The sequence below is a fragment of the Haemaphysalis longicornis genome, unplaced genomic scaffold (genome assembly GCF_048455015.1).
Source record: "Haemaphysalis longicornis isolate Haplotype H1 unplaced genomic scaffold, Haemaphysalis longicornis Haplotype H1 scaffold_6, whole genome shotgun sequence".
Classification (NCBI taxonomy): domain Eukaryota; kingdom Metazoa; phylum Arthropoda; class Arachnida; order Ixodida; family Ixodidae; genus Haemaphysalis; species Haemaphysalis longicornis.
Window position 1 is genome coordinate 163,473,707 of NW_027526407.1, and position 72,089 is coordinate 163,545,795.

At 45.1% G+C, this 72,089-nt stretch overlaps 1 protein-coding gene across 1 annotated transcript; it reads left to right on the forward strand.

The window, feature by feature from the left end:
• The first annotated feature begins 29,420 nt into the window (after positions 1-29,420).
• On the forward strand, positions 29,421-51,580 carry LOC144142046 (sulfotransferase 1B1-like). The gene is made up of 4 exons (XM_077673475.1): positions 29,421-29,490; positions 44,747-44,817; positions 45,506-45,578; positions 50,433-51,580. The coding sequence occupies exons 3-4, from the start codon at positions 45,516-45,518 to the stop codon at positions 51,438-51,440; spliced, it is 1,071 nt and encodes a 356-aa protein (XP_077529601.1). The 5' UTR covers positions 29,421-29,490; positions 44,747-44,817; positions 45,506-45,515; the 3' UTR covers positions 51,441-51,580.
• Positions 51,581-72,089: the final 20,509 nt, after the last annotated feature.

A 72,089-nucleotide genomic window follows, 5' to 3' on the forward strand; every position in this document is an offset into this window, starting at 1 on the left:
AAGCAGTCTGCTATAACAGAAAACTTACATCAAGAAACTGCAATAGACATTCTCAACGCATACGCTACACTTTAAATGTCAATGGTGGCAATAAATTATTGTCGACTTCGGAGTTAGTTAGTAATGCAGATTGAGAAAGGGAAGGCTCCGTAAAGCGACGATGTTTGACTGTAGTGTTTACCACTCGTTGATGGGTAATAGAAGAAGTTAAAATTAATATTTCTTAGTTTCTGAGTGTATGTGATTGACATTATGCACATGATCGAAGCGAGTAGAAACGTGTAGATGCGGGTTAATGAATGTTCGGGAAAATGACGAGTTACTATGATATAAACTGTGGAAAAAAAGAAAGGTGGGACAACTTTCTGCACGTGGAAAGTAATAGAAGGTTCAGAGAATGCTTAATAAACGTTACAATTTTACTGGCGAGAATGAGAGGAGGTAATAAACCAAGGTGCTTATTTTGCCTCGATCGTAGCATATCAGATAATATTGCCGTATGTGGATACCAGATCAAATCAAAATAAATCAGCTTTATTTTTTGAAATATTATTAGGAAGGAGGCCCAAAGAATAAGTGGAGACTCGTCCACTTGAAAAGGGTACGGGCCCCCCTTTACAAGGAGGCATGTTTAAGATGTTATACTTGTTAAATCATGTTAGGTACATAAACAATAAACAGGAAAACATACAACAGAATCAAGTGCACAGAGCAAGACAGCAGGCACAAGAGCGGAATTCCTTTCACCGAGCAGAATGATAACTTATTCACGATAACACTGCCATACAAATCAGGAAAAAACATTTCATCAACATACGAATAAATTCTAAATTTCTCTCAAGATATTCTTCAGGATGTACAAAAAGTTGTGCGCAGTTTCGCTCTACTAGTATTTTCTGTTATTATAGTCTGTTTGTGCAAGTAATTTATGAGCATAGGGAGAGAATAGCGAAGCGTTTGTTCCCCATAGGAAGTTCTCGAAAAAGGTATTACGCAAGGTTTCGTGTTACGGGTTTTGTATATAGGCATCTGGTTTGTCAGATCTGCAAGGGACACTAATAAATTTTCAGGGTTAATAATGCTGTGATTGTATCTCATCGCTAGATTATATGAGTAAAGATTGCGAGCAGAAACTAAATAAAAACGATGGGAAAGCGGTTTAGTGGCGCGTGGTGATTTACATTGGCTCTATGTGGAAGAGCTTTCTTTTGGAGTGCGAGTAGGCGATTTATGTTCTTTATTGTGGTTTTCCCCCAAACAAGGACACAGTAATTATATGAGAGAGGAAAAAGGAATTGTAAACTTTTAGTTTGATCTGATACGGTAAAAAGAAACGAAACTTTGCTAAAATACCAACACACCTTGCAATACGGGAAATAACCTGATTGATATGCAGATCCCATGACACGATTTTATGAAAATGGACACCAAGAGCTTTAACGGAGTCAACTACTTCTACAATGCTGTTACCGAGAAGAAGACTTCCTTCTAACACAGCGCATGATTGTTTGGGCGAGAATAAAATCGCCTTAGTTTTGTTAACAATTATCTTCAATTTATTTAGCTTCCTCCAAGAGAGCAATTTGTCCAGACAATCGTTTATTTTGAGGTGAAATGTCGTTGTGCTAGAGATTTGGAACAGCATTGTCGTGTCATCCGCATATTTAATAAATATTTGTTTGGCACTAATCTTAATTATATCATTGATGTAGAAGTTAAACAGGAGAGGGCCTAGCATGCTACCTTGTGGAACACCAGCATTCACACTTTTAAACGAAGAGAAGGAATCACCTATCACTACGGCTTGTTTACGAAAGTTAAGGTAGGTGCTGAGAAGCTGAAGAGGTATACCGCGTATTCCATCCAGCTCTAGTTTTTCTAACAACGTTATGTGATGCAGGCGATCGAGTGCCTTTGAAAAATCTACGTATACACCAGCTATAAATTGTTTTTCTTCAAAAGCTTTTAAAATTATTTTTGTTTTGATTAATATTGCAAGTTCTACTGATCTGCCTCTACGGAAGCCGTACTGAGCAATAGTTATTAGATTTAATTTATAGGCGAAATTTTCGATTCTACCATTTATAATTTTTTCTTAAGGTTTTGAGAACACAGGAAGAGTGGAAATGGGGCGATAGTTTGAAAAATTGTTTTTATCACCACCTTTGTGAAGGATAATTATCTTAGAGAGCTGCATCCATTTAGAAGAGTTGTCAGTAGTAATTGCTAGGTTATTAATATGGGCAAGTGGTGCTGCAATTATATCATGTGTGTACTTAACGGGTTTTATTTGTATGTCGTCCACACCACAGACGTTACTATTCTTAACTAGGTTAAAGGTCGTTATAACTTCATTTTCACTCGTTGGGTTCAAGTAAATACTATTTTTATTACTATGAACTAGATTAACAGTCTCGGGATGAGGCGAAGTGTTCACAAGGTTAACAAAAAATCATTGAACGCTTCTGCTAATGCACTGCCATTCAGGAGAATAATATTTAGAGTTATCTCAACTACATTGTGAGCCGCAGGAGAAGAATTCAATAATTGATTTATCTTTTTCCATACTACAGCTGCCTTTGCAATGCATTCCATGTGAAAAAAAATTAAGCAGATATTCCCTTTTCGCATTACGATGGAAGATATTAGTCTTGTTTCGGTGTTGTTTAAATAATTCCCAGTCAAGAGGACTCCTTGTGGACAAGAACTTTTTAAAGAGTTTGTTTTTCGTTTTATCAGCTTAACGCGAAAGTTCCAAATCCAAGGTTTCCGCGATCAACCGGTTTTTTTTAATTGTAATTAAAGGAAAAGACTCATGGTAGGCTTTTTAAACAGGCAAACGTATTTGCCGTACGCTTGATGAGGTGTATCCGCGTGATATATACTGTCCCAATTAATGTTTTTTAGCTTAGAGCGGAATGTTTCAAGTTGTATTTGATTGATGTTTTGAATCTTTCGATTATCAGGGAGTTGTACGCCAATCGTCTGGTGAGCGGACCTAATAAGTAGGAATATAGGCAGGTGATCGCTAATATGGGAGGCGATAACACCACCTATACTATCATTCGGTTCTAAATTGGTAATGAATAGATCGAGTAATGCGATCGTGTCCAATGTAATGCGTGTTGCTCTTTTAATTACACAGAGCATACTTTTGGAATCTAAAAGCATCTGTAAAGTGTTACGCGGGGTGGATGTTTCCAACATGTTAATGTTAAAATGTCCGCCGAGAATAGGTGTCAGTTTGTTTTAATTTACAAACATAAACAGATCTTTAGTGTAAGCAAAAAAGTTTAGTAAATTCCCATCTGGCGGGTGGTACATAACAGTGAACATATTATTATCACACCGGGCTGCAAGACTCTAAACATAATTCGATATTGCCAAAAAGTTTTTCATTAAATCGCACTTAATATCTTTCACGTAAGTAAGCAATCCTCCACCCTTCCTGTTATCTTTACTCTTTGAAATGCTACAGTAATTTTCATGTCTTGGAATGTCACATTGGTTGATGGTTGACGCCTGCTGTAGCGAAGTCCTGATGACAGCTTTATATTCACGAAGTTTAGATTCCGGGTTTCCGCACTTCAGGCGACGTATCTCGCAGGTGTCTCGCACTCGCCGTTGATAATCAGCAGAATGTGAGGTACCCCATTCATTTTCATTCATCAGCGGTCGGAAAAGTGGGTTACCGCGATTTTCCCCTGATATTTGACTTATTGGGTTGGTCTCGAAGTGCATAAATTGCGGTTAATGCTCTAGTTAGGGGACGCGGTTTTGGCGGCGACCTTAGTACGAGTGGTGAAGACGCTGCTAGAAACGTGGGAAAACAGACCTGCGTTGCGCAGGTCCGCCACTTGCTATATTCAAGAATAATATCTTTATTATGCACCATGGTGCCATTGTACAACGCCCTGAGTGCAGAATTCTTCTTCTTACTGGATCCAATTCTAGTTTCACGTCTGCAAGCCATCATCGTCATTTCTTGCTGGCGGTGATGATGTTACCCGTGAGCACTTTATTAGCATTCCTACTAGCAGGGCAGCTGCGGGCGTCGAGATTAAAGGATTAAAAAGATCTGGCTTTAAATAATGTCTTTACTTGATTACTTGTGCAGTCAGCTGAAGACGGCTGTCCACAAAAATGTCTGCAAAGTTTTTTCCAAAAGTAACAGTGGGCGTGATTCTTAAACCTGTCCCTCCTTGCCTGTAAGCCAGAATGAGTCTTCTGGGCTTGTTTTACTCTGCATTACCGGAATGAATTGTATATAAATTGACTTAAAATGAGGAAGCCAAATGCAGCAGTAGTAGATATCAAGAAATTGGCGTCGCTTTCTTGTCTATTTTTACCAATGGTAGGTCAGCCGACCAATTTAGAGGCAGCCTCACAGTTCTGTTGAATGGTAACAGGTAAACAAATATCTAGTTACTAAAAATGCCGTTCTGGAAAACTATTTATTTGTTAACCATTGTGCTTTATAGATTCAGTATGTTGCAAAATTGGTTAGCCTAACGCGAATACGTATATTTCGCGTGTTTGGATCGGCATTTGGGTTCCATGTTTATCTTTACCCCTTTTTTGTAGCGAGATCAATTTTAGCTCTGCTAGAATAAGCAAACAAGGTTCGTCTAAACTCTCGATCACACAAAAATATCCTTACAAATCGCGGGATACTAGAGGTTGCTTTGCTGTGTCAGAGGTGTGAGCACATTGTGAAAGTTATGAGTGGCTATGCCTCAAAACTATTTTCTCTTCTTTTTATTGCAGCTTTCAGATTGGCTCCAAAAAGACAATATTTTTGAATAATTTCAAGTCAATAAAGGAAGTGATGTCAAAGAAGGAATTACAGTTTCGCCCCCAAAACACCAGCTTCGGTCAGCCCAAGTTGAAAGGTAGGTAGTAGGCGGGCTTACGTTTGAAGGGCGAAGCCCTGAAGGGCTCAGTCTGTCGGCGTCTCATGTCGTGGTACCGTATCATCGTAGATGTAGTCACGGTACCAAAACACCAGGACAATCGTTTACGCCCCGCGCTAGAACATAACGCCTACTACAAGAACACACCGGGACACTCATTTTCAAACGCCTCACGCTTGAATGATTCGTGCTACGAGCTATTAAAAAAAACCTGTATTTCTCTACCCCAAAGGGTTTCATCTCCGTGGGCAAAAACACCGAGGCGTGAAGATTACACTGCTACAGTGCATGCTTCGCCACTCTCCAGGATTCACCTAAGGCGAGATGGCCCGGGAGATTCCTTTGCATGTTTTGTCCGCTGTTTGAAGGTTCAAAATTCTGTTAACGATTAGCGTTGTGTAGCACTGTTGTCAATAACTCGAGATACTTGTTCAAATAGTTCACACGAAGAAACAACAGTTTTGTGTCAGATCTATCTCAATGACAATCAACTGTGAAGTAAAAATGAGGAAGGTTAACCTAACGTGGTACGATGGTGGGTGTCAGCAATTTTTTATATAATAATTATCTTGCCTTTACAAGAAATCTCCGCGTGATTATTGATTGTGGGATTTGAAAGCGTGTATTGAGCATAAAAGTGGGTAAATTTCTTAGTCCGGATAGGCGCGAGCCACAGCGATATGGCGTTTCTGGTGCTTGCTCCGTCAGCTGGCCAGCTCGTGCTCCCACTGCTCAGGGAGAGGAAGAAGTGAAGGGGTTTGGCGCCTAGGGTCATTCCCAGACCAGGTAGTTATTACATCCGAGGGAATATAAACACTATTTTTTTTTACATTTGTTTGAGAGTGGAGGATTTCACCTCAAAGGATGCTGTCTGATTACTCAAAATGTTTAGAAATAGATCGGCCGGTCTCATTGTAATGTACGGGTGAACGGTGGCCGAAATGATGGAGGGACCATTCCAGGAAGCAAGAACGCGAATGACCGAAGATAAAAAGAGGTTTGAGGACAGAACGATACATGCGCTGCACCACCGCAGCAGCAGTCATGCCTTCATGTAGCGAAATTGGGCGACTGCTTTATCCTGCGTGGGCGAAGCCCGACATCCCGTGAAAACGGGCAAGGCATGCAGACACTAAAATTACGCCGAAAAACTAGCGGCTTTCCGGAGAAGCTATGACAACGGCTACGAATATCCGCTCCACGAAGCTGTCAGGATTTACTAAAAACCAGGCGGTAGAAATTAAAAAATATAGCTTCCACGTTTTCGGAAGCAAATAACCGCGGTCAGAAGTTTGAAGGAGATGAATATTAGGAATTCGTAATGCGAATGGTAGGTGGCTGGTAAGAGATGGTGGAAAAAGCTGGTGAAGAAATGGCCGTCGCAAAATCAGTTCTTGAGTGCACTGTGACGGGAATGTTAATTAAATGTGGTGACGATCTCCCCTAATAAATACACTCGCTGAGGAACTCGCGCAATGCTGTGCATTTATTCGTCTTTGTTAGAGGGACCAGGCACTCCTCCGGCATCGAGTGATGGAGGCTTTAGTAACTGTATAATGAATCAATAACAGTGAAAATTTTGATTTTGTCGTCAAATGTTGTGTTTTGTGCCGTCTGCCATGACGCCACAAGAACGGGTGTCAAGCGAACTTTAAATGCCGCTTTATTCTGTAGCAGACAGGGGGCCTTCTTTACCATCAGTCCTTCTATTTTGTTCCCCAATACTGCACCGCGGCATGATTTACATTTCTTTTGTTTTTTACCATATTTGCACCATGCAATACCTCTGTTACGGTAGGTACTAATTGGTTCATGAAACATGAGGTATTTTCGACAAACAGTGGCATGTTATAGAATGTCGCTTATGCCAATCGGTGATTGTTGTTTAGGAAACCCCCAAAGCGCCGCACTGCTGCGCAGCTGTTACAAGCATAGTGCGAGCAGTACCAACTGCAGTGCGCACTGGTTTACGTGTAATTTGGTATCTTCCATTGTTGACCCCACAATTCTAAGTGATATAAAATGAGCATGAAGGGCACCGAAACAAAAAGAGCTCGCTCTGAAAGCTTATAAGCCTTGCCTAACTTGCGTTTGCTTTTGCCGGCCAAGTACAATCACACGGCGGTGCATATGACTTCATATGCTCTAGTGCGGCAAATGAGGTACAGTCGCAGGGCCATTCCTTTTTTCTAGTTATATAGTTTGTCCAAGAAAAGTTCACGTTCACACTGGCGTCAGTATCATTTTAACGGAGCAATGTTTCAAGTGAAGAAAACAAGTTTTGTCGGTGTGGCACACCGAATGGCCACAACGAAGCAGGAGTGTTTATTCTTTGTAGACGAGTAGACAGGTTGAAAAGCACAACAGCAAGTCTGGCTCTAGTTTAAACTACAGCTTACGAACAACGTTTCTCCGCTATTGCAGGAAAACGTTTGAGAAGCGCTTGGCAACAGTTTATTTCCCTCCAAACGACGCAGTTTACCACATAAACCGGAGAATCTGCTTTTCTGGAGGTGTTTATTTCACCCAAACTACGCACTTCCCTTCATAAACTGCAGCATATCGTTTTGCGGTTGCATGTTTAGGTTACATGAGACAGGGAGACACGGCGACACAAAACGACTGGAATTAGTAGGTAAACGGCGTGTTTAGTCACGGTCACCTTGCGAACAGGTGATCGATTTCTGCAGGGATTGGGAGCGTTGTCAGGCAAGGGCATGTGATTTCGTGTTCGCAGGGTGCGCAGCTTTCCCGCTCGTCTTGCGTGTGCCATCAGTGGAAGCGCATACTTTGGTGACGTAGTCCGTGCGTTCACGTCATGAACAACGAGATGCGGCCATCAGTTTGTGCATGTACTCGGGCCGGGATGTTGAGAGGAGGTGGCTGTTAGCTGGAACGACATGGGTTGAGGTTACAGCACCTCAACTGGGCAGACCGGTGGTCGTTGAATTGCGTCCGCATAATATCCTCCGCTGGGAGCACGCGTGTGGCTGTCGTTGTGTCCAACATGACTTCCTCACTTCTCGTGATTAAGTTGCAGGCTGGGAGCAGCGGCCGCCGTGAGCGGAGTAGGTAATGGAGCTTTGTTGCTAGGCCTGTTCACGAACGATATTTCGCACACTTCTACCTACCAATGACGGAGGCTGGTTTTTCAATACGCTTAACTCCTTGCTTAAGAGGACAATATTTATTAAAGCATCTTCTGGGTAGACGAAACAGTGTTTGGAAAACTGGCTGCGGGGCCCTCGTCGCACGTAAATGCTGCACATTTTCTTCGAAATAGCTGTACAGAAGCACCAAAATAGCTGTACCTGATTTTCGTGTTGGGAAAATGCTGGCAAGTCTAACTTTCACTTTAGCAGGGCTAACAAGTCGTACATACTAAACGTATCAAGAGACTAATGGCGATGAAGGCTTTCCACCATATTTATAATTCTTAACGCCATCGCGTATGTAGATAAAATGAATACATAAACTTAATAAAGTGACGGATAAATATTGGGTCAGCGTGTGGATTAAAATATCTGTAATAGCTAAATGAGAGAACGTTCAGCTAGAAATATTGAAGGACTCATGGGTGGGTCTTTCCGACTGTGTGGGCGTGTTTTTTCCTTGTGAACTTGATCTGGGGCTGGATGCGGGTACTTGGAATGAGAAGGCCACAACGGCTTTTTTCCCACCCTCATCGAATCGGGCAAAACGTGCTTCAATTCAATCTGTCTCACATCCCTTCTACATGATGCGAATTACGCTTCAACTTTCCAGCTGCAACGTCATTCGCGCAGCCAAACGATCTACGTTTATTGCTGTAGAAGCTGCGCAAAAAGTTCTGCGAAACAAGCGGCGCCGCTCATGCGCATGCGGAGGTAACTTCGCAGCATGTACAACCGGCCTAGATTTAGGAGAAATGAACAAAAAAATAGGCGCAGCTTCCTCTGGTAGCGCAAGGCTGGAGAAATGGCCGAGCTGACGGCCTCTCTTCCTTCGTTGGAGACCGGGCTCTTCCCCCTCACAATAATTTTTAAACTTGCCTCTGAAAAGAGTGCACGACTGGCAGGCCCGCATGGTTTTGTCCGAAGCCTTTCATGTCTCTTTTAAAGAGGACCGCCTTAGCACGCGCTAGAACCTGCGTCAACTGGCTTCAAACCTCGGAGTCTGAAGCATGAACTCGGAGTCTGCTTCCCACTTCACGGCGAACACGCGTGAACTGGCGAACCGAAGAGCGCGCGAGAGATCACGCAGCGAAATCCCCTCAGTGTTCTCCAAGGCCGAGCTTCCCGACGCCGGACGCTCCTGACAAGCTGCACTCCCACGTGCGCTCGCTATTTCTGCCTGGTTTCTTGGGAGCTCATCACGTGGTTCAAGCCGACACAAAAGCCTGGCCGCCGCCGCTTGCTGGTTACGAAGCGCACGTTCATGAGCGCTCGATCTTTTTCCTTATTATTTTTTGTTTCCTAAGGCTTCACGGCGGGAGCTAAAATCTTACACAGCTTAGCTGGTATAAAAGCATCGTAACATTTCGCAGATGGCGAATTTCTCAAAAAGCGCTTACAAAATCTAACAATGGTCATATAAAAGTAGAACATTTGCTGTTTCTTCTGCAGCTAAGTTATGTTTGAACAAGTAACTTACTACATATGTCTGTTGGCTGATAAACGCATCACCTAGTGGCATTCCTGCATATGTACAAGAACTGACCAAGAACATTTCTTCTGAAATAAACGCGACCTACTGTCCGCATGCAGAACTAAACGCGCGCCACGTGCAAGTGCAAGTTCTAAACTGTACGAACATCACCTAAAAGTAAAAATGATACCGCCACTAAACAAATTTTTTTCTTCTCAAAGCGACTTTCACTTAGAAATTACTATACATGAAAACGACGTTTAGAGCCCTATCTTTTTCATCAGTGAAAGTGGAAGTTCCCACCGATGGTTACGTGGTAAAAATTTGACACCTTGATTTTTCCATGAACCGATTTCACATAAAATGTGTTCTGTGTTAGCGCGCCCACAAAGTGACATTACAGGCAGGCGTCCGTATCGTCTGACCTGCCACGGTCGTTTCGTCTTCGTGCGTAGACGTCCCGCTTCCCAAGAAAACTTGCATCGTGAGAGCGGGATTCTTCCGGGTGCAATTATTATAACGTTTATTACTTTATTATACAGTTAACGACACAACCGCTTCACATAACATGGATAAAGGTGCCAACAAAACGTATGACGAGGCGCTTCTCATAGCGTTCAAAGCACAGTAACTAGAATGAATACCGGCCCTTATGGCATTCACATACCCAAAACCCCTCAATTCTCGCCGTATGAGAAATGAGTGAGTAGTTAACGTCAAAGTCCAAGTCAAAGTCGTATGATTCCAACATTACAGTTATGCTGTGGATACAGGCAAAAAGCCACCTTGGACTTGATGAGGCCTGTGCCCCTTTGACAATTCCACAAGCAGTTGAAATGTAGATTCGTATACATAAAAGAAAGAGTTTGGCAGACCGATTCGAGGAAGATAAAAAGACAGTTTTGATACAGGAACAATTTTATGGAAACATTAGTCATAGTTACACCTTGAACTTAGGAGGCAAATAAGTTAGAACAAAACTTTCTGACCCACTTAGCTATGCTTTACAAATTCAACTAAATCGCATAAATATGTCAGAAAAAAATGCAATCTCCTCGAACACATTGCATTAGTAGCAGATTGAGCGGAACAGTAATAATAACATTGCAACAATACAACCAGTGACAGGGCAATGCAAAGAGAAACAAAATTTCTAAATGCCTCTAGCAGTTACAATAATTAGATTATATAGTATGTTTGAGGTTTTCAAGCTCGTAAGAAATTAAGTGCAGTCGGTAGGGGAAATATGTAAGCATTTTTCGACGGTATAGTTGGTGCGTGTGCGTGCAACGAGCATCGCTGGTACAGGTACGGGCTGTTAATCCAGCGCGCTGCGGTAAGTATAGGTCTTCATTTTTAATATATAATTTATATCGCGCGAGTAACGCCGAATTGTGCAATTCATGTAAAGGAACCATGTTTCCCTTCTAGAAAGTTGGCCCCGTGTGCTCGTGGTATGCTACTATTTGAATTGCCCAAGTGACCTTCTTTTGAGATATATGAATTTTATCGAAAGTTTTAATGGTCGCCCACAATATTACACACAAGGAAACAATACCGCAAAGCTGAGCAAAAAAGTGAAATATATCTTAGTAATTTTATAATTGATGCAAAAAGGAACCCGAACGGCACAACACGCCAACACTCCGAAAGACGTTTGAATAAGTGGCGTCAACGTGAGCCTCTCAGGACGAGTATTTTTGAAAATGAACACCAATATTTTTTACCGTTGTTACCAATTCCATATTCCATGTCCCAATGGCTAAAGAACCTTCGAGTCAATTGTTTTGTTTCTGGGTACAAATGTTACAGCTTTTGATTTGGATGCGCTAATATCTAAGGAATGACTTATGCTTCACGTATTTAAATGTTCTAGAGGGTTCGTCTCCATTTCACGTTCATGTAATGTTGGTTCTTGTTCTAGTGCCATAGGCATACACTAAAATAGTGCAGTTTTTTCAATGCTTACACTACAATTCATATATAAATTATTGTCAATGGCCTTAAAATATGCAATAAATAGCTTCGTCTCCATTTCACGTTCATGTAATGTTGGTTCTTGTTCTAGTGCCATCAGCATACACTAAAATAGTGCAGTTTTTGCAATGTTTACACTACAATTCATATATAAATTATTATCAATGGCCTTAAAATATGCAATAAATAGCAATAGCGAAAACCTAAACAGCAATGCCGGAGTACTCACAAGGGCTGTAAGAATTTCCTGTGCTAGTTGGTATTTTGTATGAGGTGAATTCACCTCTCTGGAAAATGCAGCCAGCCTACGCAGGGTAAACTTTAGCGATTGGCTAACGTGTCCATTTTCGATCAACAGGAAAAAGAATGTGTCCTGCCCAGTGGTACACCACCACCCAAGTCTTTATGTTCGTGACGTGTCTGCTGCAGAAATTCTTCGTGCTACCTCCCGATGGAAAGCGCATCATCCTGGAGCCCTCCTCACTAGTTACAAACACGCCAAGGGTGCAAGAACTACGCTTCATACTGCGCTAGACAAAGCCGACGGAATGTTTCAATTTAAAAAGTCGAGCGAGGCCCTTCAGATCATTGTAATACTTTAGGTAATGGGTAACGTACTTTTGTGTTTCAAGCCTATTGGTGTAAGAGAAAGTGCCAAAAAAAAGTTTCAAAAATACTTCTTTGTCTCTGCTTCATAAAATTTACGTGACAAGATTGTCTTTTTGCCAATGAGCTGAAGCGACGCGTTGTTATTTATAAAAGAGCTGTTTCAGTTTTAAATTTACTGTGCTTGTCCCCGCTCTTACGTATTTTTCAGGGAGTTATGGTGGTCGGTGATGATGTCTTTCGTTACCACTTCACCTTAAACTCGAATAGTTCTTCGCAGTTTTAGAGCTCAAGATAAGATCCAAGTAGATTGCTCACAAAGCTGAACATTGTGACATTTGTTGAGTATTTGTTAGTTGTGCGTTACGGTGCCGGACAAAAACATTCACCGTTATTCGCATTTTAGGTGCGGCAGGAATACCAGGTAGATAGCGACGTGCCCATTCTGGAATGTTCCGCGTGCAGGCTTTCGTTTTGTCTGTTTTGATTTTAAAGACGATACTTCTTCTTGGCCAGCCTGTGCATCTGCCCATCGAATCAGCCCCCCGACCAAAAGTCAAAAGAAGTATTCAACGAGACGTTTATATAGACAAACCATTTCTTTACTACTGAGTCTAGAACCAATGTTTATCTTTGTCAACATTGTTGAGAAAAAAAAAACAAATTAGGTATGTCTTAGGCAAGGCGTCAATACAATAGTTATATGCAATTTTCTTCTAAATAAAAATGCAAGGTTGCTTCATTTTTGCAATGGCAAATTAAAAAATTAACAACACGCCATGAAAGAAAAAATATTTTATCTCCGATTACAAAAGGCGCTCCCGGCACCCCCTCGGCGGAGTGTCCCTAGCTTAAAGTAACGAAAGATATTGTGCGAGGAGTGGAAGGCGGCAAAACTATCTTAAACTGCGCTTATGGCCGCCGTCTTTATTATCTTTATTATGGTAGGGGTGAAACGGGATGGCAAAAACGTGAGAGGCATTCGGAAAAAAGAGAGACGCTTTACGTGCCGGGGTAGCAGAAGGCTATCTCCTTTCGACGACGTATGAAGCGAAGTGAACCGATACTGCGGCAATTTTCTTGTTATTCAGACACCACTGCACCGTATTACCGCGCATTCTATTAAGGCGGTGATGTGCTATTTGCCCTCTCCATGCATGCCTTTTCATCCTGCCGCCAAAGTTATTTCGTTTTTTGTAATTCCGTGGTACCTAGCTTTGACGTGAAAGCTTTGTTAGTGGGCCGATGGCGTTCTGTCAAAAAATACCGCATTTCCGTGCGGCCGGCTCGTTGGATCAAAAGCTGTGATAAGATCGCTAGACACACGGAGCGTACACCAGCCGGGCTTCGACTTGGTCAAGATGGTTACTTGAAAATCGTGAAAAAAGACCGGCCGTAGATAAAACAATACACGCATCGTTGAAAAATAAGGAGTACAATAGTATACCTTTACTTCATAAACCGCATATAGTTATATATTTAAATTGTTCGTGACTGCGTTTAAATATTTAAATTGTTCGTGACTGCATATATTCTAGGCAGGACATCCCTCTCGAACCCCAACAAAACACGTTTTGCGCTTCAAAACAACTTGTTCTCCCCAAAATACGCACCAACTATGGAAAACTAACTGTGGAACTCAGTGCCATCAAATTTTGGAATGAATTACCTGTATCAATTAAATCAACCGCATCATTTCCTACTTTCAGGCGTCTACTTCGTTCGTATTGTGGAAATAACTGCTGAAAACTACCTGGCATTTTTTTTCAATTATTTCCTGTTTACTGTAGTTACCTTCCTTTATTTCTAACTGATGTTGCGTTAAGTAAATGTCGTTATATTAATTCCGCTTAAAATGTTTTTTGAGCTAGTTTTTGTTATTGTGGTCATTTTGTTGATGAAGTAACTGAGCATTGGTAGTTTGTATAGTCATGGGTTTTTCACATTGGTATTTGTGTGCTATAAAGTATTCATTATTGCACCAAACGTTCTTTTTCCTTTTCCTTTTTTTTTCCTTTACTTTTTTTGCTTCCTTTCTATATTTTCTTTTTTTCTTTTTTTTCCCTTTACTTTTCAGTTGTATTTCTTCCTTTCTATATTTTCTTCCTTTTTTTTCTTTTTTTTGTCTATTGATAACATGAACAATAAATTAAACGCTGCTTCATAATAGTGTATAAGCTATAATTGTTTAGATGTATGTCTGCCGATTTGGAACATTTGTTTCTAAATTGTACGCCTGCAATAATGGCTAAACCGCTAATATCAATCACTTGTCATACATTCAATAATAAGAGGTCCCCTCGGGAGTGCTTCACTTCGGGGCCTCTTTCTGTACCACTCCAATGTATTTTTGCACTATCACGTAACTAATAAACTTTGATTTGATTTGATTTGATTTGATAGCTTGCGAAAACTCTTCGGATGGGATCGTTCTCCGGGCCTTGAAAGTGTGAAGATCGATTGGAATCACTTTCACTGAATGTGGGATACACTTTTTTATTGATGTGGGGGGGGGGGGGGGGTTTAACACGCCGAGGATACACAAACTATCAGAAGCGCCGTAGAGGAGGGCTCCGGATTACGTTTGGCCACCTGGCATCTTTAACGTAAGCCGAAGTATCGACAAAGAGCGATTTTTACTTTTTGCCTCCGTTAGGAAAATCGCTATCGTAGCCGTTAGCTGAATACAGGTACTTCGTTCGGCAGCACAAGTCGTAGCTGAGCCACCGCTTCAGCACCTGAGTCACGTTGGCAGGTGTTGACAGTACTATTAGTATTCCCGCTTCTCTCACAAGTTTCTGTAGGAAAGGATGGTAAATGATTCAATATTCACGCCGCAATAAGCGCACATCATCTATGTGCTTGGCGGTGCGGTTAATTCGGCGTTTTTTGTTCGATTCGAAGCTGTTACTTGGCTAGGATGTCAAAACACGCACCTGCTGGTGTCCACCGAATACGACTCCGATTTCCTCCGCGAAAAATTGGCCGCGTATCTGCTCCTTTAGTTGCGACTGTGAACAAAAGAAATTTTCATTTAGTCAAACTTTGCCAATAAATGTCTCTCTTCGCTTTCTCCCTCAGCTCTAAGCTGTTCCTCTCCAGTCGCGCTCCTCCAAAGGTAAACACGCTATGGGTTTGCTCAAGTCAATTTGAACTTACTGCCGTGCACTGCTCCAGGCCGGGCTCCTGGATGCCAGCGATGTCGTACGGCGGAGAAGCACGTGAATCAAGGCGCCCTACTTACACGTTTATAGACCCCGTTGCACTACTACACGAGCGTTCTACGTGGAACGTGCAACCAATGAAGTGGAGCCACTTGTAACTGTTTCCGTTTGATCTCTTAAAATGCCGCTAGAATCTTGAGTAGGGCGGGCGACCGCAGGCGACGGAGTGAATTTAATTTAGCAGTAGATGCAGTACTTCATTTGAATCAAGCATCTATGTATTTGTTGTAAAAGAACACTGCAAATACCACTTATGTATTTATTTTTTGGTCTTATATATTAGTAATGTTTTATTCTTAATCAACAATGTTGACACGTATGAAGATTGCCACCGGACGTAAATTTTGGATTTGGCTGTTGGTGTATAATAATATTGCGCGGAATTTGTTTCACTTTGGCCGGGTGATGAATCGAAGTCACAGACATAGACACACAGTTATTCAGACAGACCAAAATTTCTGGATTTAAGTAGCACAAGCAACACTAACGTCATTAAAAGCGTTTAGAGCAGACAAATCTTTGCCAACATATTTCATAGCCTTCTACCCCTTGCAAAGCGCGCCCACATGAGAAAGAATGAAACACAACACAACAATCAGAAGGTTTTGATCTATGGCAGAGATCACAATAAATAGAGAACTGGAACCTGGCGCACAGTATTTCAGATATATTCCAACAGACGAAAAAATCGTACATTCCTCCGGCTAACGAAGACGATGGCAGAACGCGAAGGTTTCTCGTGGCGCACTCTTTGGTTGTCGCCTGAATTTTGACAGTTCTGAGTGTGAAAATGGAGCAAACAAAGAGATGCCTTCTTTTCTGCTTTGATGCAGCGTACTGTAGAATACAGGGAACAAGGAACGTTAATGTCAAATCTTTTAGAGACGGTAGACAAAGTAATGAAGAGAACACTAGAATTGTGTGCAGAGTGCAGTGACAACCCGCACTTTCACTAAAGGCACTTTCACAAACCATGTTAGAAGGTACTCTCAAACTGAAGTCCATATGCTTTCAGCCAGCCAGCCAGCTTTCAGCCAGTCTATATGCTTTCAGCCAGCCCAACTCAACGGTACAGTAGAGGGGCTGAGGGAGGCTTCTTCCCTGATCTGTCCCGTAAGGAGCGAGGGATACCGCAAAATACTCACAGAGGGAGCAAAGGACAAACCAACAATCGCCCTACAAAAATCTTACAGGCGTTACTCATCACTTCAAAGAACCTGAAGCCAGCAGAAGTACTAAAAACATTTTTTGCCAAAATCAACCTTTCTCAAATGGGCCTGAGTGACTTCAATGTAAGGATAAATAGGACAGCAGTAGTTGCCTCGCGGTACCTAAAGAAGCTCTTCAGAAGCTTAAAATAATAAACTCGAATATTGAACTGCGGAACTGATGATGAAAGTGCTTAAGAGAAAATTCCCAGAGTTTAGGAATATTGGTATCCCAGAAGATATCATGAATGAAAATATTTTAGAAGATCGTGAATAAAAATAAACAATGCCGATGGAGAGCACATACAGCTGATTAGAGCAAGGAGGGGCAAGAATCAAATAACGGCCGACATCAAAGTGAGGAAGCGCGTCTACCACACGTTCACAGGTGAGAAACACATCAGTGTCGGCTGGTGGAGATGTCCAATGTGCGACCACACCTCCGTTCCCCGTGTATGAAGTTTCCTCAGTTTGGACATATCGAGAAATTTTGCAATGGGATGAAAAGAAACGTCCGGTGTTTGTGGTGCGCGAAACTGCAGTATTTCGAAGGCTGCACGACGAAAGCTGCATTGCATTCAAACAAAAACCCTATGCAGAAGTAGAGCAAGCAAACCACACATTTACGTGGAACTACTTGAACCCGTATCTGATGAGAAAGAGGCATGCACTGGGACAAATCTTGGCAAGTCTAGCATCGGAGCTATCCGTTGAAGCAGAAAAGCGAAAAAATGCAAATAAGTGATTAGCTCTGGAAATATTATCAGCCCATTTTGCAGCCATCGAGAATTTACTTGGCAGTTTATTTCACACTAAACACATTGATAAGCTTACTGATTAAATATGACTATTCCCACGAGAACACCTCGTTTTGTATCATCTCCATGCACAAGGTCTTCGAAACAAAGTAGAGGAAATTAAGCCAGAATTTTATCAACTAAAGAATACGTTTGACATTATTGGTTTTTCTCAAACTTGGTAAACGTCAAATGCTAATATTATTCAGTTTAATGATTATGATAATATCTGCATGTTTAGTAAAAGTAAACGTGGATATGTTGTTAGTTTACACCTTAAAAACCGCATCACAATATGTATTGTATCATTACTCCGCTTTGCAGGATGACACAGAAACTGTCATTGCTAGCCACCAAAACACAGCTATCTTGCTAATCTACCGCTCACCGTTTAGTACAATCACCGTAGTTCTTGATTTCATAGTTCTTCTCTCGAAAATGCAAGCACGAATCAACGGTAAAGGATAATTGTGGTGACTGAAATAAAGACGTTATAAAAATAATTCGAACCAAGCAAATGTGCTTGAAGTACCTGTCTCATGTCATATGGTTGTAAAATTAGTATTGGCTCTCCCACACCAGTTGCAGAGTAATCAGATAATTCATGAGATGTATCTCTTGCGAGTATACGGGCGAGTGCCGCCACCTTATCATTTATAGTTATGTGAAAAATATGAGATCATTTTCCCTTCTTTCCGTGATTTCCGCTGAAGAGAGATTTCCGAGGCACCAAATCGGCACGACTGTCTAATAATGAAGCTAACATTGGTAGATTTTGTTCTTTGATGTCTGCGACTAACTCTACTAAAGTGTACAGTATATCATGCCAAATTTTTTTACAAACATTCCTCAAAACTAGGACAATGGCTTTCCACGTGCAATATTTTAAAAGCACAAAGAAGCCAAGATAGATTGAATTACGCCAGGCTTATATGGGTGTATAAAATGGCCAGATTACTTGCTAATTTTATAAAAACGACAATGCAAGACATTCCTTTATAGTTCAACAAATTCCGTGACAGACTGAATTCTCACCTTTACCAGGCTACAAAAGAATGATATAAAAATAGGTTTTCGTCAGTAACGCAGGATCCTTCATTTCTGCTTAAGAATTCAATATGCTTGTAGGAGGTAGCAAAACAGCCTTACCTTGACGAGTAGTCCAAAATAAAATTACGTGCACTGGCGAAATACTTCAACCTGAGTTTAACAAACGTTTTTGAATGCAGGTGGTTCCGATAAGGTTCTGTGTTCGCAAACGTCGAAGTCCAATATTTCTATAAATATTTGCTAAATATAGTGAATACTTGTTTGTAATGCCCACCTAGAAGAAGTCAAACATATAGTAAATGCATTACATGATAGATTAGACCTGCAGTAGACATGTGCCAAGCAAAGTCTCTGTTGAGTTCATTATCCGTACACCTATTTGTATATGTAAAAGAATGCTCTTCACTGGTATATTACGTTACAGAATGTTTAAGGCAGAATGTTTACGTGACAAAAGTATAAGAGAGGAAATATAACCGGCTTCAAACCTGGTAGAGCAATTTTTGTATTACGCATTTATTCCAAAATGCGGAGCGTATTTTTTACAAGAAGATGAAGAACATTTTCACGAACAAAAGCGTGATTCATAAGCAGCAGTAATGATATCAAGCGGGTAAGTCAACCTTAATTGCACGACAAGACATTAAAGAAAAACTACTGTCAAGCTTGAACCAGAAGATGTATACGACTGGTATTTTCACGGATTTCCAAAGAGCTTTTCAATATACCAAGCATGACAGCGTAAATAAAAGTATATATATAAATATGGTATTTGTTGACTGTCTGGTCAACTCAACGAAAGGTACGTGAATATAAATAGGCAAAATTTACACAGCTTTATAAAGTTTCAGAATGTGGCAGAAAAAAATAAAAAAAAACGAATTTCCCCAGGGATCAATCACCGGTTCGTAGCATTTCCTGGCCTACAACAATGATATCGTCAATATTCCCTTGCCCCAGGTGTTGTTCTTGGAGCGGATGATACAAATGCTTTCTTCTCAGGACAAGACCTAGCACTGCTACAATTGGAAGGTAGTGGTTGTCCTAATGAATTTAATATATGCCTGAACCAGAAAAAATTTCGCTTAATGTGGACAAACTGGAATTCATGATTTTGCTTCATTGAGTAAATCCATCCCCCGTAATGTCAAACTACAGATCAACCATTCCCACCTTCTGTTCACAAGTATTCGTCGGTTTCTAGGGGTTTATTTTAATCTTACCTAAACTGGTCGTAGCAGGTGAATTATGTATGCTTGAACATATCTAGGTCAAGAGGTTTGATGTGGCGACTGAGACAGAGCGTGGCAATGTGGTTGAAGAAATAATTCTATTTTAACTTATTCACTCTCAACGTATGTATTGCCAATAATCATGAGTATTAGGTAATAAAACGCACTGAGATTGCTGCTGGTGGTAATATTTATTGACGGGGGATCTAGCTTTGCGTGATATGCCTGCAATTTCTTCCTTGATCAACACCTTCTTACCGCTATCAGCGGGAAATCACCAGTTGTCACAGAGGTGTGTGTCACTTAAAAATCTGAAAATCATGCGGGAAATGTCTGTCCTGACTATCCCATTTCCTATAGAAAAAACAAAATCATCCAAAGAGTCATGCGAAGCGGCTCTCCTTCGAAGTTCCTTAACAAAGCTAACCTCTCCGTGGCATTCTCTCGGCATTCCTATGGAATGCCGAGAAAATACAACGCATGGCGCACGCATGGCGCATGCCTCCATACAGCGAGAACATCCCCAGCACCCCAAACACAGTTACAATAGACTTGAAAGTGAACATTTCGACAGACTTCTGTCTGGTTGGGAAGTTACTGAACTGAGATTTAATTAGGCTCCAACCAATACAATGCAAAAAGGCAAAAAACCCGACGTTTCGAAGCCGGCTCGGCTTCTTCTTCAGGGGTGACAGTGGCCACGCTGCAGCTCCATCTTATAGTCTCACATTTGCTGTCCTCGCACAAAGCCCCTCGCTGCGGCACGTAATCCGTGTGTGTACACCGAGGGGAGAGTGCCAAGCGAGCGATTAACATTTCCAGGTGTGCGTTGAATATGCCACGATTCGAGGAAAAGCCGCTTCCTCCAGTTCGTTTCCCTTTCGAGGATGGCCGTTCCGGAGAAGTCAATTTTGTGGTCGGCCATTTCACAGTGTTCGGCGACTGCGCTGCGAACTCTATTCTGCTTCCGGACGTCGTTCTTGTGTTGCCTAATCCTCTCCGGCAGGTTTTTGGTTTCACCGATGTACGAGGCGTTGCACCCCGCACACGGAATGCGGTAGACGACCCCGGGTGCCTTCTCTATTGTCGTCCGATCTTTGGGGCGGGGGATTAAGCGGCCTATAGTTGTCGAAGGCTTGTGCGCTATGTGTACTCCTACCCCTTTGAAAATGCGGGCCAAGGCCTCGCTTGTTCCAGGGATATGCGGCACCGGCACGCGTTTCAGGGGTCCGGCGGTTGAAGTTCTTGAAGAGTTTGTCACCCTCTTCTGCTCTTTGCGGCGGGTTACGGAGTGAATGAACTTTTTCGGCTAGCCGTTTTACTTGAGGTCCGCAAATACACGGCTTACTTCTTTCTTACGTTCTGATTCGGCCGAGCAAATTGCATCAGCTCTGTTAATTAAAGACGACACAACTGAGGCTTTGTGGTTAGCGGGGTGGGCCGAATTAAAATGAAGGTAGCGGCCGGTGTGAGTCGGCTTCCTGTGCCCGGAGAACACCAGGCCTCTGCCTCCTCTTGTCACTTGGGCGTCAAGAAAGGGAATGGAGCCGTCTCGTTCACATTCAACCGTGAACTGGATGGCGGGGTGAACGAAATTTAGGCGTTTTTTCAGGCTGTCAACTGCGGAGGTCTTCACTATGCAGAAGCAGTCGTCTACATACCGAAGAAAAAGTTTAGGTTGCGGCCGGAAGGAGCTCAGAGCCTTCCCTTCCACGTGTTCCATCGTCAAGTTAGCCATTGTTACAGAGATGGCGGCCCCCATTGCGGTTCCAGTTTGTTGTTTGAAAATTTGTCCATTATGCGAAAAATATGTGCTGGCCAAGCAGAACTGTGCTGGCCAAGCAGAACTGGACCTGTTCTTTGTCTCTGTAACAGCCATCTGTTTGTGTCTCTGTAACAGCCATCCTTCTTTTATTGATGAAGCTCATACCTGTCAAGTTATCTTGCAATGCAAAGGGAAAATAAAACTGTTTCTGCTGGATATATTCGGTCTTTAACGAGTTTCTACCGTTTTGATCATTGCATGTAATTGTTACGCTAGGATGGTGCAGAAACCAACAAGAGGAATGCCGGACGCACACACAGGACGAAGTGTATTTACATCATATACGAGACGTTGGACGACCACTCAAAGAATATAACGGTAACTCAAAAAAATGCTCACAAAGCGGGTTCAGTTAGCTTTCCTTGGTACTGGCTGGCGCTAGGTCCACAAAACAGTTACTTTAACCACGGCTCACAGGTATGTTTTGTTGGAGCGCACCGGTCGTCGAGGGTGAGGGTCGGAGACCGTCGCCGGCCGCTTCACGGACAGGTCACCAGCAAGCTGGTGTGAGACGCTTCGGAATACCTCCACGACCAAGCAGAACAGGCCCGGAAGTCGTGGCCAGGACTCAGCAAACGGGCGGTCCCAGCAGGAGCACCAGGCCGCTGACGCACAGAGAACGCCAGTCTCAAAGCAGCAGGAAGCCTGGCCCGAGCCGGAACGGGACGACGCGGCAGTGCCTTGTGGTCACTCGTGCCCGAGCCGCACCCAGACGGCAGCTCGCCATGGAGACCGATGGCGACGGTCTCGTAACGACGGCACGTCGACCGGACGTCTGACGTGGGAATGCCCAGTCCAACCGTGCCCTGTCTCGGTCGCCTGCGCTTTCCAGGTTCGCAGCTCTTGCTCGCACCACGCCCTCGTCTTCTTCTCGGTGGTGTCTTTTTCCCAGTGGCCACTTGGTGTCTCGCACGAGTGAAATCTCCACTATTTTCAACGTTCCCCCTCCGAGCAACTCATCACATCAACTCCACCTTAAGAAAGTTGTTAGGGGACCAAACTACTTTTCTAGTAGTTTCTACGCAGGGCAAAAAATGGCACTGAAAACAATGCACTAACGCACAGCATGCGGTAACTTAAAATAAACTAAGTTGAACGACGTTATGTCACTGTTAAGTTACACACGCACCCGCACAACACGACACTGCTGGACGCCTGTTCACTTGCGGAAAACCATGTGTCGTCGGCTTCTCTAGGAGGTGCACGGAGTATGCCACCAGAAGCAAGGTTGCGTATCCAGTTGTCGAAGTCCAGCTCATGTATCTTCCCTGCTTGCATTACCTCCTGGTTCCTCGGGAAGTTAAATACACGCTTTCATTGCGATACCGGTATGCTGCAAGCAAGTTGCGGTATTCGGAGCGTTGAGTAGAAACGCCTCAGCAACTTGCGCTTCAGGCGTTTTCCTGTTGCAGACGTTGCTTGATTGCACGAAACGATTCACATTTTGTCCAAATCCGGCCAGTAGAAGTCTTCTGAATTCGATAAGTCGTCTTCCGGATGCCGGCGTGTCTGGGCATGATGCGCTCATGCGCGGCTCGAAGGGGGGCTGCCTCTCTCAAGGTATGGGGCATTACTATCTGCTCGAACACATTTCCATGTGAAAGGCGACAGACCCGATACAAGAGGTCCTCACTTTAGAGGAAAGTGCTATGGTGGCCTCATGCAGAGCGAGATTCCTTCCCAACTTTCCGGTAAATAAAGCTCAAAGTGGGGTCTTCTCGCTGTTCCTGGGCTAGCTTTACCCGTTTGAGGTTAGGGTTCCAGAGTAATGACGCTCTTAGGCGTATGTCCTGCAGGGCTTCAGCGCTTGCCACGGCGGAAACATGGTAGTGCGATTCCGAAGGCAGCGTTCGTCCTAGGCTGCTAGTACCCGTTTCACTGTCGCCAATAACTCCGTACTCCCAGTCAGGATCTGGATCGTGAGGTTCGCTGACGCCTTGAATGTTGCCAAGAACCAGGTCGTAAAGGGAACAGGCCATGCAGACAGCGCTAATCTCTCCTACACAATACGGCATCTGCACTTGGATTTTCGCATCCGGTAGTTCCTTCGTAGACCCGTCTATAAGAGCAACACGGCGTGTCCTTCCAGTGAGACAGTCATCGTCGACCAGATCACGGTGGACGATGGCGGTGTTGCTCCCGGTGCTTGTGAGGACACTAGCGGCTTTACCGAGCACTCGTCCTGAAACGAATGTCACCCGCTTTACCAGAAACGGCGAATTCCTGTCGCTGGCGTCCTTAGAGTTGGGACAACTTCTTTTCGCATCTGACGGCTTGGCTTTGTACGACTGGGTTTTGGGGGCTCTCTTTGGAGGGTCGTAAATGCAACATGCAGCAACTGTGTCTTTGCCTCCCGATCCCCTTGGACAGTTATCGGCACTTTGACGTGATCTGCCACACTCAGAACAGGTGGTGCTTACTCCTGCCACAGTGGGACAGTCCTGTGCGCTGTGTCTGGGACCATGGCACAAGAAGCACTTCTGTGCTGCTCTTGTCGGTGTGTCGGCACCACCATTCGGACCTTCCGGCGCGTCACTTCGAGGCTTTCCTAGGTTAGAGAGGTTGTGTGCCTCCAGGAAGCGGTCTGCAACATCCGCAAACCCATGCAATCTGTTGCACTCGCGTTCTTTTAAAACACCATCAGCTTTGAATGGCAACAGCGACAAAATGGCTCCGAGATCATTATGTCGCGGATATCTTCAAAACATTTAGAACTATTGGCCATCTCAACCGAATGATCGAAGTAGCTCGACAACCTGGCTGCAAACTGCCGTCCCGTTTCGCCGTCTTCTGCCCTGGCTTTGCGAAACGTTTCTTGGTATCCTTGGGCAGTAAATCTGAAACGTTGGAGTAACGCTTTCCAGACTTTGTTGTAGTCCAACGTTTCCTCCGCGGTCATTCTCCCCATCACGGCGAGCGCTTCTCCGAACAAGCACCTACTGAGTGCAACGGCCCATTTGTCCTCGGCCAACCCCTGTCCAGCTGCCACGCGCCCGAAGCGCTGAAGATACACCTGAAGATCAATATTGCTGAGAGGGTGCTAGCTTGGATACCGTACTTGGTGGAGACGGTCTTCTGCCTCCGTGGCCGTGACGGCATTTCAAATAGCGAACTTGGCTTAAAAAGACAATTTCTTTTCGTTTTCTAGCAGCATAACTCATAACCGACCTACCCGCATCACAGGTAGCAGTGGAGACTAACGCAAACACGCCTACAGGCATGCCTAGCACCTAACCGCCACCGCACTGAGATTGGAAACGCACAGTAGTTTGCGGGGCGGACAAATTTCGCAAAATAATGCATTTTCGAAGAGCAGACCACTCACTGATGCGTAGTTTGAACAAACGAATATCGAGGCAGCCGCAATAAGAGGACGGCGTTTGTGTGGTCACTGTTCTTGTCGCACCCCTGGCGGTGTGGACGGGAACGCGAGCGCGCAGACGTGCCATGGTCTCCACCACGGAGCAAGATATAAAGAGGAGCGCCGACTCTGGCCTGAAAAAAATCATTTGCTCGTGTCGACAATGTCCACGCGCCGCCGGCCGCCCAGCTTTCCCTTTGATCTGTTCCTCCTTCATTCGCCCTCTCGTCGCTGTGCCTCTGTACATGGCTCTTCCCTTCTTCGCTCTCCCCAGAGGCGTCTTTTCTTTCACAGCGACGTCTGTCTTATGCATGTCCTACTATGCAGGAGGAATGCATTCACGCACGGCGTTTAAACACCCGTGCTCAGCTGCAATAGACAGCGCATAAATTCGCAAGCCACGCATACATGGTGATCGCTTATTCCCTATCAGGGAGTGTTTATTCTGACATTATAAAGACCCACTAAAAATATTGTACTATAGAAGCCGATGTGAGACGCAACTGAACGACGACGACTTAAGAAGCACCAAAGAATGAGTAAGAGTAATATGGAACGCCACAACATACAGTCTATCGTGATTTTGCTTAGGACAAATCTATGCAGCGCAAAAATTACTCTCTGTTGTTAGCCCGCTCTCCGGCCGCATGCCTAAATATTTATGCTGCTTCTGCGCACGAACAACGTTTACAAGGGTCGCCCGGAATCTCCATCGGGAAACGGCAATAATGCACGTTTCTGTGCCAATGACTGAATAGGACAGCTGTCCTGTTGTATTAGGTATACAAAAGCACTGTCAGCTTGATAAGGCACCCAAGAATATCAAACGCAATCTTCATTATAACTCGTACCGCAACTTACCGCCCGATGTTTACTGTCGCTCTACAGTCGTGTTATCTCGTCGATATCACCGCGGACTCTAAATAAAATGCTGCGATTTGTATGGCTGCAATTTTGAGCCTACCAGGATTCCTGGCGTTCTTTCTTTTCTTTAAGCGGCTGACCAGCGAAACAACCGGCTCTTTAAACCTTTTCCTTCTGCGAGTCGTCACCACAGAGGTAGAGGGTCCGGATGAATAATTCAAATATCGCGATGTGAAGGCTTGTGAAAAGACCGCACTGTCAGGGCCTTGATCCTGAGCAGATTGCTACGTTGTAGGCAGTCGCGGGTGATGTTATCGCATTTCTGTTCTTTTCTGATAAGCGTGTCAGTGCAGGTCCATGTTCTAGGCAGACTCTATTTTGGACGTAAGTTGGAGAACTGCGAGAAAGCTGCGGGAACTTTTATAATCGCTATTGATCCGAACCAGTTGATCCTTTCGCCTTTTGTAAAACGTGTTAAAACACAGCCGAATTGGTATTCACAAGTTTACAAAAAGGAGTCACATTTACGGCAAGCACTGTGCTAAAGGTCGGGATTGTGTAGCAGCCATATGTCTATGTGTGGTATCTACATTTTGTTTTCCCGCCATGCAAATCAATCCTTAACGCGTCTTTGCCGTACGACCACTCAATTCCTTCTTGGTCCGGGTTACCCAGAAGGTGCTGTCGAACAACTGAATCAAGCCGTGCGAAGGAGGAGCGGAATGAACGCGAAGCGGCGCCAAAGCAGACCCAAAGCACTCGCGGCCAAAACTACCGCCGCCGAAGCAGACGACAAAAGCTGACGGAATGCGTTCCGCCAACGCGCCCGCCGGCGCACGGGGAACGCCGGGGCTGCGCCATTCGCTGCGCCATCTACATTGTGCTCCACGAGTGATGGACATTAAGAGCCCGCCGGAGAGAGCGACGTCGGCGCTCCTGTTTCTCTTGCTCCATGGTCTCCACCATCTCCATTCACCCAAGCATCAAGGCGTTAATCCAAAAACAGTGACGTCATACACACGACGGAAGAGCGCGCGCCAACCGTAGCGAGCGCGTTGGTCACGTTACGCTAGTCCCGACGTCGGTAGTTTGGGGCCAGGATGTAAGCCAGGACTAGATGGCATAATCATAAAGCCGGTTCGGTAACGGTATCGGTTACGAACTTGCTCGTGCGCCCAAAGAATAAAATGGGTTTACAATATACTATTCCTATAGTTGGTATTCACTGAAAAGTAAAGCTGGCGATTTCTTCGCTTGGCAACATTGAAAACCGCCATGTTTGTGGCCACCGTGCCTGAGCATAAGCTCTGCGCCCGCATCTCGCAGAAAACAAACACCAGCCTGCATCGCCTGCCGCGTTTCACCCCAATCGTAGGCGGTGGCGTTGACAGATATATGTTTTGTCTCTTCTCCGAAAGTTTACAGTTGTAAACAATTTATCTTCTCCCCCTTCTTACGGTACTTTGAATGTTCTGCAAGGCAGCGTTTTAGAACCCTTGCTATGTTTAATATTCATAAACGATCTGCCTACAAACATTTCATCTTCAATTCGTCTTTTTGCTGACAATTGTATATTATATCGCCACATTACCCGTACTCACGGCAACATTCCTCTTCAAAATGACCTCGTAACTGTTTGACGTTTGTGCAAGACCTGGATAATGCAGATTAAGAAATCTAAATGTAAACTTAACTCTTTCAACCGCAAGCATACCAATTCTATATTCCCATACTCTTTAAACACCTCACGCGTCTCTTAAGCAAGTTCATATGAATACCTCGGTGTTCACGTGCCTTCCAACCTGTAATGGGCTTCCAATATCACCACCGTTTGCTCAAAGGCCTCGCGATCATTGGGGCATTTACTAAGAAACTTAGAAAATGCCCCTAATAGCGTACGAAAGCTGGCCTACGTTACGTTAGTCCGTGCTCAACTGGAATTTTCTAGCCCTGTATGCCCTTCTCACCAAAAATATCTTAAAATGCTTGAAGTGGTGCACAATATCCCGCTTTATTCTTCCGATAATAAGAATTCTAATAGCGTCAACCACATTAACATGATAATGACATCACCTTGATACACGACGTTCCATCGCGCTTCTGTGATTGTTTCTCATGTACCTTTATGGTAATATGCTGGCACCCCTTCCTCTTGAATTAAAAATGGGCCTGTCAAAATGTTAACATAAAAATCTCAGTTATTCGCGCATTTTCGGTCACACACTAACTTTAAGTAGGCGCTCCCACGTGCCATCTATCTGTGGAACAATATGCCCGATAACGTCGTTTACATTCCAAAGTATGCCTCCTTCCACCATTGTCTAACCAGTCATTTCTTAGGTTTGCTTCCTTAAATTGTTCACTGGCTTTCTGTTGTCGGTCGTTGTTTTATGAACTATTTTGTGAAGTTGCATTTCGTATGCACTGCGCCTTATAACCCATGGTTACCTCCTGGCAGAAAATTGCGTTCTTGTGTTTTCGGCCATGGTGTTCTAAATGCATTGTTAGCCTCACCCGGTACATAATATGTTTAGCTGCTCTTCTAGTGCTTGTACTGTTTTTTTTTGCATCCCGTTTCGCTATGCCCCTACGGAGGCCTGTAAGGTTTTCGTAAATAAAAATAAGTAAATAAATATATAAACAAATAAATAAAAAATAAATAAATATTGTGCTTATGTTTCAAACCTTAGAAGAATACCAGAATGAACGTAACCATTTACAAAAATGCCAATCAGCTCTCAGCAGCCCGCCTTGACTGCGTATTTTTAAATAACGTGGTAGAACGAATTGGTGATAATATATGTATTGTAGATACTTGATCTCGACTGGCACTCTGATCTACACTATTACGCTAGTTTTGATTCAGTTCTGCAAAACATTCTGTGTGGCAGCTGACTAGTTGTTTGTAAATTTTGCTGGTGACTGAATTGAAATAAGAATTGTATTCAGATAGATTTAAATAGAAAGTTCCGCACCTAAAGAAGTTGTCGGTATTGCATTCCTCTAGCGCGCTACTAATTTACTTATTGAGTTTGAGTTAATTTATACTGTAAATAAATATGGCAGGGCGCTTTGTAATGTGCTGGGCATATTATGATGTGAAATTAAAAAAAAGCAGCCATGATGTTTCTTGAACCGCCACAGTCACAATACGTGCAAGGCAAACTACATTTGGTTTACCAAGCCTGAACGGTTCCCGCAATATTTCTAAAATGCTGAAAAAAAGCTTACATAAAGACATTTCTAACGTTCAAAATAATATATTCACAACTCAGCAAGGAATGCACCAATTGTTCGTTGGTTTTTGTTTAAAACCTTTACGTCCATTTGGTTCTCGGCCTACGCCGTGCGGCGGAAATAGTTTGGGGAGAGAGGAAGTTCAGATGAGAAGGGGGAAAGGGAGTCACGAAAAAACCTTAATAGACCAAACAAGAAGCGTACTGCAAGACGATGTAATGTTAAAGCATGGAGCACACAGCTGCGGAGCGACGGTTAAAAACTACCAATACGAAGTGAACTTTGCTTTTTGTGCGTGCCGTTTTCTAAAACAGTGAACGAGGATGACGCACATTCGGAACAGAGAAATAACCCTTGCTTTTACTGTTCCCGTTTTTAAATCTACAAACCGTATCCTGTGATATGAGGTTTTGAAGCTCATAAATGTTGTCGCATGTGGGAGTCAGCGGATGGTTTAAATTGAGCTATGGATGTGCAGATCCGCACTCTTCCACTGAGCAGCCGGTGCCGTTAAAAAGGACGAAGTTGGTGTATCCTGCTGTTGCTGGCGAGTGGCTTTAGGTTTCACTGGTAAGGGAAAAACATCTATTACATTCTCGTTTTTAATGCTGAAGCTGCATGCGAGAATTTGTCATCCTTGATGCTGCTTCCAGATTTCTGGAGTAAAAAACCGGCAACTCTAGTTTAGAGATGAGAAAAAGGCATTTAGTAATTATGGTATAATTGTTTAAAACTAGTGCTTGTGCGTTTTAGCACAACTGGGTAAATGACATTGATTTGTGAGGTGGTTCCTGGAGGCTGAGATGGTTTACTTAATGGGTCGAGGTGTACAGTTGCACTGAGCCTTTAAAGCACCCATTGTGTAAAGTTCCGAATTGTACTGGCCGCAGCTGGTCTATCATTGTTCCACCAATTCTCCAACTCGAGACAATCACCATATTTCAACGGCGACGGAAGGCCTTGTAGAAAACTCTAATGTACCAACACTATAAAGCAAACATTAAAATAACACGCCCAAAATACCACAGCGCCTCTACGTTCAGGGCAAATACAAAAGTCGATGGAAGTCTTCTACTTTCCCTTGTGCCTGACAACGGCAGAAGCAGGTACTCGTGCGAACCGCAACGTGCATATAACTTTTGTTGGCATTTTGAAACTATACGGTATGTTGTAAGCGCATATAGTAAAAACCCGTAAAAGGCCAATAAAGATTCACGTCCCGTAGGCTACTATTACCGTGTTCTTTCCCAGCGTGACAGAAGGCCGCCATTAGGTTAGGGCTATGTTTAGGAAACACACGGTTATGAAATTGTTCGTGCCCTTCAGAAAAATTGACACTATTTGCTTTTATGATACCGCGAAGAAAAATTGGCGGCAATCAATGCTTTGGAAGTGATTGGAAAGCACAGCTTTAAACCACAACCACAACAGTTGCCCATTCGACGTGACTTCAATTCACATACGTGGCTGTACAAATAGTTAAACGATAGATTGTGCAAGCCGTTACCTGAACGCTAGGAAAAGTGATCTCGAGGAACACTGTGGAAATAAATAAAGCGCGTTTTAAGCGTAAGACTCGATATTTTAGATGGTAGTCTTTCAAACGATGAGAATTTAGGATTGATGCGTTAAAGTCACCCCGGCAGCGTCACTCTGCTTAAACCAGGTAAGAAGTACCGGCAGAGGTTCCCGAGCTAGCGTTACGAGCCTGCTTAGCGTTTGGGCCGAAAGAGTGGCTATCCTTCTGGTGTGGCTATCTGGGATGCGAGGCTGTTTAGTCGCTCACTTTATGTTCTGAGGTCTTTAGGGAGTCCGACTCCTTTCTGCGCTGGCTGCTTGTTTACTGCTCTCAGATAGTCGAGCTTTTTCTCTTCTTCTCTTCTTGTTCCCTCAAAAAGCACATCAAAAAGCACGACACATGCAGCACTCACAGATGAAAAAAGGCAAGGACCATCTAGTGAGGCTAAAGCTCATGTTATAGGCCCTCACAAAAACGGCGAATGATGGTTATCTGTGTCGCCTTTAATAACGTGGCGCGTAGGCAGGCCAGCCACCCAGCTTTCACCAGGAATTGTCATCTACTGGCGGTGACTTCAAGTCGGACACAGTATCATGCTGCCAGCTGGGCAGTCAAACCAGCCAAAGCTTTGGAAAATTGTAATAGTGGTCGGAGCTGATTGCTCGTGAGGGTTAGTGGTGTAAGGATAGTACGGATCGTACGAGAGCGTGCCTAAGGGAACCAGGCCACGGTGGGGATTGCATTACGCTGGATCCAATGAAACATTTTGCGGGACTGTCCGAAAACTTCTTAACAGCCGGGAAATTGCAGTACTGAGTGATGTGGTAGCGGGGTTCTACTGGCCGCCCACTCAAGGGTGAAGAAGACAGATTAGGATCTTTCCCCTCTAGTAAGTATCCTCCACCCCGTCGTGGGCATAATAATGTTTCTCTGCTAAAATACTACTACTGTATGCCTTCTCCAGAAAGCATTCTTCGCAAGGCTGTAGGAATGCAAATTCGAACCTAAATTGTTTGAAGCAATGACATCCCGGCTGAAAACAAAAGAATAAAGAGAAGGCAAATCAGTTGTGGCAACATTTAAAAGTTGAATGGTAGCTTTTGGGGTGCCAGTGAGGGCATTACACGGAAAATAACAGGTGAAAAGTCGGAAATTACATTCGTATCTTCCTTCAATTGGAGATTAAGTACTTTCAAATTAACCAAATCCGAGCTCACATAAGCAGGATGAGGGAAAAAGTCGTATGCGCGATACAAGTGGGCTCGCATTCAGAAACCTGTATCGTAAAGCCTCATGAAAAAGCCTCCTACGTGAAGCCTCTTTTGTAAAACATCTCTTATCCCACGTGCAAACAGGCTGATGCATAGCCGAGGGAAGACCCCAGGCGGGCATAATACCACGCAAAAGTTTCCCCTTATAAAACTTTTTACGTCCAGTCAAAAGACAGTCTATTTCCCGGAGGCAATAGACCATGAATGTCATCTGTGTGTCCCCTGTATTGGAATTTGGCCACTTACTTTTTGTGTCCTCCAAGTGTCCTTTGTGTTTCCGTCCTCCATGTGTACAGTATATTTCCCAAAGGCAATAGACAGCATGCGTCCTCCATTTGTCCAGTATGTTTCCAGAAGGCAATAGACTGTGTGCGTCCTTTGAGTGCCCTAAAATTGGCCACAGACTTTCTCTGTCCTCTATGCGTCCTTTGCATTTCACGTTTCCTCTGTGCGGCCTGGAAGTATCCGTCCACCTTTCTCCTTTCAGTATTCCTGCGGTTGATGAATGGCTGCAAATAATCAAGTTCTCTATTCCTCATGCACTGAACATCCTTTGAATGGCAAGCGTGTTTATATAATACTTTGTGGCGCTTAGAATTGCTGCCAACCACGCAGTAAAACAGCGACGCAATTTTCTGCCTTTACAATGTTTATTTGAGTAACATTGTGAATAATTAAATGCAGTGTACTGAAAATTATGGCCATCATTATTTGGCCACCTCGCCGCGAGAAAGCATTGAAGAAAGCGATCCGGCAATTTCTTTCTCGCTGACACCAAACTCCAAGCACGTAAAAGCTGCAAAAAAATGAAAAGCAAGAACACAGCAGAATTATTATTTGCAGGCAATCTTAAGAATACGGTCAACAGAAACGAACAAGTAACCTACATGACAAACATGCAGGTACATATCATTTAAGAGGCATTCACAGTTGTAGTTCGCCTATGTGTCGAAATGCTGACGAAACGAAAAAACGGGATGGCGAAGGAGCACGGTGGCAAGCCCACGCCCTGTTTAATCTTTTTCGCACCGTGATTGTATCCCCATCACATGCATATTTGTAAGAATCAACACGTTCAACCCATGCTCAACATGTTACAGTCAACACAATTTATGCAAGCCAGCTACAATTAACGTCACACCACACAAGAATTTCTGTCTGATCATGCCGATGCTGGATGAGTTTAGGAAGGTGGAAAAATTTCTTGCATTTAAACAGTGAAAGCTGCCCTGTGACTGCACCAGCAATGCAGGCTGGAAAAGCATGTTTTCAAGCTGCGACGTCTAAACAATTATCTGGTCAAATGTTCACTGCCTAAAAACCTTGTGCATGTGGTACTACTTATAAAGTTGCTAGCAATGCTTAAATGTTGAAAATTCAACGTATATGCCACTCTTAAGTATTATAACTACAAATGTAATGCAGCCTTCTTGCATTTCTTTACCCGTAAACGAAAACTACCCGTTAGAACAATGCTAAGCTGCCTACGTCCTGTAAAAGATATACTGTGGGTCAACTGCCTCCTAAAAAAAAATCGGGGAGTGGGCGTTTTGTTTTAGAACCATTACCGCGGTTTTCTTTTTTTTTTCATGCAACAAGCTTTAGCGGTCGAATCCACCCAAGCCAAGCGGCGGCCGCTGGGCCGTCAGCATGTTAACATTTCCGTTGCCGGCAATGGCAAGGATCACTAACACAGCATACTGGCCGCCGCTCCTGGAAGCCCGTTCATGTGATCGCGCCGACGCAGCCGGTAATTTACAATAAAAGAAGCGTGGCGATCCGAACACCAAGGAAAATACTCAACACGTTTAACGAAACGGCGCTGCGGCAACGCGTAAGAAAATTTTAACATGCACCACGATAAACAATCACTTACGGCAGAACACCCAGCATTTTTCACACGTCGCGTCGACAGACTGGAACTTGCTTTAGAGACTCTTGATTCACGTAGGCACGCACAACTTGTCAGGTGTTTTGTCAAATGGCGACCTCGATGTCCGTTTGCCACAGCAACGCAGTACGGCGACGACACAGGCGCTTTGCCAGCACTCACGATGTTTCAGGTGGCACAAGAGCACTAACACGTAATATTACGGCAGGAGGAGCACGTAGTAATTCACGTAACACCAGCAAATCGAAAACAAAAACCAAAACCACGCACAACGAACCAGCCACGTGTTTTCTTGCGCACCTATAACAATGACTGCATATATGCTAGCCTAGACTAGACTTATTACTACAGTTGGCTATCTAGCAGTCATAGAGTTTTAGCAGCTACTTCCTTAGCTCATGATCACCCCTGAAGCAAACTAGGCAGACGCCATTACAGTATTTTGTTAAAGTTGATAATAGCAAAAATATATATAATGGCAGTATATTTTCTTGATGCGAGCAACGTCTTTTGTTGTCGTAAGTTGTTGCTACTCAAAAGCAAATAAAATGGATTAACAACCGAAGTTATTATCATCGTCATCTACATCTAGATTGACTGTTTTGTGTTATGTTCAGCGTCCAAGCATTCACTGTTTGTGGGCTTTTCACAAACAGAACGGCCGGATAAAAAAATTATTCTGGCAGACATACGCAAACACACGCGAACACGCATACGCATACACACCCGCGCACACACACACACACCCACACACCCACACACACACACACACACACACACACACACACACACACACACACACACACACACACACACACACACACACGCACGCACGCACACACAAACACACACACACACACACGCACGCGCGCCCGCTCACAAAAGCACCGTGCGTCAAATCCACGCAGGCAAACAATTCCCTCAAATAGAGGCTTAGCAAGACTATGTATGCTCAAATATTTAGACATACGTTTAACAACTGGCCCCGTTCTGTTTCGGTAGCTTGGAGGTTAATTACTCGCCTGCTGACCCAAAGGTCGTTGGTTCGAAACTAGCACGGTAATCTTTTTTTTTTACCGTGCTTTAATTGAAGTTTTTCTGCCTTAGGTCACTCTTGTTGCTCTCGTCTGGCGGAGTCCCTTTTTTTCTGTCGCAATATATTTTTACCGCAAGCTCTACCCCAATAAACAGTACACCGCTTCAGCATTTAGTTGCAAGGATAAGCCATTTTACAACAACCCTGAAGAAAAACACAGACTGGGACAATGGAATCCACTTTTTAGGTTGTTTTTGTTTTCATTGGTTTGTTTTCTATTCGGCTTTTTGTTTTCTTTTTACTTTTCCTGGTCTGTATATTCTTCTCCCTCCCACTTTTTTTTCGTAAGGGGAGGGACGAGGCACTTCGAACAGCTTCGTTCAATATGTATCCTTCTTACGCCACTGTTTCATACAAACGTACCAGTTAGTAATATTATTTCTGCGAATTTATCAGACCTCACTAGCACAAAATAACGTATACAGTGCTGCAGAATTTCCACAAACCATCGGCGTTGTTTCTTACCATCTTTAGCCAAGCCAAAAAACTTAACCTTTCGAGTATAATTAAGGCTTACATGCTCGACTTTATGTTTACTTGAGGAAGCACAGCACGATTGTTTAGTTTGCGGCTCTTCAGAAAAAGAATGTAAGGCAACAAATAGTTATACTTCTACCCAATGTCCTACAGGCAACACAAAAGACATAAGTCAGTCTTTTGACTTCATTTTGCCTTCAGTACATACATAAGCAACAGCATTACGGCACACAGAAAAAGAATTAAGACAGCAAATTCAAGTTCTATCTTCCACCCTTTGTCCTAGAGGCAACACAGAGGAAACAGGCCAAAGTCTTTTGACTTCATTTTGCCTTGAGTACACACATGGGCAATAGCATTGCAGAACTCAGAAAGAGAACAAAGCAAGTCAGTTTTAAAGTTTTATACTTCTCATCCGAAATAAAATCTCGTATACAAATTTAAACTTTGTCTTTACCATAGTACATATAAAGGTAACACATCATGGCTGTTTATCCAGCAGTCTATAAAAAGTACACAGCCTGCTTATGTCTAGAGGTAACACAAAGGAAAAGTCAAAAGAAAGGCCACACAGTCAACATGCAGGAGACACAAAGTAAACAGAAAGGAAAAGTTCATTTTCATAAGGGAGAGGCTTCCGAAGGTCGTCATTTCATTCCCGCAATCGCTCGAATACCCCTTCACGACAACGTATATCATATATTACACCTCTTCGGAAAGCAGGTGCCGCCCAAACACGCAATTAAGATCTCCCCAATAAATATCTTCCCAATAAAGATCCCCAATAAATATCTCCGACAAAAGGAACTTCACCCGATGAATGGTTTATTGCGTTAGCTATGCTGCCTTACGGTGCTCTCCATCTAAAATGCTTCGATATTTGAATTTAGCATCAAGCGAAGCCGCACTAATCAAGATATTGGACCGAGATAATTTTGCAGCTTGCAGCTAACCTACTCTTGTGTTTCTCCGAAAATGTGCAATCTTGCTGCAACGTTTACGAGACTGCTGGCTAACACGCATTGTTAATTTTGACAGCGCGCTGCGGGAGCGTAACAGTTGCTAAGGGCAGCGCGTTTGCTCATCAAAACTGGTCACCCACCATCAACCACAAACTTTATTGTTCGGAAGTGCATTTGAGCACAAATATATGCAGTTGTCTTTCTGGCGGCTTTACGTTCCCAGATATTGCGAGAGCCAAAGACCATCACTTTTCAGGGTGCAGCGAAAAGCCAACGATTGATGCAAGTTGATCCACCGCCACCGTAGCCTTCTCACGACGTCCCGTAAAAAGGAAAGATCAATAAAAAAATTCCGCCAATGCACCCATTGAATGTGGTTGGAAACCAAATTTCTAAACGGCACCCACAACGAGAAACCATGCGACCTCACCTCGTCACTCACCTCACTCTACAAATAGTGAAGCCACATAAAAGCGAAATGCACTTAACCGCACCCTCCGTTAATTCAAAGAGATATTCCTGGTAAGGTTAGAGTAATGCATGATTCATGAATGGTGGTTGGTTGAGTTGTATTGGTGTAGCACATCGGTAGAAACTCTTTTTTTATAAAATAAAGGAAGCCCAAACCCGGTGTTACACGATTTCACTTCCTCTCTGCCGTCGCGGGCGGAGGCGACGAGATCGGCGGCAGAGGCAGCGATAGAGGAGTAGGACGAAGAGCTCAGGACGAAGTACTTCTATTAAGATTTCTCAACGACCCAGAGTGCGCCCTGTGGAGTGGTTCCTTCCTCACTGCAGCCCATATTCAGTCCGCGCCACCTGTGCTCTGTCCTGTCCACCAGCTGAAGCAGGGAAGACAGAGAGGGGATGACCAGCAGCATCTCCCATTTCTCTTTGTCGATAGTTGACGGAAAGAGAGGACAGTGCTCAGGGCTAAAGTCGCATACCCGAATTATGTGGGAGAGTGCTCTTACTTCTGAGCAAAATTTACATTAAGCGTGTTAGTGATTCGGGTGCATTAAGTGAAGACGCGTCGCGTGTGGGAAAGAGCCGGATTTTATGAGACGTAGGGTAGTTTGTTGTTCTGTTGAAAGGTCAGGGTAAGGCGAAGGTAGGGTCTGTATCAGAAGGCGATAATGCTGGGTTATGTCCCTAAACGAGACAGGCGGGTGACTGTCCTAGAGCAGCTCCATAGCACGGAGGGTAAAAGTGCAGGCTTGGTGGGCGTATTCGTTGCCCTCCATGGAAGCGGTAGCGGGTGTCCAAATGAGGTAAACGGAAACATGTGGACATTGGCTTTTTACCACACGCTGAGCAGGTCGGCACACCAAACCCCACTGGTAATTCCGGTTGGCTTATTGGGAATCGGTTAGTACCTTCCGAACTCCGGGTTGAGTGAGAGCCAAGGTAATGGCTGCCTTACTGCGGCCGCTAAATCTTCGGTCTTGAGTGAGGCAGAAGCAAGGAGGTTGGTTTTCGAGGTAGCCACGATGATGGCGTACTGCTGCCCTCAATATTGGGAACCGTCACTGTAGATAACTGCATGATACCCACAGAGGGTAATGTTGAGCGCTTGAGCCCGTGTTGCTGCTATATTACCCGCATGTTTGCGTCCCTGCAGAAGCTCAGCTAAACAAGTTTTTTGGTGATGAAGAAATCGTTTTCGGGAATATCAGTTGCACAGACGGGACAGAGTCTCCCGTGGCAGTGGAAAAGCCGTCGTGGAACGAAAAGGTGTTGACGTCCAATTTCTTGACCAAATTGATAAACATGAAAGCTTGTTCTTGAGAGTTGCACTTTTTGGTATTAGGTTCGTTCTTGGCGCAGTTCATCGCCCTCCCGAGTCCGATTCCTTGTGCCTGAACCAATTGTACGATCACGTAATGAAATACGAGCAAAATATTATTATTAACCGGTGATTTTACTTTGCCCTTTATCGATTGGCAGTAACTAAGGTATGGCTTTTCTATCCCCGTAGAAAGCATACTGGACATAATGCTTTTTCTGAACCTTGAAAATCTAGTGACAGTAAGCACAAGAAAAAATTTGGCTCTAGATCTTTTGATTCTAAGTGAATTTTTTGAAGTTGAACTCTTTTAGTTGAGAAAGGTATTTCCGATAATGAGTTGTTTTTTACTTATTCAATAACCGTACTGTTGAAAGCAAAATACTTCTGCAATGAAATTTAACAAAGATTATGCTCGAGCCGATGATGTAGCCATAATGGACTACCTGTAAGCTAACTTTTGCGGGCCTGTGATGCTGCGACAGGATGGCAGCTTTTAATAATGTTATTCAGCATTGCATCGAAAGCTTTGTGCCAACAAAAACGTTCCGGCCGCGTAGTCAAAAGGCGTGGATTACCAGAAAAAATATTCCAAACTAAACAAAAAATTAAGCGGTTAAGGAATAAACGTAAAACGGAATTGGGGCACATTAGAAACCTTCAGGGCGCTTTGCTAACAAAGGTTAGAGAAACAAGAAATAAATTTTTCAACGGCACTCTTGCAGAGTTTATAAAAAAACGATCCATCAAAATTCTGGCGCTACTTAGGTAACAGTACATCTGATATGTCCAAATTGAATGTTGAGGGTATTGTTTCGACTGATGCTTTTAGGATAGCGAAAACTCTAATCGGTACTTTCACTGTATTTTTTTCTGAACGTGAAGTATATGAGCCCCGAACCAGCGCATCGGATATCCCACAAGTCATTCTGATAACGCGAGAAGGTGTTTTGGCGAATATTTTGCGCATTGATTTTCGGAAAGCCGCTTGGCCGGACGACCTCCCAAACAAGTTTTTGAGGCCATACGCCGAAAAAGTTTCCTGCTTTTTAACGTAGTTATATAATTTGTCGCTAGGTACGGGTGAGATTCCAGATGACTGGCGTAACACACGTTTTGTTCCGATAAGAAGGGCAGCCGGCTTTTGCATGGTAACTACAACCCGGTTTCAATGACCAGCCAATGCTGCAAGACGTAAGAGGAAGGGATCGGCACAGTACGCAACGGTCAGCCACGTCCCGTCATACGTAAACTGTTCAACTTCAGAGACAAAATATTTGTCTTGAGTAATAGTCGAAAACAAAAAATCCGGCTATCTCCCCTAACATGAAGCATGGGGAGTGGCGAAGCATCCAGTGCATAAGTGTATGATGCGATTTCGATGATGGGGTTCGGCTGTATGATGCCGTTTCGAAGTTGTGAGGAAGTTTATGATGCGGTTTCGAACATGTGGTTTCCATGTATGGTGCCGTTTCGAAATTATGATGATTTGTAAACGCGGTATTATGCTGAGCGCTCGGCGTCTTATGCCTTGACGCCGTGGCCTTTTTGAATACGGAGGTGAAATTGTTTGGGGGTGTAGCTACACAGCTTGGCCGTAAAAGTCCCGTGTCTTTGAAGCTCAAAGCATTCGTTCGCAAGGCATTGTAAAATGCGTGTCGAGGGTTTTTGTTTTAACACGGGATTTTGCCCATGGACCTAAAGTGTCCCACCGCGGCGCGTTAAAAAACAGGTCTCCCGGTGTGTTCGTTTAGTATGTGTTACGTTCAAGTGTAGGAGTTGAAACACGAGTGTCGCAGTGTTTTAGACCAGTGACCACATTAGACGCGGACTGGCCAAGCAGCTACGGTGCGTCGCCCGTAAAATATTCTGATTTGCATATTGTTAACGATTACTCTGTCGGGATAGGTTGGTTCCGCAAAAAATAGGAGAAGCAACCTCATGCGATTGTACAAGTGTTTCTGAAGTGCAAATGCGGTTTGATCACGTTTACATTGACGATGCCAATTAGGATTGAGACGCCAACCTTAATGCACCCGGAAACAGTTGTAAAGTGTATCGCCCCCTACCCCTGTTTGTAACCGTTAAGCCCAATCGGTTGTTGTCTCCTTCACGTAAAGTAAACTACCGGAAAAACCCTACAGTCCTTCGTGTGAACGGTGAAAGCATCAGTAATAAATTTCTTGTCCTCCTTTCACTTGTCTGTTTACATTCTTTATATGTGATACGACTTACCAAGACTGGGTTACATTACGAGAAATTATTTCGGGATTCACATCGAAAGGATTGATATCAATTAGGTTTTATCGCTGTAATGGGAAAAGCGGTGGCATTGTTTTTTTATTGCGATATTACTAAAGTTCTGAGTGTTGCCTATTTTAGTTGGAACTGAATTAGTCTGGTACAAGCTGCACCGTTCTAAGCATTCTGTTGTGAACGGTGTATTTTGCGCCCTCCTGAATATTGCGTTATCCTTGTCTCACTCAGCCTGTTTATATACGGACACAACTGTACGGGCACATACTTTCTGTAAATGGCTAATGTCAACGCGACTGGGGTACTGTTATTCTTGACCCGAAATAGTTATGGAGGATCCAAGAGAGAAGCACGACCCAGCACCCGTTCTCGTAAGGCGATGGAACATACTCTGACCGAGGCAGTGGGCGCAGCTTCGTCTTCTTCTTTACCCCAGCTATCGCCCTCTGCCTGCGCCCATCTCTTTTATTTAGAACACACTCCCCCCCCCCCCCGGCCAGATAGCCAAGGACTGGCCTTCAAGCTGACCCTTCGTATGGGGCGACTGAATATTGTTCCAGGGATCAGGATGATGTCGGACTGTTGGTGCGGGCCATGTTTGGAGCGATGATTCGCATCTGATGCTGCGTCCCGCAGTTACTGTGATGTTCCCTGTGCATCAGGATCAGTCGCTTCGCACCGTAGGTCTTGGGGTAGCCGCCGGGGTCGTAAGGGACTCCGATGAGTCGTTGTAGCTCGATGTGCGTCTTGATGACGAGCACGTTTTCGAAGCTGGAGTGGTTGGTCGGTGTGCAAATGACAGCGGCTGCGACAAACCAAACGAGTCTAGCATAAATATTGTTGGTGGGCTGGCCACAATGTCTGGTTCTCAATCTGTGGAGTCGAAGTGACGGTGATTCTGCACTGTGCCGTATTGGACACCATCGGGGGAGGTGCCAGATTCGGAAGCGGTATGCCAGCCGGAGCTTCAAAACTTGCGAAGGAATAGATCTGGGCAGGCATGTGAGGACGCCGTGAAATATCTGGTGTCTAGCTGGTACGCCGTCACAGCTATCCACAGTACGGCGCAAGGCGTGGGTACTCATTTTCCTTCGGGATGGTGGGCGTCGATTCACCTCCTCCCGTCGCGATTTCAAATGGGCTATTTCCTGACCTTTAGGAGCATCGTCTAAGTGCATTCTGAGGGTGCCGTCGCCAGGTGACAACAACTTGAACACGCAAGGAAGCCCGCTGTGCTTGCTATCCCCAGGATCACTGAGTTCCTCGATCTGTTTCGTACGCGGATATGCCTCACGAGATGGGGTGATGGCATGCTCATCGGTTGCAGAAGTGGACGGCAGGAACACGTCTGCCTTATCGTGACCCTGCGTATTATTGTTGTCTCAGGAAAGCAGCATGCTCTCACTGTCGGGGAAGACAGCGAGGCTGGTACTTTGAGGGCAGATCGGGACAGTAAGTTCGCGCTGGGTGAGGTCCTCTGCTTCCACTTTGCACGGTTTCTTTACCAGAGACTCATTGTGAGTGGCGTTGACAGCAGAGTAACCAGGCGCCATCCAAATGGCCGAACTTATGTTGGCTGCGTGTTCGTCGTGCATGGTGGGCTCGAGCTGCTGTTGGCGCGTCTCTGGCTGAACCGTCGGAAGAGAGACAAAGTGGGTGTTTTGCGGCACGATGGAAACACCCATGGCGTCTCGATTGTCACTCCTCCAGGTGGTTCCGACGTAGCCACCGGCGGCTGAATTCACCGCGGCTTTGCCAACCGGGTGGAGCAGCAAGCGCGTTTGACACGAGCGCATTTTGTCGTCGAAATTCTGGGATACGGCAACGTCTTCCTTCAGCTTGTCGCCGGTCAGTTTTCCTTGAATTGCAGCGTCGAGGGCCCGTATCTCGCTCGGCGTGTCGTGGAAGTGGTAAATGTTGGCGGTAAGGTCGGTCACGTGCGGAGCCGGGTCCTGGAGAAGGGCGTCGATTGTCGTAATGAGCCCTGTGATTTTCTCTCGCAGGAGCCTGCGGCGCAGCTTAAGGCGTTCCAATGGAAGGGGTGGCGTGGAAAAACGAGGGTCGGCTTGGGCGCGAGCCATCATTGGCAGAGGTCGAGGGCAAGGCCTCCTGGATCAAATAGCGCGAAGGTTCCAGACCCCGCGAGCCTCGAAGCCGCTGCGCCGTCAAAGTCAGGTCCGCTCGTGCCTCGAATCCCGGGTTTCACGGCACCAGCGTGTGGCGGATCAAGCAAGGAAAGCAGGACCCAGACGTCCGGTTCTCGTGGTGGTCACGGAACACTCAAGCTCGAGCACGCGAGCGCGGCCGATCTTCATCTTCTGATCGTGCCGCGCCCCCTGCCTTCGCTTGTCTCAACCATCCATTCCACCTTTATTTTCTACAATAGTCATGATATGATCACTAACACATGACTCCCATATTCTTCATTCTCTGTTGAGGCTTTCAGATTGTTACTGGTAATAGGAGATGGAACACGATATTGGATTTGGTTTTCCCGAGCCTAATATGCGTTGACGATGACCATGAGCCATTTAACAAATAATGAAAAACAGGTATATAAATGCAGGCTTCAGCAACTCAACTACATTCCAAAAATACAAACAGACGAAAATTGTTTTCAGACCAGACGTACAGACGCGCCTTGGATGTCACTCAAGCAACTATGATTAGTGATGCTGAAAACACGGATAAGCGGTTGGATTAGTCCAACAAAGTAGTCGTTTCATCTAGGGTGACACAGTTAAGAGGATAGTTGGTCATGACAGTGCGCTACATTTTTGCGTGGTTTTTGCAGAATTCACAATGCCGGCGGCTTCATGATTGACGCTATCTCTCCAGCGATGCACTTGTCCACCCTGGGTAAAGCTTGCATGCAAAAAGAACGTTTTTTATACCAGCAGCTCACCAATGACCTTCCCTAATGGTGTGAAACAATGGTTATAGAGCGTAAGAAATAATTGTTAACTATATCGAAGAGCACTGGCCGCCGTAATTTATTTCGCATTTTATTCAGCTCTAGCTGGCATTGTCTCAAGTAGACATACTGAAAAAGACTTGCTACGGCAAAGGTGCAGGCTCCACGTACCAGCACCCGGTTAGCGAGCAACGCTTTTCGCCTTGCCACCCGCAAATCGTACGTTGGTTGTACGACTTTCGTGGCATGAGTGTGAACACACCTATGCTTATTACCCGGGTGTCCGAAATCACGAACAGGCGTTTAGCACAGTTTTCATGATTTTTGTAATCACATCATGATATTTTTTGAAGGGTACTTAGGTTTGGTAGATTAAAAATTTTACCTGTTTTAGCAAGGCGTATATGTTCGCCTACACCGATTCCATCACTTGCAACAGACGAAAAAAAGAATTTTTTTGCTGCCTGACGATTCGGCATGGTGTATATTTTTCAGTTTTTTTAGCGTGTACAGTTTCATTGTTTCTTTTTTGTAGGGAACCAAGGTTGTTGTGGTCAGTTCTGGTCACCCTCAATTACACTGTCAGCGTCTACGTGATTATAAATATGGTGGCGGGGATGCCTTGGCTACTGCCAAATAGGAGTAAATGAACTCGCGTATGTGCTCAATTCTGGCTAGCAGTATACCGAAACGTAACCTCCGATCTTTACCTTTCTGTCCTGGCGAATTTACGACTCCCAGCTACGCGAAAACGTCCTCTACAGGAACAGATCATTTTGATAATTTTCGTGTGCTATTTTGGAAAAGTAATTAAAGCATTCGAAACCACAGCCTAGAGTCCCTGTTTGTCTTTGTATTATTAGGGGAAGCAGGGGACATTAGGCTAGCTTTTGCATAAGCTAAGGCTGCACCGATGCATTGTGGCATCATAGCTGTTGGAAATACCGTGCTTTAGTTCGTCCTTTTTCATTGAAGGGCTGCCATCGCAACTGTGAATACAATTTTCGCGGTATATTGTTTTCGTCTGTTCATATGTTTGCCCGCTACTTTTCGTAGAAGTTCGCTATCATTCAACACGCACCTGGAAAATTTTAATTACAGCGGACACTAAACATATGTGGCAACCACACTAGTTTTCCTCTCACGAGATAGTACAGAAAGCTCAAAAACCGAAATAGCCTACTAAAGGCCGCATTATGCCCTGCTAAATGCTGCGTTTTAGCTTACTAAATGCTGCAATGCTAAAGCTTCACTAGTTTTACAAAAAACAACAATTTCGGCTCATTTCAGATATAAAATTTTCTTTAAATAGCTTTTTACGCAAATAAAATATGAAGCATCGCCGGTAACATTAATACCTTCAGAAATTAGTTCCGTGCAAGATTTGCTCTTTTTATCATCTAAAAAAGCCTTTCAGCCAAAGTAGAGCTTGCGCTGTGTCCTTTAACAATATATGGGTGGCAATTAAAACATATAACTGTTCCAACTAGCCATAACGCTGCTCCTGCGGGAAGGGAAGTTTAATTTACGGTCGTCAATTATTTATAAGACTCCATAAAGCGGCGCGGAAAGCCTCTGTATATGGAAATATATGGATAAATTTACCGTTATACAAGACAAACAGAGGGCTTCATTTTATTTTTCTACATTGCAGGCGTGGATAATCACCGCTTGTTGTCTGTTAAGGCGCGGATCGCTGGTTTTCTCCAACTCGTCAATAAAATCGTAAGTAAACTTGCGAAGCTCTGCCTTTTCGTCCTCGGAAATCATCCGGCTGAAAGGGTTTAGAACAGTGTAACAATCTGAAAAAAGAGAGGCAATTATTTTGGTAACTTCATGACTAAATAAAACTTTTTTGCACACCGGCGTGATATATTCAATGGAAAAGAACAACTTTTGTCAAAGGAGAAGGGGGGGTTTGGTAATAAAAAAGCGCATATCGGCTGTACAGCTCAAGCTGCCGACCAAAACAGCTCCATACTAGAGTTAAAGATATGTGATACTCGATTATGACCAATAGCTTCGGCTTAGATGGCAAATCTTATTGTCAGCTTTATTCGAGTTGTAGATATTTTTCACGTGCGATGTATGTCTTTTTTCTGATGTGCACTTTTAATTATTTCTTGAGTGTCTAACCTGAAATAGTTCTCTCGCCCAAACGTAACGTTGTCGTTCTTTAATGCATGCGCTTCAAAAAATTCGGCTGTGTTGTTATGTATTTTTATTCCTGTGACAATTTTAAACAGTTTCTACTCATTATGAGTTTTAGTTACTTTCCTTTTAGGTACTTGCCTGTCTTAAGAATTTTGCGCACTTCTTAAATGAAAGCACAAAACCTATGGGCAGGACGCCATTGTGAGTAACCTCCGACGGTCACATGTTATATTTTTACGGGGAAAATGTTTTATTGCAGGTAATTAAAAATGTCCCTCGCTGAGGAAGACAGCAGCACAGATTCTCAATGGGTGCAGCCACAGCACGAGATGGTTCGTCCTCATCTTTCTCGTCACTTAGCCGTCCACCACAAGAGCTGTTCGTGCTGGAGCCAATACCTCGGTGTCTAGATGCCTTTCAGATGGTGCATACTCATTCCGTGACAAAACACCCGCCGGTAGAGGCACCGCCTCGGTGCTCATGAGCCTGGTGCGGAAGTTTGGTGATAGGGCTTGACACGGGAGACATGCACGACGTCCGTAAGGATATGGCGTGACGTTTCAGGTTGAACAATGGCTATTTCGTATTTTACGGGTGTAACTTCGCGGAGTATACGATCAGGCCTAGAATACCTGGAAAACAGGTTTTCACAAAGGCCCGCACGGCATGAGGGTGACCCAAGAAGTACAAGTGACACCCGGTGTAAAGTGGCGATCTTGGTACCGGCTGTCATAATGCGTCTTTGGGATGGTTGGGATGAGCAGAGGCGGGTACGGCAACTTGACGGGCATGATCAGCACGAGCTATGGTGGTGCGAGCATTGTCGGATGTGTGTACAGGGGACTGCAAGACTGTGTCCAGTGGAAATGCCGGTTCGCGGCCGCAGAGTAGATGGAAGGGAGAGTAGCCTGCAGTGTCGTGACGCGACGAATTGTAGGCAAAAGTAATGTAGGGCAAAAGCACGTCCCAGTCGCGTTAGTCTGCGGAGACGTACAGCGGTGAGCTGAAGTAAACAGAGCACGGGGGCGGTGGCCAAAACTAATCGCGGCGCCGTCTGGTGGCGCGGCACCTGCTGTCGAGACCGCGCACAGCGCATGCGCGGCCTAGAAGTACAGCACACATGCCGCTATCGCTCGCTTCTTAGCTATTGTCTCACGCTCCGATAAACTGATGCCAGGGGAACCGGGCTGCCCTTTTGCTGTCTGCTGGTCAACACGCCTGTGGAAACGGCACGCTGGTGCAATCGGCAGCAACGCGGCTCCGCTGGCACAGTTAGCGTGCTCGTGATTATCTCTGACTTCAAACTTTTTTTTTGCACCCCCCCCCCACACACACACACCCGCGCCACATAATCAAGCAGAAAATGAAGCAGAAAAAAATCATTGTGCTGTCGAAGAAAATAATACAAAACACCGTCTTTGTCGGTTTTGAGGACACTTTCGAAATTATAGCCTCTGGAGAATACCAGCGTGCTCGAAAAATTATTTATGCTAACCTTACATGCTATGGTTTTAACAAAGACTGCTGGGTTTAGGTATGTACTGCATTGCTTTATGAAAATTCGTTTGTGGTATGCGGCATATGTGCCATTTCGCAAATGCTCGGGAAAATTCAACTTCGCTATTTTTTCAAGTTCGAGTCCCCGACACATACTTTTAATGTTCAAAAACTGTATTGCGGTATGAGACACTATTGAACCACGCCTTCAAAGGCCAGCGACTATCGAAACGATGCAAACTACATTTTTCGATTAAATTTATTTGCACTTGAAACCATTATTGACAGTTCTTGCGCACTACTGGGACACGAGTTGAAATTGAAGGATTTCATCCAAAGGTAGTCGTTTAGTCAATTATGGAAGGTAAAAATATTACCATCTTATGGTCGACGGCATGCGGCAAACAAACGACAGTATACTTCAAAACAGCCAAGTTAATCTACGCGTACTATTTTAAAAAGCATTGCACAGGGCCGTCGTTCTCACATGGGGGTCCGCAGAAAAAAAGAGGAAGGTGAGGACACTTCGAACTCCGTGGGTCCCTTTGTGATACTCCCAAATCCCTTTTTTTTTTCAAACCCTGCCGCGAACTAAAAAAAGTGGACTTGCCGCATGACATGTTAGAATAACGCCTCCGCGCAGTCCAAATTTTAAAGCTGGCTTTTTGCACAACGTTAGCTATGCAGAAAAGCCAAAGTCAATGGGCGGGCGCATACAGACACGTGTATGAGCGACTTTGGCTGCAATGGTTGAGTGTGTTACAATAGGACACGTACCACTGTATTTCATCGTGGGTTCCGCCACCACATATGCAAGCCCAGAAGGAATCTTCGGCATGCTGCCAGCCGAGTACCACTGGCATAAAAAATCAGGGGTATTTCATGTCGCCATCGTCTGCAGGTATAATACGCATTGCATCCAAGCCACGTTTAAAGGGGCCCGAGAACTCGTGGTTGACAGCGGATATCTAAGGAAAGCATGCACTACATTTTACCTCAAAAACCACCGTGAGGAGTGTCACGTGCTCCTTCTAGTTAGTTCACGCTGGACTTACAAACGTTTAACAATGTCTACAGCTGTCAAAAGATCGTTCTTTTGAGCAGTTGTAGCTCATAAAGTGCATTATTCAAACACCACTATAAATCAAATGATACTATAATTGACTATTGCAAGGGCTACTCAATAGCGGGGAGATTTACCTCAGTCCGCCACATAGATAGTTAGCAGTAGCATTTTGAATACGATAGCATGAAGATACTGCTTCCGCTCCCTTTCGAGCAGCCTCACCATGTTTGCCGAAACCACTGTGGAAATCGCCTTACACCATCCACATTTCTGTCCGCTAGGATAATGCCAAGTTTTATCGATCACACAAAAATAGGGGGTTTCACCTAACCAATCACCCGTGTTGTATTTCTTTTTGAGCCGCTGAATTTATGAGAAACATACGAACTTCCCCAAGCACGCACACAAACCGACACATTGGTCACAAAAAAGCTGCTATGCTCCACTAGCTGGGTGTCCTTGGCGAAATCCGAAGTGATATAAGGAGGTGTGAAGTGAACAATTGCGGGATTTGGTGGTGGGGCTTAAGGGGTTGTGGCAGCTAAATCGGATATGTTGCACTGTAATGGGATCGGAAGACTGTTTCAGCAGGGGACACGTTTCCCCTGCATCAGGCGCAAATATATCAAAACAAGCCAAATAGCCCGTACGCCATTTTGAGCTAAGAGAAATCACCCACGTTGGTTGGACTTTTTTTCGGATGTATTTACTTCAATGCTTTCCCGTTGCGACCTTGTGATACCGAAGAATAAAAAAGGGCTACGAGCCCAACGCAGCCATAGTGCGTTATGTGTGACAGCGTAGCACCATTGCTGCATATCAGGTGATTCGCACCGTTTTCAATGACAGGGCGGTGCCCGGCAGTATTACTCTAACTGCGCAGTGTCATTCCCCGGGAGCTGATTTATCGAAGCACAAAGCAGTCGTGAAGAAGCGAGCGATAGTGGCATGTGTGCTGTACTGCTAGGCCGCGCCTGCGCTGTGCGTGGTCTCGACAGGAGGTGCCGCGCAACCAGACGGCGCAGCGATTAGTTTTGCCCACCACTCCCGTGGTCCATTTACTTCAGCTCACGGCTGTACATAGACAGCATGTCGGTGACTGTTCAGTTACGTTTTTGCGTCAGAAAATATTTTGAGGATGGTAGGCAGTGGTGATCTTGTGATGGGTGGAGCAGGACCGAAGAATGTCGGCAATAAGTTGCGATGAAAGGAGCGGTCCCAATCTGTATGGAGCTGTCGAGGGGCCCCGTGAAGAAGGATAACGTCACGAAGAAGGAAATCGGCAACGCCAGTAGTGGCGCTCGTAGGAAGGACCTGTGTTATTTCATAACGCGTGGCATAGTCGGCGGCGACGGCTATCCATTTATTGCCGGTGGTGGACCGGGGAAATGCACCCATCAAGTCGAACCCAACGAAGAAGAATGGTTCGCTTGGTATATCCAATGGTTGAAGAAACCCAGCTGGCGGAGTATTGGGTGTTTTCTGTCATTGGCAGAGGTCACAGGAGCTCACATACTGCCAGACAGATCGGCAAAGGCCGGGCCAGAAGAAGCGGCGTCTCATGCGATCCTAGGTGCTGGAAATGCCGAGGTGACCAGCAGTTGGGAGATCATGAAGTTGTTGGAGATCATCCAGACGAAGGAGCTCAGGGGTAGCAAGTAATATTTCCGGGCCGTGAGGACGAAGATTCCGACGATACAGATTTCCATCTTTCAGATCTTTCAGGTGCAATAATATTTCTTTCCATTACTAAAAGCAACTATTTTGTTAATTTGTTTCATACGGAGCGCGAACGCGGTCAAAAGCCATTACGAACAGCAGTGCCGCATCAACTGCTGTTAAACTCATCCATCGGCTCTGCGCGCCGCTGTGTGGCGGAAAACGGCACTACGGTTCCTACGGAATTACGCTCTCCTGGGTCGAGTGGTACGGACAGAGGAACGGCGCACCTCCGGCAGCCGATAGCTGAGACCATGCCCATATTGCTTCCAGTTGGTAGGGCCAGAGGCCAACACATCTCAATAAAAAGGCGGATAATGAGGCGGATTCCAACGCGACGCATTTCATATTCACACCATGTGGCCTGTCATACTGAAAGCGGTGCGGCCTTGCTGGCCAAAGACACATACTTGTGTATCTGTGCCCAAGTATATTCTGCCCAAACAGTATAATGATCAGAATTCAAAATAGGCTTTCCTCTCTCACACCAGGTCATCCTCAGAACAGACGCCGGAGTGCACAGGGAGGTATACAGCACTGCTCTACTATAGTCTCAAGCATAAAAGAAATGCCACTTCCCTATTAACCATTATCGGTGTCGTGTAGCGTGATTGCGACTATTAAAAACTATCCTGTGAGGATCTTTACCTACAGAATCGAGGCGCTGCTGCTCATCATATTCTACCCATTTGTGAACTACAGGATGACACGCCTTGCCTTTACACGCAATATTCTCATTAACATTCCGTACATTGGCTTACATACCAGAGTCACGAATGGGCTTACACATCCTTTTATTCAATAGCGTTACCACAAATGACAGGTTTGATTTGCGCACTGCTTTGCGGATTGTGTCGCCGTATTTCTAAGCCTAATGCAATCGGTTTCTCATTTTTTGCCGCAGGATCGAGACCAAGAAGGCACTGAAATGTCCATTCAAGAAGCCCTCGAAAGACTACAGCTTGGTCAAGCTTTCCAAGAGCGGTACATGCAATTCGTGCAGCGCTACCAGCCCATGGAAGGCGACATCTTTCTTGTCAGCTACCCTAAGTGTGGGAGCTTGTGGATGCAGCACATCCTATACGGCATAATCACACGTGGAACCACCGAGGTTCTTACAATGGAAGAGCGACAAAGAGCAATACCTGCTATGAAATTCGCTATGATCGATGGAGCTGGCTTCGGGACCCGGCCAATGGGGATCAAGACCCACCTACCGTTTCGCTTGCAACCGTTCTCATTGAAAGCAAAATACATCTTCATCGCCAGGAACCCATACGACTGTTGCGTATCTTGTTACTATTTCGTTAAAGCTCGGCCACTAAGCAAGCTGCAGGCAGCTACGTTTGACGAGTTCGTGAATGAATTTGTGAGTGGGAACGTTCCTTTCGGTGACTACTTTGACCACCTGCTCTCCTGGTACAAGCACCGCGACGATGGAAACGTATTATTCCTCACTTACGAGTCGCTTAAAAGAGACACTTCGGGTTCAATACTAAAAATCGCTGACTTCCTGAACGAGAAAGATTACGGTGAGCACTTGCGCCAAAACCCTCATGCGTTGGAGGCCATACTACGCTTAAGTAGCTTTGAGAAGATGAAAAGCTCCAATGCTAAATTTAGGAGTTCGTCGAGCAAGCTGCCGGAGCTGAAAGAAGCAGCAGATCAGCAAGCCGTCCATGGAATACGAGAAGGCAATGGGGGTGCAATGACAAGGACGCTGATGGGAGACCTTGACCATAATGCTGTTTTCGAGAAGGGCCGCTTCGCCCCAGAGATTCGCAAGGGTATTGTTGGGGATTGGAAGAACCATTTCTCCCCGCAGCATGTCACCCTAATGAAAGAGCGCATTGCCTTTAAAACTCGTGGAACAGATTTAATGAATTTGTGGAAAGACGACGGTCTTCCTTGATGGTTGTAATTCCTTCTTGACGCGAGTCGTGTTTGAGTGATGTCGCAGACCTTTTGTTTTTCGCTCCATAATTCTTGCAGGTTCGGATATTTTGTGCTATTGTGGGCCCGTATACTGGTGAATAAAGAATATTTAGTGGAGTCTTGTGTCAATCTCTTGTTAAGTTTTTCTACAACTCGTTGCTTTTTTGCCAGTACATGAATTATGTTTGCTTAACACTAAATACGTATTCGGTTCGTTTATAAAATATACATTCTTAACAAGACTATGATAAAATATTCTGCAGGGAGTTGGACTTTATTACTTAGGGCTTCATAAAACAGCTCCTCACAAGTGCGCTGACATCTTGACTCTGCGGAGGAGGGGGGGTGCTTCTGCACGTCTAGGTGTACGATATTGCTCCATCACTCTTTTGTCATAGCAGCCAAACACTGCTCATTTAACCACATAGGAACTAAATAAGAAAACTTTCTGTGGATTTCACTCTTCAGTCTGCAACTTCTCTGCGAGAAACCTTCGTTCTTTAGAATAGTAGAATATACTTGCGTAAATGATTCACATATGGGTAAGTGTTCAAATGATTCAGCTGTTCTTTACTTTTTATAGCAGTGAATGTTCATCACATTACCACAATCACAAGGTTAATCTAATTGTTAATCACATTAATGCTATAGATTTTAGGTACGGTTCTGTCAATGAAGAATTTCCACGTGGGATCACGCTTTAACTCACCAAAGTAGACCAGGCAGCTATTTACGGAACAAATTGGCACCTGTGCAAATCTCGACTACAGGGTTTGTTTTAATACTAAAGCAATAAATGCATAGAAAAAATAAAGCGGCTTCCAGCGTGAGTGTGAACTGCTAATACCGCATAAAACTGACTGGTTCAAGGAAGGAAACCGTGTCCTACAAAAAACCATTGCATAGCGCGTCCCCTGCAGACTCGCCAAACCTCTTTCTTGGTGCAACAGAGGTGTACCCAGTGATTGAAGGGTATCTAGACTTTTAATAAACCTTATTTGGTGCAGTAAAAATTTCTAGTCAAAAAGGTCACACCGCCGGTAACGATGTGCAGGTTCTGACACCGATAAATGAGCGGCTTTAAAAATTTTAAATGTTCCTGAGCAAACCACTCGGCCGTTTACGCGCAATTTTCACAATTTTCACTCACAATTTGTGGCCTATTTTGTTTGATACCATGACAGGATTCCGTACTAGCAAAATAGGTGATTTGTGCGTTAGTGAACCGCCGATAGCATTGCACGAGTAAAAATGTTTGATTTTGCATCGGTCAGTTTGAGATACAGTAATCTCTTCTTATAATGAAATCGCTTAACTTGAAATATCGATTTATTCGAAATATTGTCTGCTCCCAACCCTAAAGCATGCATTTTAGTCCGCATTACTCGAAGTGCACGAAGAGCTCGACCCGCTTACGGTGAAGTCATGAGCCGAGGCGTCACCGAGTAGCGGCGACCCAGCGGCGAGTCAGACGTTCAATATGGCGGGTTACCAAGCTGGTGTTTCCCCAGCGATTTTCTCGAGCCGGTCATGCTCGATTTGCTACATTCGATATAAAAAAACGGTCCAAATGTGTGGTAGAGGGATTAAATTTTTTTTCTAGACACTCGTCGTTGGTGTGGACGCGACACTGCGCGAACACTGACATTTGAAGCGCAGAATTAGAAGTGTTGTCGAAAGGTGGGCACCGAAAAGCTCGTTTTGCAAACCTTACAGCTGCACACCTCGAGAACAAATTGCCCAGTAATCATGCAAAGCCCCTAGTGCAAAACGAGTCAGTTTGCATGATGGCTCTTTGTACTCACAATGAGCGGTTAATTGTTTTTTTAAGCTCCAGAAACACAACCTCAGATTCGAGCCGTGGAATTTGCGGCGCTTTCCAGCGCGAAACTCTTATTGCATTCCCTAACGAACGACACTATAAAAGTGGCCACAGCGTTCCCCTCACTCCCTCTGCATTCTGCAACTCGTTCGGACGCAAGTCACTGCTTGGTCAAATTGGAGAGGGAGTTGCTCGCGCCTGAAAAAAACATAAAACAGCCGAAGCTCACTGCCTTTTTTGCTTCTGAATAAATTTTTGTTTGACTTAATACATTGTCTTTTGACTCCTCGCAATTGTGGCACAATTAAAGCTCAAGTGCCTTAGTTTTCTCTTGTGGTCGCTCATATCAAAATACCGCTCATAATACACTTTATAGAACCAAAACCTCTTGCGGGTGATTTGGTAAGAACAGCTATTAATATTTAGGGGCAATGTTCCTCTTCAATAGCTCTCGTTTAACAGAAGCACGTCATGTGCACAGTTAATGTTGCCATTATTTGTGACCGTAGATGGTCGCCTGACTCCTTCCTCTTGTATTGCACTCATGTCAAGATGTTTTGCATTCTTCCATCTACTCCTTTGCGCAAGGAACTGTTCCGTAATTGCTCCGAATAGCTTTGACTGATTGCTGCTCGCAAAACGTCTGCCTACCAGAGAAACCGAATTGCTGCTCGTTGAAATGACTAAAGGAGCGGCCATTATATATCTGCACAAAAACAAGATATATGAAGTAAATGTGATCAAAAGTTTATGGCAACCGTCTGAAGGAGCGGCCATTATATATCTGCACGAAAACAAGATATATTAAGTAATTGTGATCAAACGTTTATTGCAAGACCTAAAACGCAAAACATAAAATGAAACGATAACAAAAATGGCCATGAACAACGTAAGAAGAGCTATGTAGCCAATGGGGATACTTTTCGACTCCCCATAGTATACTAGCTGCCATCAAAAGTTGATCGCGTGGTTTCAGCACAAGGCTAATAGCTCTGAAACCCAGGCCTCTAGTAAAATGTTTTATTTCGTTTTGCGCTAGTTCTCTTTCTTACAGCACAGCTGTATACTTCCGCCCCTAAAGGTTTATTCTCCATGGGCAAAAACGATCTCCGTGGGCAAAAACACCAAGTTGCAAGGCATAAGACGCCGAGCGCATGCTTCATGTTAATCATGCGTATATGGTACAGCTCAAAACTCTTTTACGGAACCACTAAACAAGCAAAAAAATCACATTCTGAGTACCCTGTGTTCCTGGCAAAGGAAGACATGTAGTACTTGTGTTTGCAGATTATCTTTGAAGGCTAGGCAGGACTGGCGTCACTAAACAGAGCGGTTCTTGCCAAGACGCCGAACGCATGCTAGCCAGTACTTACCATTGGCTGCCAGAGAAGCCGAGCGTAGTGGCAGTAGAGAAGGTCAGCAACGGCAGACATTTTGACGTTCATCAGTGTTGCATGATTGGCGCACCCACGGCTTTGCCGTTAGCTTCCCCAGTATTCTTTGTTAACAACTCTACCGAAGATGCCGCAAAACGGCATCTTTGGAGACGCATGTGCTGCTAAAATGCTGATAAACTCGTTATCTTTGACTCGCAATCAGAAAGTTGTTAGTCTAGCGCAGTCGCTCAGCCGGGATGGCGAGGTAAGCCTAACAGAGTTAACAGATTGAAATGCATCAACAACAAAATGGCGGCACCCATGAAATGTCGCATTGTAAACAGACGTCACATAATGCCAACTGACCAATGAAATGCCGGTACGGCGGAGCAATAGTAGAAAAACTCGCCGACACTCTGCACTCTTATCCAGTGACCCTGGTCGAGGGCGACCAACACGTCCGCCGAGACGAGAAGAAACATCTTACACCTTTCTACATCGCCACTAGTAGTGGTTTGCAACAGCTTTGCTGGACATCCACTTAAGCAGGGTGGAATGGCGTCCGATTGGTCCCCGTACAATGACTCTGATATATTCCAGCTGTTACATGTTGGGATGGTTATCAGTTTTATCTTAGACGAACAGAGAAAGACAAGAAATTAGCGACAAACCGGGGACAACAAATTTTACTGAATAATTTATAGATATATAATTGTAAATTGCGGCTGACGCTTACTTGTGTAACTATTAGATTCAGCTGCACAGACACCTTTTGAACACAGACAGCACGACAGACGAGGCACTGATGGTGCACTGACACTCCCTCCTCTTGCGTAACTGAGGTTCTCCAGTTTCATCTGTCAGAAAAGCTTCCACTATTGGTCGTCCGAGCGTGCTTTTTTAAAGCCAAGCCTCACTTATCTCTTCGAGCAGTTTAGCCGTCGCGGAGTATTTGACCTTCAGTTGACCGCAGGAGCGCTACTCGCAGAGCCGAGGTCCGGCGTTCATCGCGTTCGCTAGTCACACGGCCCTGCAATTGGTACAGATTTGACGCAAACGCCCTCCGCAGACGGTTCGCCGCCTGACCCGTCACTCGCCACGAGTGCGCGAGTGATGACAGCTGCGCCATAGATCAGAAGAAGAATAACAAAAAGGACAGCTGGCCAGTTCTCAAGATCTCTAAAGGAAACTTGGGCATATTTGTGAAATGTCCCTCAGTATTACCTAAACATGTTACCATCTTGCGCTTGAAGTCATCTGGATAGTGGCAATATCATACGATAGGCTATAAGTCAAAGTAACGCCATTTTATGGCCTGTTGAAGATTCGAGGCGGTGGCGCACCGCAACAACTAACGCCGCCGGTGGGCCTCAGCGTCGCCTATGGATGTCACGGCACCGCATCAGGTAGCCCGAGAGGCTTCGTCGTTCGTCGTTCCAAGCCAAATACCATTGCCTGACGACGTAGACGACATGGATCAGCAGTCCTGCTTTAAACAAGACGACAACAACACTGCACCATGGATAGAAGTCACCCGACGTGCTCAAGGCAAGAAACAGACTCCTAACACTCCAGATACAGGCGCAACCCCACTTATACCGGCGATGAAACCAACCTGAAACTCCAGCAGGCAGCCAAAGCCACCTCCTTTTCTGGAGAACGACTACAAGATGGTGATTCGCCCACGAAATGGCCTAGCACTGCGTAACATCAGCCCTTACACGCTTGTCAGCTGCATTTTGACCGAAGCAAAGCTCACGTGGCGAGAAGCGGATTTCAAATTCAGAACTAATGAGGTTTCAAACATATTGGTCGTTAGCACTCCGTACATAGCGGCGGCGAAAGCGCTAAGTCAAATTCAACAGCTGAACATTAAAGACACAATTTTTCAGTAAACACCTACTAAATCTCACCCGACAGTTCCTGCAAGGGGGTTGTTCACAACATCTCTCTTGACGCCACAGCAGACCAAATAATGGCGGCTCTCTCTGTCCCTGGTTGTGACCTTCCTACGTGCAGGAACTGGGAAAGACGGGCACCATACTGATCGCATATACAGGGAAGAAAGTCCCTTTTTTTGTGTACATTGGAGTAGCTGAGATCAGGTCTTCCTGCACAAGCGGACCCACGTCTTCTGCCACTTGTGCCACTCAACAGGTCACAGAGCGGATGTTTGCCGCAGCCTAACACTGTCACAGACGCCCACTGCAAGCGCTGTGGCCCGCTGAGACAAAAGGACGTTCCGCACCACTGCCAGCCCAAGTATGCACTCTGCGGTGGGGAACACGTCACGGCTAGCAGGGAGTGCCCGAAACGATTTTCTTCCACCAGTCAGTGGGAGGAAAAAGAAACCCGAGGTAACCAAGGGTCACCGCCAAACCCGGGAGTCAAGATCCCGCTCCAGATCAAGAAGACCCGCCAGGAGGAGAAGCAAGACCCTATCCAGGTCCAGGTCCTGAGGGGGAACACCTTCCGCCAAGCGAAGATCTTCTGAAGACGCCACGGCAGTGCAGGTGAGCTGGGCTCAGATGCTCTCTCCACGTGCTGAGACCCCTCTTCCGGCTTCCTCCAATCCACCCAAACGTGACGAGCTGGCGGAGCTAAAGCGTCTAAACGCTCAGCTTCTTGCCGAGATTAAACAACGGGAGAAAACCGACCCCTCCATAATGAGCTGCACGCACTCAAGGCAGAAATTAGGCAAGAAATAAACCACACGCCAGAAAAACGCAAAATCTTGACCACGCCGCACCAGAGCTCGCAGAAATACCCCCTTTAAATGCAACTGCCCAACCCGCCAATATGACAGAATTCCTGCTGGCACAAGAAAATACCCAAATCGCCGAAACCGTAAAGGGAAGGGTGGCCATGTTAAAGCAAATCACTCAAGGATTAGATAAATTAGAAGGACAGGGGCAGGAAGTCACTGCTCGTCACTCTCGCCGAGATCTCAAGCCTTACAAAAGGACATCAGCCCTGACAGATGACGCCGCAACCTCTCAAGATGGCCCTTCTCAAGAATAGGTGCGCTTCTCAGCAGGAATCACATCTTACCATATGGCAACGGAACTGTAGGGGCTACAAGAACAAGTCAAGCTCACTAGCTCAGTACATTGCCACCACTGAGCATTCACCCGATATCATTACTCTTCAGGAAACAAACTCCCCTGCGAAACTTCCTGGCTTCGTCACCTATGAAGATGGACCCACGAACGCTCTCTCCACGCTAATAATCAAACGACTCACAGTCATACAGCACCCACTCCAGCAATCGGAGCTATTTGGAATACTCAGTGAAATCTTACCAAGTAACGTTAATGTGGCACAGAGCTTATACGTGTTAAACATATATTGTCGCCCCAGAGGCCAAGAAAGCAATCTTTCTCATGTCAACAAACAAGCTAAGCGCATTGCATCCTCTCATCCACTTGTTATCATGGGAGAATTTAACGCGGCACACCCCTTGTGGGGCTACAGCTACATTAACAAAAGAGGGACCACATTGCACTCTATCCTCCAAGAGGAAAACTTGATTCTGCTATCAGACCCGCATGCTCCCACGCATTTGGGCAACAGCGTTTTGAAAGGCACGTCCCCGGATCTCGCGATTACCACAGGGAGCGTCAAGGCAATGTGGTATTACACGAGGAAACTCGGGGATGCGACCACTCCGTCCTTGCCACCACAATACTTGGAAATTTATACGATGCCCCACTAGGTACAGGCAAGCTAACGGACTGGCCAAAATTTCGCAAAAAATTTGAGCAAGCCCGAATTCACGGTGCAGACACCCAACCCCCAACCCCTCACGCTACAGGAGTGGACCACCTAAATTTGCGAAGATATGATTTGCGTTACAAACAATATTCACCTTACCACGACGGCTCCCTGTGTAGATCCACACCTTCTCCACTTATGGGAAGCAAAAAGGAGCCTAATCAACCGGTGGAAACGCCAGCGCCTCAGTCGTCGCCTGAAAAAAAGGATAGCTCTGCTGACGGCGGAAGAAGCCCGCTATGCGGCTCAATTATGTAAAGAAAGTTGGTTATCCCTCCCTTCGCGACTATCTACAGGGAGCACTTACTACATCAAGGACCTAAAGACTGCTACGATATCTAATCTACCCTTCCAAAAGCAAGACCGAATCGAACCACACTATGCGAAAGGTAATTCACACCCACCCAGGGAATTCCGCTGACCTCATGAAGCCCCTCCGGGATAAATACCTCCCAGTCTATCCAAAAACCCCACTACCTCCATATGCAGGGGAGCTAAATGTTAAACTGGATGAAGACATTTACAACCACGAAGTCAAGGTGGCCCTTCACATCATCAGGCGCAACATGGCTACAGGTGGGGACGGCATAAGAAATAAGCTGCTTGCGAACTTAGATAAGGAGTTTATTATTGACCTCACGGGCCATTTCATCACGGTGAGGAGGTCAGGTCGACTCCCGGAAGAATGAAATATGGCAGAAGCGCGCCTTATTCCAAAGCCTGGAAAGACACCCAGCAAAGAAAATCTACGCCCCGTCTCCCTAACTTCGTGTTTGGGTAAACTATTGGAACACATTATCCACAAAAGGCTACAGAACTATCTCGAACAGCACAAAATGCTACCTCATACCGTGTGTGGATTTCACAGTCATCTCTGTACGCAGAAGATCCTTCTTCAACTTAAAGAAGAGGTAATGCTTAAATCATCTCGGGACCACCCAAAAGCAATACTAGCCCTAGATTTAAAAGGTGAATTTGATAATGTCAGCCACGCAGCCATACTCAAACAGTTAAACGGCCTACACTTCGCGCAACGTACCTACACCTACGTTTAAGACTTCCTTGATGGCCGAAAAGCTATTCAGAAGGTGGGTGACCTGACATCAGACCTTGTTTCACTTGGCAACAAGGGCACACCCCAGGGTGCCGTCATATACCCATTCCTATTCAACATAGCCTTTATTGGTTTCCATTCGCTCCTGGCTGCTATGCCAGGCGTACGCCATGGATTATGTGCGGACGACATTACCGTATGGGCCATTCATGGTTCAGTAGGGGACATGGAGAATAATCTCCAACAGGCGTTTTACGTAGTCATCCAATACGCACGGAAGTGTCGCCTAGAATGCTCGCCTCAGAAATAGGAGCTGCTGATCGTTTCAGCAAAGAAGAAACCCTCTTCTGGGTCGTCAACCATCTCTCTACAAATGAATGGCCATGTTATTGTTCCTGCTCCAAAAGTCAGAATTTTGGACATGCATTTCCAAGCGGATCGGTCGAACATCCAATTGCTCAACAGATTTAAGAACACCACAGAGCAAGTCTCCCACATGATACGGAGGATTAGTACCAAGACGAGGGGTATGCGTGAGGTGGATGCACTCAGGCTGGTTCAAGCCTTCGTACTATCTAGGGTCACTTTCTCCATCCCCTAGGCCATACTCTCCAAGACCGAAAAGGAAAAGGTAGAAACGATGATACGCAAGGCGTACAAAGTAGCATTAGGACTACCTGTTACCACCTCAACGAAGAAACTGTTGAAGTTGGGAGTCCACAATACCTCAGCTGAACTATTCGAAGCCCACCATTTGAGCCAAATCTTACGCTTATCTCTACCCCTACCGTTAGAGCCATTCTGCCTCAACTGCACCGGCGCTCTCCTCTGCAACACCCGCCGGCCGATGCGACTCAGCTTCCCCATGAGGTTCGCAAGTTCATCGATGTGGCCGCACTGCCACGCAACATTCATCCGACATGTCACGAGGCTCGTAGGGAAGCTCTAGCGAAAGCGATTGTTAATCAATACGGCCGAAACCCTGACACAGTGTATACAGACGCCGCTTCCTATCCAGGGCGAAAAACTATGACCGCTTTCGTTTCTACAACCGAAAACCTCGTTACATGCACATCATTTCCCACCATGCCCTCTCTGCAGGCGGAGGAAGCGGCCATCTCCCTGCACAAACCTCTCCAGAAATAATTATCGCAGACAGCCAACAAGCATGTAGAACCTTCTCCAGCGGTTGCATATCACGACCTGCCAGAACAACTCTTCTGCAGCATCCTGCTCGGTATTCCGTGAGGATTATTTCGGCTCCAGCCCACTCCGCCGTGTCTGGCAACGAAGCTAGCCATCATCGTGCCCGTGAGTTGACCCACCGGGCAAGCCAGGAGTTCGGCGAGCAGTGGGAGGTCTGCCCCCTCTTGTCGTTCCACGAAATCACCCAGCATTACTGCCTGGAACGAACGCTAAATCCTCCTCCGCACAAAGGCCTCACTAAAGAATAAGAGCGCCACCTCCGAGGCATCCAAACAAACACTTTTCCCCACCTCACTAGAGCTCACATTCTGGCCCCCCACCCCGTACACCTCGCAATGCCGCTTCTGCGAGGCTCCGGGCATCCTCTACCATACCATGTGGGGCTGTGATAAGAACCCCCTCGTACTGTCCTGCCCTTCCCCTCCCCTGAGCACTGGGAGAGAGTACTGTCCAGCTCGGACCCTGAGGACCAGCTTTGGCTGGTGCAGAGAGCCAAAGAAGCCGGACGGACTCAAGGGGTCCTGGAATGAGGAACCTTCCCCGGGGCTGACTGATTTTGAGACAGCTTTATTCCTCTTCCTCAGAGCTACGCCGGGTCTAGTTCTTTTTTAAAGACGATAGTCTTTCTTGGGCTACCTAAAAGCAGAAATTTTGGTCTGTCTGTATGTCTGTCTTTCTGTCCGTCTGTCTGTCTGTGACTCGATTAAGCCACCCGGCCAATTTAAAATCAATATTGCGCAATAGTCTTATAAACTTACAGCCAAATGTAAACGTCTCAAACCGGTTTATATGTTCACACTTGTAAACTTTGTTGAACAAGAACAACACATTACGCAAATATAAGGCAGAAAATTAGAACACACGGGATATTTACAGTGTCCCCTTATTTAAAAACAATTCATGGGTGCTTGGTTTTTAGCAGTGTTGTACGTAACGGCGTTCCAAGGAACGGCGTTCCTGGAACTAGTTCCTTTTTGGAGGAACGAAGGAACGCCACCGTTCCATTAAGGATCGGTGGAACTGTAACGGTAACTCGTTATATTTTTGAAGGAACGGCAGGAACGGCGTTCCGGCCGTTACATCGCCAGGATTTGGCTGTTTTTGATGCCAAAGCTCGAGTACAAAAACCACAAGTCGTCGTGTTTCTCTTCCTATAAGCTGCCCAATTTGCCCGCCCTTCAGCGGATTGTGCTTCCTCGAAGGGTAAAGGCAGAAAAATAACCACGCAGTGGTTCGCAGCTTAGGCTTGCTTTCATGTCGGTTGAGCTTACGCGGCGTTCGACGGGTGAACAGCGCTGCCGCAAGAATGCTTTTCACCTTTCATTGTTTGTCTGGGGTGGCCAAAATGCACGTTTGGCCGATAGATTTGTTGGCGCCGCAGGTTCCTTGTGAAACCACCCCTTCTGTATATTGTCAGGGGTAATTACCGCATTAGTGCTCGCGAGGCGCGGGTGCGTTGTTGTCGGGGCAGTTGCGCTCGCTGTGAGGTCATTCAAAGGGTCGCCGGCTCTCAAAAGAGCTGGGCGCACCGCAGTGTCTCGGGATGTTGTACTGCTCGAAGTTACACAGTACGCGCGCAGTTCGTCACGGCGCGGTCTGTCGCCGATCTGGCGGGAATGGGCCGACGGGAGTGCAAGGTGCTTTTGTATTGCATGCGTCGTGTTGACAAAGGGCAGTAATTCTGTCACTGTTGGGCATCTTTTCGTCGCGCGCCGTATGGACAATACCTGAGAGAGGCCGCCCGAAGGTCAACTTCCAGCGCTCAGAGTTGCTGTAGTTGGTCGGTTTCAAGTTAAACCTGTGTTATACTTGTGCCTTGATGAATACCTGGAAGATTGAGTGATACTGTTAGTGTGAATCACGTGATTGTTTGTGCACAAATATTTGGGTTTTGTTGACCTGGCCAATCAGCGGCCCAGTGTGTGTTAGTTAGAACTTAGTAGGTCCTCGAGACTTGGTTTTAGTGTAATAAAACCGGAGTGCTTAGTGTTCTTGGACAGTCAGAGCGAGAACTATAAAGTCCATTCACAGAAGCTTGAGTCCTGTCGGTTGACAGAACCAGAGCGAACGCGGAGCCCCTCGTGAGTTAGCTAAGTTTAGCCAGAGAAGACTCTGGTTTAGCTGAGATAATTTAAGCATTTCTCTGTTTTTTATGTGAACTTCGTTTATCGGGGGCGCAGCAATCGCGCGGCGCCGAGACTGACCATAAGAGAGAGAGAGAGAGAGATAGCTGGTTTTGTTTTCGTTTTGTTTGAGCAAGTAGCAAGTTGGGTCTTCGTGGGTGTACCGGACATTTGAGAATCATCGAACGTCATCTTACCTGCTCCGGCACCAACCTGGATTCTGTCGCCTGCTGCAATGTGTTTTCTTACTCGCAAATTTGTGATGTACGATCCGCAACGCTTCACTTTTGTAACCCCCTTAACGAAATCCTGCGAAGGGTCCTGTAAAGTATTTTAAATAAACTGTAAGATTGAACCTAATGCAAGAAATTTAATTATCTTCCTGCACGTGAGTAACTTTGTATTTGCACATCTGACGCGCAGGAACCTTACTGCGTCTATTATATGTGTTGCACCTATAATAGACGAGCACCAAAAACGCAGTTAGACATGTCTGGGGTTTGCGCGGTGCTTCCTGAAAAAAAATTTGTCAGGGAGCGTTCCTTTGGATTCTTTTTATTTCTAGATATTCTGCTGCCGGCGGTGTTCATATTCGTATAATATACGTAGTTCGATTACAGTTTTAAATTTCTAACTCTATTTTACCTATCAGACCCTATATTTTAATTTAAAAAATCGAATGTAACGTTAAAGTAACGAAACGTTCCAATTTTTGAACTGGAACTGGAACGCGTTCCTTTCGAAATAAAGGAACTTGTAACGGTAACTCGTTTCAAAATTGGGAAGGAACGAGGAACGAGGTTTCGTTCCTATTTTAGAGGAACGTGTACAACACTGGTTTTTAGATAGCAAATGATATTCTACATCTACTGCAGAAAACCGCTGCATGCTGTTGCCCGCGCCACCTCCTGGCGGCATATGAGGAATAACGCGGCGACAGAAACGAAAGGTTCCACTAGCTAGGTTCCACATTCTGCTTGAAACGCACGTGGAGCACGGCAACGTGGTTCTATAAACCTTGTAGTCGGCCGCCTCGATTCACGCGCGTCTCCGCCGTACTGCAGTGCTGGCATCGAGGAACCCGACCTGTAGCAGTGGAACGCGGTAAATTAAAATCGCCTGGAGCAAACCTTTAGTGTGTTTACCTTTAGATAAGCGTGACGGGGCAGAAACATCATGAGAAGTGTCGGGAAAGCAAAGTCGGGCATTTACTTGGCAAAGACTATCTTCTTTTGACGACATTTGCAATGAAAGTAGCAGATACGCGGCCAATGTTTTTCCTGAGCATTTTGCGGCAGCTGGAGGCTTTCAGCCGTCGGCGGAAAGCGGCGTGGCACAACCCACGAATATCGGCATGCGAGCTGCTTCATTGGAGGAATGCCAAGCGCGCGAAGCTAGCGTCGGAAACTGAGGAACAGCAAGCCATTGAGCTAAACACTGCCGTAAGCGGCAACACAACCGTAAACAAGGGCAGGCTTTGGAAGAAAAGTAATAACATTACCGCGAAATCAAACATTCGCCAAGGGAAACCAAGACCTAACCAAGCTAAGCCAAGCCTTCGTTTTGCATATCCAGGGTTAGCTGGGCTAAGCCGGAGCAATTTTTTACGATAACCCCAGTCATTCACGCGTTTGCATAACACGTGCCGTCCCGACAGTAACAAGGAAGACGGGCAGACAGGCTTGCTTGGAGCGATACAGCGTCCTCTAGAGCCCTGCCATTCAATCTATTTATTAAGTTAATTATTTTATTTTCCTCAAGGGCCCCTGGAAGGAATATTACATGAGGGGTGGGGATACAAATGCTTGAATCTTGCAAAGGGTGATGGGTAAAGAACAGTGAAAACAGAAGAAAAAAAAACGTCTGCGTCAACTAAGACACAAAAATGTGTGAATACATTCGGAATCGTATGTAACACAAGCAGAATTTTTACACGGTTGGGAGATATACAATCGCAGTGGCACAAATGAGAAGCAACTACAAGGAAACAGCAGCTACAAAAGGCCAACCACCGAAATCAGTACTGCAGTTCAACGTACAACATATGATACAGTTTGAAGCGAAAAATGAGAAGAGAGAGAGAGAAAGAGAGCATAAAAACAGTAACAGAAATGGTCACTCGGTCTCGGAAAGGGTGAATAGTAATTTTTTGAAGGTTTCTGTATCATTAGTATTCACAATGTTATCCGGTAGAACGTTCCAGTCTTTAGCAGTGAGAATAAAGAATGACTGTGCAAACGTGTTCTTTTTAGGGCGAAGGTATAGAACGTGCTTCGAGTTGCTACTATGATCAGAAGAACGGGTTCGGGGTGTTATGTAGATGCAAGGCGGGGATACGTAGAAGAATTTGTGGGACAGAGCAAGTCTTGACATTTTTCGACAGTTGCCGAGGGGAGTAAGGTAGGCACGTTTTTTTAATTCTGTCACACTGGTGAACGATGAATAATCTGAGAACGCGAATCTGGCAGCGCGGTTCTCAATACCTTCAATGTTTTCTGCCAGATAGTTCTGGTGTGGATCACACACGTCTGCCTTGTACTCAAGTTTTGGTCGGGTTAATGTGGTAAAGGCCCGTATTTTCAATGTAGTGGGAGCAAACTTCAAGGCGTGGAGAAAATACACTAGGATCTATTAGCTGCAGAAATGATAGGGTTAATATGGACTGACCAAGATAGATCGCTTGTAATGTGTACGCCGAGGTATTTGTAGCACTTAGTGGATTGTAGGAAGGATTGCCCAGAGAGAAGTTGTAGGAAAATGGGTTAGTGCGTCCACGAAAGGGAAGTTATTTACATTTAGACGCATTTAAAGACATTTGCCACGTCTGGCACCAGTGTTGCACAGCTTTAAAGCCTCACTGCAGGGATACTTGATCGGCTTGAACGGTGATGGTTGCATAGAGGACGCAGTCGTCAGCAAGTAGTTGGATTTTGTTAGTAATGCATTGTGGAATGTCATTGATGTATATCAGAAAGAGTAGGGCACCAAGTACTGTTCCTTGAGCAACACCGGAAAGGACAGGAGAAGTTCTAGATCGGGCACTGTTTATCATGACAAACTGTTTTCTATTACTGAGGAAGGTAATAATCCAGGATATGACGAACGGGTCAAGGTTAAGCAATGAAAATTTGGTCATTAGGCGGCTATGTGGAACTTTCCCGATGCTTTTTCAAAGTCGAGGAAAATGGCATCGGTCTGAATATTTCGGTCGAGATTTGTATGCAATTCATGAATGCAGGCGGCAAATTGCGTTTCGCAGGACATGCGTTGCCGGAAACCGTGTTGTGAAGGGTGGATGAAGCTGTACTGTTCCAGGTGATTGATTATATGGGTGAATAAAATATGCTCCATAATTTTAGATGGGACACTTGTAAGCGATATGAGTCTGTAGTTATATTGGGATGTTTTATTGCCACTCTTAAATAATGGAGTGATTTTACCCACTTCCCAATCATCCGGTAAGTCGCCTGATGAAAGTCACTGAGAGAAAAGTAATGCTAGGACAGAACTGATTATAACCTTCGTATTTTTAATATTTTGCTGTTAATATTGTCACTTCCACTTGCAGATGAAGTTTTCATCTTGGTAATTATGCTTAATATGCAGTTCGCGGAATGACGATTGGTAACATGGGATCTGGTATAGTAATTTCAGTATTACAAGCTACATTAGGTGAGCGATCGATGGTGAAAACAGAATAGAAGACGCTGTTTAATATATCAGCTGCATCTACGTCGCTTAAAGGTTCATCGTTGGGACCTGATGTGGCTATTGTTGAGGCGTTACTTGGGTCTATCGTTTTCCAAAAGTTTTTAGGGTTACTTTTGAGCATGCTTGGAAGCGTTGTCGAACAAAAGTCTCGTTTAGCATTCTGAATGGTATCTGAAAGGCGTCTAACGGCGTGAGAGTATGCCTTCCATCAACATGACTGGTTTTTACCTTTTGCGGATCTAAACAGGCGCTTTTCCCGGTTTATTAGTTTTTTAGTGAGTTGTTAAACCATGGGGCCGATACTTTGTTTTTGATCGTTATACTAGGTACGAAAGTTTCTGTTAGTTGCTTTACTTTCTTGACAAACAACTTCCAATTCGTTTCACCTGAGCGGCTGTAAAATTCCCGTTCGTAGTCAGCGTAAAATTGTTCGAGCTAGGCGTTTATTATTTCGTAATTACCCCGGTCGTAAAGTTTTATCCGTTTTGAAGTAGGTTTGTCTTGTGGAAAATTAAAACTAAAAGGCGGGAGGGTAATTTTGTGATCGCCTATTCCTTTTAGGTAATGGACAGCCTCTAGGCTGCTTGGGTCGGACATCAGAATGAGGTTTAATATAATAGAACTGTGTGAAGTTTCTCTTGTGGCCTGAGCAATTACTTGGGTTAACTGGTGCTTTTGCAAACAGGCTCTGAATTTACTGCATTCACCGGAGTTTGGAGGAAACAAATTGAGCAAGTTTATTGTTGTTTTGTTAAAGTCCCCGCCAATTATAAACTGCGCACGGGGATACGTTTGGGTAGATTATCGAGGGTGTCAATAAAGTTTGTGACAAAGCTTTCATCTGATTTTGGAGGACGGTAGCAAACACCTAGAGTGATTAGGCCATGAGAACTTTCGCAAGCCACAAAAAGGGCTTACAAGGAACTATTGCTATTAACTCTAGAATGTCGTATTGTCCGTTTTATGGCGCCTAGCACGCCACCACCTCGACTGGATAAACGGTCACAGCGGTGCAATGTGAAATCAGAAAGGAATGGCAAAACTTCGGTGCCTTTGATGGAATCTGAAAGCCGTGTCTCAGTTAACATCACTACGGCACAATTACATGATTGAATAGGGTGCATATTCTGTGTTGCTTAGGCATGATGCTCCGTATGTTGGTGTAAAGGATAGAAAAATCGACGTCATTTGTATGATTTGAACGATGGTTTTTGATGTGGCGAACCGATGAAGGGGCCGTAAATATTGCTGACTGGTGGCAGAATGGCTAACTATCACTTGAGTGAAAGAGCGTTTCTTTCTTTTGCTTCTCAGCTGTATCGTAGTGGTAGGACGTGTTCCCGATAACAACCTTTTTGTAGCGCAGCTTGAATTGGCCGCCTTGGTCACGCGCAAAACGTAGTAGCTCTCTCTGAATAGTGCGGGTTTGAAAGCAATATTCTTGGGATAAAATGTAAAGGGTATCTTTTAGCTTTAAACCATTCGATAATACAGATTATTTTGTTTTAAACTGAGAAAACTTAACAATTATTGCACGCTGTTTCCCCGGATGAATTTTCCCAATTCGATGTGCACTTTCGATGTCGTCTGTTTGTATGTTATTTTAAGATGGTTCCTGCAAATGTCGGTAACTAGTTTTTTGCTGTCAGCCCATGTTTCTTCTTGCGTTCGGATGTCTTGCGCTAGTAACAAAACAGTTCTTCAGAAAAATTACATATACCTTCTTGCGGCGTTCAATATATTTCGGACAATGTTTGTTGCCGCAGAAAGACACCTGGGTGCAACCGTTCACCCTACGTTGCACGCCGCAGGCCTCCCTTTGCGCTAAAACACAACCTTGAGGCCACGTTGTGTCTGAACGTTTTTAGTGGCGTCAGGGAAAAAATTCACGAACGTAAAAACTGCCAAAAGTCTTCTATTATTTTCTCTTTGTTCAAGATACAGTCTCTTTCTTTTCACTTGCATCTTGGTAGCAGATTTTTGCAGCTTTCAGGCTTCCGATACCAGCGTTCTGTATACGACTCACCTGGTTTATAAAGCTGCGACAATTGTTAAGGCTGGTTATAAACATAAAGCTCGTATGACGTTTTAATTCGTGGTAACAAAGCAGTGGTGGTCACGGCAATTTTCGCAGTGTTGTAGACCAGAACTCACACGGATAGAATGCTTTGTTGGATGGGGCATATACCTGCAGATATTGCAGTGCTAGCGGAAGTCAATTCCGACGCCCATAAATCTGATTGGCCCGCCATCGGGGAGCTGGTCGGAGAAGTGTAAGTCAATGCAGAATTTCCTAGGGTTCCGAAGACGGTGGTATACGTACCAAATTAGCCAGAGGAGGCTGCCTTACGCGAGTGAGAACCGCGTTAGCCCTCCTTAAGCTACGAACCGCTTTGGTGCTGTACGGGACCCAACACAGATCCCATCAGCAAACTGTAGCCACTCAACATCGCCGTCAAACCTGGTTGAACAAGTTCCGTCTGACCTTTAACCTACAATAAGCATCCCGGCCTTCAATCCGGCCAACGTGCTACTAGTTGACAATCCCCATAACAGGCATATGGTATTCGCCACATCGTAGGCTTCTGTGAGCCCTTACTACAACCCTTCTGCCAGCTAACAATGACACTACTCAAAATAGGACCACTTGCGCATCCCTCAACACCCCCTCCTCTCTGGGGTTGACGACGAATTTACTGTAGCTCTGGCCATCACTCCAACTAAAACAGCGCTTATACTGACGCAGCCTCAGCCTGTCTTTTCTAGCAAACTTTTTTTTGAGCCACGTTGGCCCCGACAACACTAGAATTACTAAACCAACAGCCCTTACTCAAAACATTGACCATTTGTTGATTCCAGATCAGGTTTTGGCGGCCAACAGCTAAGCTCAATAGCAAGTCTCCGCGTTTTCTTCTCGGGCTACCGGAAGAGCTTTGGACACTCCTTGCCTGATCAGCGTCCACGACACCGCCGAGCATATCGGCGGCCTAGGATAGTTCCTCCACGTTCTCATCCTTAGCAGCTGAAACACCAAACAACCAGTTTTCGTAGAATCCGCACAGAAGTGTCCCTCGCACAACCAGGCTACACCAGCCATGCGCAAGCAGATATATAGAAAAATGGCTATTTTGCTCGGAGCCATGCATCATGGCATATGTCGTCACCATGTGTAGTCACAACCCAGCCCTCGTGCGTGCTTTCCTACAACACAACTCGCATGTTGAGGTGGGGCTCTACGTCAGTCAGCCAACGGCCTCTACCTCTACTTCTCCAGCGCCAACAACCAGTTTCTTTTTCCATCACCGAAATTCCAAAATTGCGATATTTTTCGATACCTGTTATCGCAATTTGTTCTCTGGTGCATAAATTATCAGCGGTAGAGAACTTTATTAACACCTGAGAAACCCTACGTTCGCACACTTTCTTTCTGCCTCCACAGCACCTGAAGGATACCGTCATGCTACGTATTCGATGGACGTGACGTCGCTGCGATCGTACACCCGCAGTCACTGCAGCCAATCTTATTCCGCTAACCAGAGAGGCGTTTCCTTCCTTTGTGGATTTGACACTGTGCGGAGAAGAGATGGTGGGTACGTATGCGAAATTGTGAATCAATTTGCACATATTGAATGTGTTCGTGCGTGAGGTTTAAAGGCATTTAAAAACACGTAGGCATTTGGTTACTTCAGGAATACTTTAAATAGCTATTGAAATAGTTTCTACGCATTCGTACGGAACAAAAAGAGCTGAGGTGAGGTCCCGGTGGCTACCGTCACATTAGGAGAAGTGTGAAAAAAAAAACACGCGGCCTTTTTGACGGCCTGTGGATGTCACTGGCAAGATCGTCGTAGAACGGTGGTGAAGGCCCGTCAACCAAGGCCTACAACACAGGGCAGCCAAAGAGTTTTCCAATGGCTGGCAGGCTCTGTGGCAGCGGACAACAGTGGGGCGAGCAAGGGCTGAGTAGGCACTGATATCCACTGGGTTTGCTAGATGGCGCTTCTATCTATCCGACGGGGAGACAGGGGACGTTTAGGCGTTTGTGCCGGAATTCTGGCAAATGGCGGCTAAGGAGCTTAGGTTACACTAAGTATGGGCCGTTTCACTCGCATTTCGCCGAAAAGCTCGGCTTCTCGCGTCGTAAACAATACAAACAGAACCAGAAGTCGTCTGGGAAAACGGTCCACTTGTACATATGACCGCACTTTGGGCTTCGTACCATAAATGCCGAGAAATGCTCATGATATCAGCGTCATGTTTACTCTAGTGCCTATTGTAACGCATATTCCGTCGCTCTAAGCGGGATTGTCCAAGTGTTGGGTCGCAAACTTGAGAAGAGACAAATGGATACCATCACCGGGCAGCGGAGTGTTCAATGACCATTTTACAAATGCGTTTTATCAAAGAACGGCCGCACGGTGTTGGCCACAGCCTGCCACAGCCTGCCCTTGAGCAGACACGGATTTTGTACCTGAGCAGTTCATTTTGGACCCAGGATGAGCTTTACCCACCCCCTACAGAGCCTAATGGCACAAAGACATCGCGCCCGATGAAGCAAACGTGGTGCCTTAGTGGAAGATCTTCCTTCACTCTCCCCCTACCTGGCAACCGTTCTTGTCTGCACGTACCGTAAAGCGTACATTTCCGGGCTAGGCATGCTGTCTGACCACAAATGAAGAAACAGCTGCTTCAGGGCTCCAACAGGAACAAACCTGGGCGTCTTCATAAGCCACCGTTTTGTACTACCCTTATCTGACAGTCGACGGAAAAATCAATTTGGCTGCACGAGATGGTCAACTGCGGAGGCCTTCCAACAGTAAATGCAGCCGGCACTGTTACAGCTAGAGTTGTGACTGAACTTCCCGGATTATTGCGGACGAACAAGATCAATTAAGAAATACGTGATCGTATGTTCTAACCGACAGTTGAGTGTAATTACTGTGTCCGTCGCGTGAAAGGTGTCATTGTGTGCGCCGTGAAGGCAAAGATGCACCACATATCAAAGATATACATGTTGATCACTGGTCCTAATTCCCCAAAAGCGGTCGACGAAGTTGATTATTTTGAATCCTGAGTAAAGTTAGTAAGGCTGTAGATTGGGCTAGTTTGTAATTTATTGTGGACAAGTGTAGCGCAAAAAAAAACACACGAGGACGTAAAGAATATTGCTAGTCCGTGTGTATACTTTTCGTCCCCGTGTGTTTTTTCTGTGCTATATTTGTGCACTAGGAGTAAAGTCTCATGACGATAGAAAGGCTCTCTGATAACCAGGGCGATTAAAAGTTTTGGGAAGTAAAGTTAGCGAAGAACGGCCGTGTGGTGTGATTTAGTCTCCAGTTTATTGCAATCATTCCCTATGTACCGATAAACAAGGGACTCATTACTGTGTAAAACTACCGAAGTCAATCTTACAAAAAAAGCATTCTTTGTACTTTTTACGACACCAAATTCTGTTGACACGGCGTCGAATATTACGGGGCGGGATTACGTTTAGTGCAATAAACAGCCGAATCTCAACTGCGTATATTTACGCCTTTTTGAAACGGGGAGGCAAAGTGTG

What these genes read in the sequence shown, in the direction of transcription:
- LOC144142046 (XM_077673475.1), top strand. Translation starts at nt 45,516, where the DNA reads ATGTCCCTCGCTGAGGAAGACAGCAGCACAGATTCTCAATGGGTGCAG. An exon ending in TGCAGCCACAGCACGAGATG is followed by an intron (nt 45,579 to 50,432) that starts GTTCGTCCTCAT and finishes TTTTTGCCGCAG; the next exon opens with GATCGAGACCAAGAAGGCAC.